Source organism: Oncorhynchus clarkii, chromosome 2, assembly GCF_045791955.1.
Source record: "Oncorhynchus clarkii lewisi isolate Uvic-CL-2024 chromosome 2, UVic_Ocla_1.0, whole genome shotgun sequence".
NCBI classification, from domain to species: domain Eukaryota; kingdom Metazoa; phylum Chordata; class Actinopteri; order Salmoniformes; family Salmonidae; genus Oncorhynchus; species Oncorhynchus clarkii.
Genome location: NC_092148.1, coordinates 88378238 through 88450326, shown reverse-complemented (window position 1 = coordinate 88450326; position 72089 = coordinate 88378238). Strand labels below are relative to the sequence as shown.

The following is a 72089-nucleotide window of genomic DNA, read 5'->3' as shown; positions in this document are numbered from 1 at the left end:
ATACTCAGATTATGCTTTTTCCGTAAAGTTTTTTTAAAATCTGACACAGCGGTTGCATTAAGGAGAAGTTTATCTATATTTCCATGGAAAACACATGTATTTTCATCAACATTTATAATGAGTATTTCTGTAAATTAATGTGGCTCTCTGCAAAATCACTGCATGTTTTGGAACTACTGAACATAACACGCCAATGTAAAATGGGATTTTGGGATATAAATACGAACTTTACCGAACAAAACATACATGTATTGTGTAACATGAAGTCCTATGAGTGTCATCTGATGAAGATCATCAAAGGTTAGTGATTAATTTTCTCTCTATTTGTGCTTTTTGTGACTCCTCTCTTTGGCTGGAAAAATGGCTGGGTATTTCTGTGACTTGGTGGTGACCTAACATAATTGTTTGTGGAGCTTTCACTGTAAAGCATTTTTGAAATCAGACACTGTGGCTGGATTAACAAGAATTGTATCTTTAAAATGGTGCCTAATACTTGTATGTTTGAGAAATTTGATTTATGAGATTTCTGTCGATTTGTATTTGGCGCCCTGCAATTTCATTGGCTGCTAGCGGAACCCCGTTCCCAGACAGGTTAACAGCTTCTACCCCCAAGCCATAAGACTGCTGAACAATTAATCAAATGGCCACTCAGAATATTTACATTGACCCCCCCCCCCCCTTATTTTACCACTGCTGCTACTCGCTGTTTATTATCTATGCATAGTGACTTTACCCCTACCTTCATGTACAAATGACCTCGACTAACCTGTACCCCGCACTCGGTTCCCGGTACCCAATGTTTATAGCCTCGTTATTGATGTTTTATTGTGTTACTTTTTATTTTATTTTTTTACCTTAGTTTATTTAGTAAATATTTTCTTAACTCTATTTCTTGAACTACATTGTTGGTTAAGGGCTTGTAAGTAAGCATTTCACAATAAGGTCAACTACACCTGTTGTATTCGGCGCATGTGACTAATAAAATTTGACTTGAAGTGGGATCTGTGTAGCTATAATTGAGGTGATAAATTTCAACAGATGAACCATGTGGATGTTAATTTATTACTCATATCGTGAAGGAGAGACAGTGAGTGATGTAATAAAGGGAACTTGGACTTGACACCTTTTAACAACCAGGTCAAGACATCACTCAGGTTCAAACATGATAAACAGCCTGGAAATAACCAGTCAGTCAACAATCAGTCAACAGTCCGTCAACAGTCCGCCAACAGTCCGCCAACAATCCGGCAACAGTCCGCCAACAATCCGTCAACAGTCAGTCAACAGTCCGCCAACAATCCGTCAACAGTCAGTCAATAGTCCGTCAACAGTCCGCCAACAATCCGTCAACAGTCTGCCAACAATTCGTCAACAGTCTGCCAACAATCCGTCAACAGTCATACAAATCAGTTAATCCATGAAATGTAATTTGCCCTGAAGGCACGATCGCTACAGCAGAAAGAGAAATAACTTGCTCTCGCTTTAACAGTTGAGTGATTTTCTGGTTTGTAATGTCTCCATAAACAATCACGAGACACACTGTGCTCCAGGCAGGAGGAAACAGTGTGTGTGTGTGTGTGTGTGTGTGTGTGTGTGTGTGTGTGTGCGTGGCCTATAAGAGAAGACTGGTTTTGTTTTAGATTTGCATGATGGCCTAGTATTAGGATCAGTGTTCAACAATGACTTCCTTAATTGTGCCACTCTGATATTTACAACCATTTAAATGCATCTTGAAACATAAGGTTGTTTTATCCTCTACTGCGAATAAGGTGTAAACTATCAAGACATTTACCAAAGTGCTCAAGTCGTTTACATAATGTGCACAAGTCCATGTTATTCAATAAGACCCTGGGGGATTTGATTATCCTTGTACAGCTGTAACATTGTAATAACATGGAATGAGCTAAAACTATCCAGCTGTTAAAACATTTATCTGACTCATAACATGTCTATCCAGCTGTTAAAACATTTATCTGACTCATAACATGTCTATCCAGCTATTAAAACTATTATCTGACTCATAACATGTCTATCCAGCTGTTAAAACAATTATCTGACTCATAACATGTCCATCCAGCTGTTAAAACAATTATCTGACTCATAACATGTCCATCCAGCTGTCATTTGGAGCAGTAACCATTGTAAGAGATCAGAACAGAAGAACAGAAAACGGAACAGAGAAGAGAGAACAGAACATTGCTTTGGACAACAGGAGAAGGGCACATTGCATTGAACCAAAACCATTCTACTATGTGTTTTTTTGTTGTTGTTTTTTTTACTGTTAAAAAATTAAATCATAGTTAAATACAATTTTATTATTTTCTCAAATATTAACCAAACATGTATTTGGCAATTCTGAATGGTATGATTGTGTTTAAAAAATATATATATGTTAAAAATATGAACAGGGCTGAAAATAATAGAAGACTAAATGAAAATGAGGCAAACACCTCCAAGTTAGCCTAAAATGTAATGAACACAAGCAATGGTACACAATGTAGCCTACATACTAGAGAGCCTCAATACGCTAAGATAGCAGACCAATTCATGCACGCAAGAAAAGCCTACGTAAGAAATGAATGACCCAGTGAGTAAAATCAGATTCGATCAGATTTGAACGAAAACGGGGACACAGCAGGTGTTCGCATATTGATGCTTTCGCTGCATTATGTTGACGATTACAGTGCAATGCCTCCAACGTTTGAGCAGCGTAGGCTATGTGGAGTAGAATACATAATGGAAAAAAAGTCGTTATTACCATTTCGTTCCGGCTGTTAAGGTATTTTTCGACTTCTGATAAACTTCTCACTGCTGAGTCAGCGGTGGCCATAATCATCGAGTCGGTCTCGCGGTTGTGTTTAGGAATTTGAGTCGGTGTAGTGTTCCGTTCACGATGTTTCATCATTTGTAGTCCGACACGATCCTTGTCGACCGACCCTTCACACAGACTGATATGACCATTCTCTCTCTCTCCTTCCCAAGCCGAAAACACTAAACAATGTGCACTCAGACTCCGCCCAGTTGAAGGTCTGCGGAGCAGGAGGAGGAGGTTAACCCTATCGTTCTACCGTGGGTGAGGTTAAGGACACAACCGACGCTTAAACTGATCAACCAAAACCTACAACTGACCTTTACCTTAACCCTAACCTTAACCAAACCCTTGCCCCAAAAATTCAGAAATTAAATATCGGTTTGGGCGTCATTAATGTCCTTCCTTATAACATTTTCCTGCTATCATTCCACCGTCCACCATACTGGAGACAGTGACTTGAGCAGTTTGTCAAACGTCTCAGCCTATCACAATCCTATCACTACTCCAACCATTCCAAACGTGTTAAACAACAGAAACTGATGTCACCATAATAAAATCTGAAAGGACAAATGTAGGCTGCCACAGTAGTCTCTCTTCTCTCTCTCTCTCTCTCTCTCTCTCTCTCTCACTCACACACACACACACACACACACACACACACACACACACACACACACACACACACACACACACACACACACACACACACACACACACACACACACACACACCTTATCTAACCCATTCCCCCTGGAGCCAGTATCAAACCAAACAAAGCTAGCCCTCAAAGCAATTAAGGACTAGAAACAAAAAGGACAAAGGACAGTGCCTTGAGTGTTTACTCTTTGCGCAAATAGATCCACCCTACCAGGACCAGAGGCCATGGGATTGGGAACAGGCCAACCATTCTAGTCTTGGCCGAGTTCCACAAGCCTTTTTCATTAACGTATTCATGTAGATTGCTTAGTGTTTACGACTAGTTTCATCCGCCCAACTTGGTGGTTCTCCAACTGTGAAACTGTGAAAATATAAATGAGCTTTTAAAGGTGTTGGAAGTCTTCCTACCTGAATAGAATACCTTATCTGTAATCCACACAGGCGTGTTGTTGCTGTAATCCTTCCTCTCTTGATTTGTTGGTGATGCTTGGGTTGTGCCTGAAATGACACCATATTCCCTATATAGTGCACTACTTTTGACCAGAGCCCTGGTAGTGCACTATATAGGGAATAGGGACCAGAGCCCTGGTAGTGCACTATATAGGGAATAGGGACCAGAGCCCTGGTAGTGTACTATATAGGGAATAGGGACCAGAGCCCTGGTAGTGCACTATATAGGGAATAGGGACCAGAGCCCTGGTAGTGTACTATATAGGGAATAGGGACCAGAGCCCTGGTAGTGCACTATATAGGGAATAGGGACCAGAGCCCTGGTAGTGCACTATATAGGGAATAGGGACCAGAGCCCTGGTAGTGTACTATATAGGGAATAGGGACCAGAGCCCTGGTAGTGCACTATATAGGGAATAAGGACCAGAGCCCTGGTAGCTGATATAGGATCAGTTTTGATTATATGGACCTGATCCTAGATCAGCACTTCTACTCTGAGATTCCTTTTTGAATACGGCGTAATGCAGTATGAGATAGTCCCACTACCAAAAGGCAAATGATTGCTAATACGATAGGGACCTTTTTTAAAATGTATTTAACCTTTAACTAGGCAAGTCAGTTAAGAACATATTCTTATTTAGAATGACGGCCTACCCCGGCCAAACCTGGGCCAATTGTGAGCCTGGATTCAAACCAGGGACTGTAGTGACACCTCTTGCACTGAGATGCAGGGCCTTGGACCGCTGCGCCACTCAGGAGCCTTGCAGACTTGGTACAATCAGATATGAGGATATTGGATCCCTGGCTACCTGACAAACACAAGCCAGCAACGTATTCACTAGGTCATCAAGTTTTAATGTGCTTACCAATGAGTTTCATTAGTAGGACGCGTTCACCAGGTGGCTACAGCAAAGCAGGGATTAGGGCTACAGTCAGTGTGCGTAGACAGGGTCATAGTGACACACACACACACACAGGGGTGTATAAGGGGTTGTGTGTGTGTGTCTGTGTGCCCCTGCTACCCCCTCATAAAATATTGATTGACAAATACGACTAACTGTAAGTCTATGCCCTCCCTTTCACTGACGCTTCTTCCACCTTTAGACATCAGCCTATATAAAGCTGCTTATAAACAGATCTCTTAGCTTTATAGCCTATCAGAATACAAGTGGGGGTATGGGTTGGACAGGCTGATGAGACACTTGATGTAACCATTTAGCTGAGAGCATGTGTTTACCTCAAATTCACCTCATCTACAGATCAATATCAGTGAAATTCCATGGTAACAGAGTGATGCAGACTCAGATTTTTCACTTTAAAATGTACGTCAGACAAAAATCAATGATTGCAAAGTTGAACAAACCAACTCTATGCATAAGGATTCATTTTAAGAATATCCACAAAAAATGTGCATAAAAACACATTTACAGTGCATTCGGAAAGTATTCTGACCCCTTGACTTTTTCTACATTTTGTTACGTTACAGCCTTATTCTAAAATGGATTTTAAAAAATGTAAAAATACTCATCAATCTACACACAACATCCATAATGACGGCAGGATAGCCTTGTGGCTAGAGCATTGGATTAATTACCAAAAGGTTGCAAGTTCGAATCCCCCAAGCTGACAAGGTACAAATCTGTCGTTCTGCTCCTGAACAAGGCAGTTAACCCACTGTTCCTAGGCCGTCATTGAAAATAAGAATTTGTTTTTAACTGACTTGCCTAGTTAAATAAGGGTTTAATAAAATGTTCGTTTTTTTTTTATAAACAGAAATATCACATGTACATAAGTATAAGTGACCCTTTACTCAGTACTTTGTCGAAGCACCTTTGGCAGCGATTACAGCCTTGAGTATTCTTGGGTATGACGCTACAAGCACACCTGTATTTGGGGAGTTCCCCCATTCTTCTCTGCAGATCCTCTCAAGCTCTGGCAGCTTGGATGGGGAGCGTCGCTGCACAGCTATTTTCAGGTCTCTCCAGAGATGTTCGATTGGGTTCAAGTCCGGGCTCTGACTGGGGCACTCAAGGACATTCAGAGACTTGTCCTGAAGCCACTCCTGTGCTGTCTTGGCTGTGTGCTTGGGTTATTGTCCTGTTGGAAGGTGAACCTTCACCCCAGTCTGAGGTCCTGAGCACTCTCCAGCAGGTTTTCATCAAGGATTTCTCTGTACTTTGCTCCATTCATCTTTCCCTCAATCCTGACTAGTCTCCCAGTCCCTGCAGCTGAAAAACATCCCCACAGCATTATACTAGAGGCAACCATGCATCACCATAGGGATGGTGCCAGGTTTCCTCCAGACGTGACGCTTGGCCTTCAGGCCAAAGTGTTTGATCTTGGTTTCATCAGACCAGAAAATCTTGTTTTTCATGGTCTGACAGTCCTTAAGGTGCCTTTTGCCAAACTACAAGCGGGCTGAGGTTCTTTAACTGGTAACCTCCCTGACCAAGGCCCTTCTCCCCCAATTGTCAGAGTGACCATGGGGTTGTTGGTCAACTCCCTGACCAAGGCCCTTCTCCCCCAATTGCTCAGTTTGGCCGTGTGGCCAGCTCTAGGAAGAGTCTTGGTGGTTCTAAATTTCTTCCATTTAAGAATGATGGAGGCCACTGTGTTCTTGGGGACCTTCAATGCTACATAAATGTTTTGGTAACCTTCCTCAGATCTGTGCCTCGACATGATCCTGTCTCGGAGCTCTACGGACAATTCCTTCGACCTCATGGCTTGGTTTTTGCTCTGACATTCACTATCAACTGTGGGACCTTATATAGACAGGTGTGTGCCTTTCCAAATCATGTCCAATCTATTGACTTTCCCACAGGTGGACTCCAATAAAGTTGTAGAAACATCTCAAGGATGATAAATGGAAACAGGATGCACCTGAGCTCAATTTAGAGTCTCAAAGGTTCTGAATACTTCTGTAAATAAGGTGTGTTTTTTATTTGTAATACATTTACAAAGATTTCTGAAAACCTGTTTTTGCTTTGTCATTATGGGGTGAAAGTGTGTAGATTGATGAGGTAAAAAAATGATTGAATACATTTTATAATAAGGCTGTAACGTAATGAAATGTGGAAAAACAGAAGTGGTCTGAATACTTTTCCCGAATGCCCTGTACTTGAAGAATAGTGCAGATGTAAAGTTTGGTAACAGAATGATGGCAAAAACAGAGCAAACCGTCATTCTGCACTGTTCTTCAAGGAAATGTGATTTTGCACCATTTTTTTGTGTGGAAAAGGTTCAAATTCATCCTTGTGCATTGAGTTGTACGGTTTGTGTAACTTTGCAATCATTATTTTTTGTTTGACATACATTTTAAAGTGAAAAATCTGTTACCTTGGAATCTATTACCATGGAATTGCCCTGATATTGATCTGTAGATGGGGTGAATTGGAGGTAAACACATAATCTCCGCTTAATGGTTACATCATTAAGGGTGCGTTCGTAAATTCACTCTGGCTATCTACTCCAATTTCAGAGCACTCGTCTGAGTGTGCCAGAGCACAGAATAACTGACACATTTACAAACGCTCAACCCCCGTTGAATATGGCCGATGTCAGTAAATGTCGGCAAAAAAAAGGCAATTAAATTGTTGGCAGCAGCAGTTAATCACCAACGCTCTGGATAACATGAAAACAGCCTAACCAGCTCTGCTAGGGTGAGTAAAATGGTCAGAGTGAGGTGTTCTCTCATTATGTGTCTGGAAGTAGCTAGAAAGCTAGCCAACATTAGCCAGTTAGCTTGGGTGCTTGACTGCCGTATGTGAGGTCAGAACGCTCGGATCAACACTACTCCTCGACCAGAGCGTCCAGTGGGCGCTCTGAACGCTCTGCATTTACGAACACCCAGTGGGCACTCTGAGCGCACTCTGTCACTCCAGATTGAATTTACAAACACACCCCAAATGTCATCATCATTCTTTTACCATGGAATTGCAACACAGGCATTCCATAAATTAGTTATCAAACTTTTTGAATACGAATAAAAGCTTGGAGGGACGGGACGGGGGGGACGGGGGGGTTCACCATCAATAAATCTTAAAGTCAGGTTTCCCAGACTCAGATTAAGCATGGTCCTGGACAATAAAGCACTTCAAATGTAGAATCGTTTGATTTTGAATCCAAGACTTTGATCAGTATCTGGGACCCATATGTAAAGTCATTGAACTCTGGAATTCTCTCTCCCTCCTAATTGACCCTGAATGTAGCCTAACCTACCTGTACAGACCAGTTGAACCACCATCGTACACTACATGACCAAAAGTATGTGGACACCTGCTCGTCGAACATCTCATTCCAAAATCATGGGCATTAATATGGAGTTGGTCCCCCTTTTGCTGTTATAACAGCCTCCACTCTTCTGGAAAGGCTTTCCACTAGATGTTGGAACATTGCTGAGAGGACTTGCTTCCATTCAGCCATAAGAGCATTAGTGAGGTCAAGCACTGATGTTGGCCGATTAGTCTTGGCTCGCAGTCGTTCCAATTCATCCCAAAGGTGTTCATTGCACATGGTGATCTTATACTTGTGTACGGCTGCTTGGTCATAGAAACCCATTTCACAAAGCTCCCGACAAACAGTTATTGTGCTGACGTTGCTTCCAGAGGCAGTTTGGAACTCAGTAGGGAGTGTTGTAACAGAGGACAGACGATTTTTACACGCTACACGCTACAGCACTCGGCAGTCCCCGTTCTGGGATCTTGTGTGGCCTACCACTCCACAGCTGAGCCGTTGTTGCTCCTAGACGTTTCCACTTCACAACAACAGCACTTACAGTTGACCGGGTCCACTCTAGTAGGGAAGAAATTTGACAAACTGACTTGTTGGAAAGGTGGCAGCCTATGATGGCGCCACATTGAAAGTCACTAAGCTCTTCAATCAAGGCCACAACTACTGCAAAAATGTTTGTCTATGGAGATTGCATGGCTTTGTGCTCAATTTTATACACCTGTCAGCAACAGGTGTGGCTGAAATAGCCGAATCCACTAATCTGAAGGAGTGGCCACATTCAGTACGTACACAGAATTATCTTGCGTCGCTCAAGTGACGCCATAACACGATTCCCCTTCGATGTGAAAAGCTAATGCAGATATCATAAAAAGGAAACACCTAATTGAAAAGGTGATTTTTTTTTTTTTTTAATTTATTGTAAAATAAATGTGATTGACCATTGAAAGTTTCAATTTTATTTTCAACTGACTTCACAAATGTTTTAGTAACTACATGTACATGTCCAAAAGCTGGAATTATTGTAATAAGCTATTGCCCATGATAGCTTTTTCTTCATTTCTTTCTATATACATATTTATATATATATATATATACACACACACACACACACACGATTCTATGAGTTCCACATGTTGCATATTCCATATGTTCCAAGTTCAAGAAGAGAGGACTCATGATGCAAGCCTGTTCCTTCGGACTGGCAAACAAACTATAACATCTAAAAAAACAGTTATAACCTTAATACACTGACCAAATATCATCATCATCATCATCATCATCATCATCATGACAACCGCAATTCAAATAAAAAAAAATACATTAAAAAAAGCGCAAGTTGAAAGCAAACGAGGGAGCTGTTGAAAGAAACAAAAAAGCAAACGGCTCCTCTGTCCGTTCACTCAGCAAAAGACAAAACACAAAATGAAAGGAGGAAGAATAAAATAATGCTGTACACATGAATAAAAAAAAAGCCCTACGATGCTTGACTGGATTCAAAGTTCATTTCGTGAATGGACAACGCTAAGCAAGCCAGCTATAACCTCGATCTGTGTGTACTAAATAGTCTTCTGAGCTATTCAGGGGGGGGGGACAAAGAGGAGGATTGTTTCAGCATTGAGGAAGTAAATCATCAGATTCCATTGAGAAAACCTTTAGATTCTGTTGAGGGAAGGTGGTCAAAATGCAACCAAACTGGTTCCTGTTCAGTTGGCACCAAACGAAAAAGAAAATGGTCAAAAACAGGGGAAAAAAACTAAATAAAACAAAAAACAGGCAGGTAACTGAACTTGTCCAATAAAATAAATGTCCCTTTTCATTGTCCATCGCAACACGTTTTGCTAATGGCGTGCCCTACAGAACGACACTGCAGTTTTACCCCCCCCCCCCCCCCCCCTAAGAATGTTAACATTTCCATGGCCGTTTGCCTACGATGGCCTGCAGGTGATGTTGCCAAGGTGAACACGGGGATGCTGTTACCATGGTGACGTCGGTGGTTGCCATGTTAAACCAGGGTCGGCGTGGGGTCAGGTCAGACGCCAGTGGCCACCTGGCTGTTGTAGTCGGTGGTCTCCATCTTGAGGATGTAAGGGATGATGCTGTCTATCTGAACGTTGCCGATGAGGCCAGTGAAGAAGAGCTCCTCGGTCACCACTGAACTCATAAGCCGCAGGGCAGGGAGACGAAGCAACAGCTTGGATAACCTGAGGGGAAAGAGGGAGGGAGGGACATTATTAAATGGACAATACATATATTCCATGCCAATAAAGCATTCAAATTTGACAATTTAATAGAGGAGAGAGAGAGATACAGAGAGAGAGAGCACAATGCTTTGCCAGTGATGTACAGTGAGACATAGTGATGCGTAATGAGATGTTATATTGAGATGTAGTGATGCGTAATGAGATGTTATATTGAGATGTATTGATGCGTAATGAGATGTTATATTGAGATGCGTAATGAGATGTTATATTGTGATGTAGTGATGCGTAATGAGATGTTATATTGTGATGTAGTGATGCGTAATGAGATGTTATATTGAGATGTAGTGATGCGTAATGAGATGTTATATTGTGATGTAATGATGCGTAATGAGATGTTATATTGAGATGCGTAATGAGATGTTATATTGAGATTCGTAATGAGATGTTATATTGAGATGTAATGATGCGTAATGAGATGTTATATTGTGATGTAGTGATGCGTAATGAGATGTTATATTGAGATGCGTAATGAGATGTTATATTGTGATGTAGTGATGCGTAATGAGATGTTATATTGAGATGCGTAATGAGATGTTATATTGAGATGTAGTGATGCGTAATGAGATGTTATATTGTGATGTAGTGATGCGTAATGAGATGTTATATTGAGATGTATTGATGCGTAATGAGATGTTATATTGTGATGTATTGATGCGTAATGAGATGTTATATTGAGATGTAGTGATGCGTAATGAGATGTTATATTGAGATGCGTAATGAGATGTTATATTGTGATGTAGTGATGCGTAATGAGATGTTATATTGAGATGTATTGATGCGTAATGAGATGTTATATTGAGATGCGTAATGAGATGTTATATTGTGATGTAGTGATGCGTAATGAGATGTTATATTGAGATGCGTAATGAGATGTTATATTGAGATGTAGTGATGCGTAATGAGATGTTATATTGAGATGTAGTGATGCGTAATGAGATGTTATATTGTGATGTAGTGATGCGTAATGAGATGTTATATTGAGATGTATTGATGCGTAATGAGATGTTATATTGAGATGTATTGATGCGTAATGAGATGTTATATTGAGATGTAGTGATGCGTAATGAGATGTTATATTGAGATGCGTAATGAGATGTTATATTGTGATGTAGTGATGCGTAATGAGATGTTATATTGAGATGTATTGATGCGTAATGAGATGTTATATTGAGATGTATTGATGCGTAATGAGATGTTATATTGTGATGTATTGATGCGTAATGAGATGTTATATTGAGATGTATTGATGCGTAATGAGATGTTATATTGAGATGCGTAATGAGATGTTATATTGTGATGTAGTGATGCGTAATGAGATGTTATATTGTGATGTAGTGATGCGTAATGAGATGTTATATTGAGATGTAGTGATGCGTAATGAGATGTTATATTGAGATGCGTAATGAGATGTTACTGACCGATACGAGTCTTCAGGGTAGGTCCGAGTTACATAATCCTGTAACTCCATGTAGGCTTTCTCCTGGAAACGCTCAATCTGTAGGGTGTTGTCTATACCTGGGTGGTCTATGACACACACACACACGTTAAATAGAAGGAAATGTGGTCTACAGCAAAGAGAAACGCAGAATCAGTCACCACAGTTACCAAACAACTGTCCCTGACAGTGTGCATGTTTCCATTTCACTGCTATTATAGTTTTATAGTTGTCCTTCGTTACAGTCTGGGGCGCAACTTCTGTTTTTAGAATTCGGGGGACGGGGACATAATTATTTCATTTTTTTATTCAGTTGGATAAACTCCAAACAACCTACCCCCCCCCCCCCCCCCCGTATTAATAAACCCCCCCCCCCCCCCCCCCGGATTATAGTCGCCATCCTCTTCAGGACGACTATAGTCGTATATTATATTTTGCAGTAGCCGTTTTCATATCAAACATTTCTTGGCAAAGACACACAGAACAATTAGATTCAACAAAAGGAAAGGGCGCAACTCTCCAGTATTGATAATAACTCTCCCTTTATGTACATAGTTAACCCACAGGGAGACCTGAGTTGGTTGGAAGTCATGCGTCCTCCGATACACAAATAGTTAACCCACAGGGAGACCTGAGTTACTTGACTTTGTTTAAATAGTAACCCACCTGAGTTACTTGACTTTGTTTAAATAGTTAACAAAAAAAAAATGTTTACCCCTTTTTCTCCCCAATTTCGTGGTATCCAATTGTTGTAGTAGCTGTAGTAGCTGTATCTTGTCTCATCGCTACAACTCCCGTACGGGCTCGGGAGAGACGAAGGTTGGAAGTCATGCGTCCTCCGATACACAACACAACCAAGCCGCACTGCTTCTTAACACAGCGCGCATCCAACCCGGAAGCCAGCCGCACCAATGTGTCGGAGGCTACACCGTGCACCTGGCAACCTTGCGCGCACTGCGCCCGGCCCGCCACAGGAGTCGCTGGTGCGCGATGAGACAAGGACATCCCTACCGACCAAGCCCTCCCTAACCCGGACGACGCTAGGCCAATTGTGCGCCGCCCCACGGACCCAGTCGCGGCCGGTTACGACAGAGCCTGGGCGCGAACCCAGGGACTCTGATGGCACAGCTGGCGCTGCAGTACAGGGCCCTTAACCACTGCGCCACCCGGGAGGCCAGACCTGAGTTGCTTGACTTTGTTTAAATAGTTAACCCACAGGGAGACCTGAGTTAATTGACTTCGTTTAAATAGTTAACCCACAGAGAGACCTGAGTTACTTCACTTTGTTGAAATAATTTGCTGAGAATCTGGGCACTGTTGTCTGAAAGGGCAGCACCTAGCTACACTAAGAAGTGGTGTGTAACAGAGAACAAGTCGCCATGTCAACGCAACGTTTTAAACCAGTTACAGCACTTTTCCCCCTGAAAATTAATTCCCCATCACATCACATATCCTTCCTTTTCTCTTTCATCAGCACTTTTCCCCTCATCATTTACATAATGAAACTACTCCAATCCCACAACCAGTACTGAAGACAACTAGGTCTTTGAGGTAGTTACAGAACTGTAAAAAAAAACATTAAAAAAAAATAATGGCTCGCCTGTTGTTTTCTTCTCTTCCCACTCTCCCTCCTTGCTGACTGGCAGCACCCAGCTACACTAAGAAGGTGTGAATGTACAGAGGCACCTTCTCTTTTGTTTTCCCATCAGATACCAGGGTAAGACGAAGCAGCCCAACAGTCGTGGTCATCTTGACTCATCTTTCACGGAGTGTGATAGAAATCTAGCCAGTCGGCGTGTCGTCTCAGCGGGTCACCTTAAAAAGCAGCCAGCACCTCCCAGCTGGCCACATACACAACCAGAGTCACTGTCTGCAGCCATGGCACAGCAGAACCGCACCGGCAGCGAGACTGGGCAGCTTAATATGCCACAGGGATACACACACACACACACTGGTTTTTTTTTTATCCACAGAACAATTTGTCATGTCGCTGCATAAGAGTCACTGTCTGCATGTTTAAACCAATGGCTGTGTTCCAGACCAATCTTCAAAGCAGTCACACTGTATCCTATGGATGCGGTTAGTGCCGTGTTAAACACTTGGCCGGGCCGGGTGGGCGTCGTGTGATGATTTTGTGCGCGGTTGGTTTTTTTCTTCTTTCTTTGCAAACGCTCTGGGACGTGGCCAACGATATCACTTTTTTTCTCTCGCAGCTGTGAGTTGCATCATGCGTCGTTCTTTCATGACAACATCCCATAATTAACCTCTAAAGCTCCGCTCTTCATCCCTTCTCCCCTCTTCCCCCTACTCACCAGGGCTGAAGAGGATGATGGCTTTCAGGTAGGCGTATTCGTAAACGTCAGGGGATAGCTTGGCCATGCTGTTACAGAACTCTTGCATCCTCCAGATGTGTTCCATCACCAGCTTCACTCTCTCTGGGGACAGCTTCTCTGCAGGGGGGGGGACAAGTCAATGAAACATGATAATACACGCTGCTTTGTAGACACTTCAAAAATAAAAGTAGAAAAAGGTAATCAATCTTTTATTCAAAAATAATAAAATTATCAGCCGACAGAAATACATATAGAAAATGAAGTTTTACAACCAAAAGCATCTTTTGCTGGCAATTATTGTAAATATTGATGATGAATAAATAATTGTATTGATTTTCACCATCACCTCCTGTACCATCTTGTAGGCTGGTCTGAAGGTGGTTGATGATGGCAGCCAGGATAGTGGAGACGTTCATGACATTGGAGCATTGAGCCAGGCCCAGAGCAAACAGCTCGTTCCAACAGGCCTTCATCAGGTTAATGTCATTATCCTGACCACTGGGGAGATAGAAATTAACAGGATTTATTACATCAGTAAAACTGTATAAAAAACTGGGGTGGTTTGAGCCCTGAATTCTGATTGGCTGAAAGCCATGGTATGTCAAAACATTTAGTTTTACTGCTGTTATTACATTTGTAACCGGTTTATAATAGCAATTAGGCACCTCTGAGGTGTGTGATAATCGGTCAATATATCACACCTCCTTGGGCCTTATTTCTTAAGTATATATAATATGATGTATATTTTTACTTGATGATTTAGCATTGATAATTTAACAGATACAATACCAGTGGACACACTATTTTTTTTAAATCATGGAGGATAACACATTATACAATTTATCTGCATTTTGGTTCACTGGCTTTGGTCAGTAGGCAGGAAAAGACTTAGTGATAAACAGATATATAAGGTTACAACTACATTAGATAGATGAATGTAGACTAATAGAATCACAGCGGTACGCATGTAGCTAGGTACTCACCCCAAGGCTTGGAAGGCAGGTATGGAGCGTGCCCAGTGCATGGACAGGAAGAGGAGCCGTGAGGCTGACTCACAGATGTAGTTCACATTAAGGTACTCCGGCATGGGCAACGGCATCATCAGCTAGAGAGAGAGAGAGAGCGATAGAGATAAATAGATAGGAGTCTTGAACAGTTTCTAAACATCTCAGCCTATCACTCCAACCATTCTAAACATGTTAAACAAGAGGTAGCAATAGAGAGAGAAAGAATGGGCCTAGACATTAGAGACAAGTCTGAAAGTTGATTGATTAATTAAGTACACTTTATTAATCCTGGTTTAGTCCCTCATGATTCTTGAATGACTCTTTTTAAAAAGACACACTGAGACTACATCTACCTTTCTTCAAGATAACTTTAATCGCTTGGCCTCCGACCGCAAGGCACTACAGAGGGTAGTGTGTATGGTCCAGTACATCACTGGTGCTAAGCTGCCTGCCATCCAGGACCTCTACACCAGGCGGTGTCAGAGGAAGGCCCTAAAAATGGTCAAAGACCCCAGCCACCCCAGTCAGATCGTTCTCTCTACTACCCATTGCAAGCGGTATCGGAGTGCCAAGTCTAGGACAAAAAGGCTTCTCAACAGTTTTTACCCCCAAGCCATAAGACTCCTGAACAGGTAATCAAATGGCTATCCGGACTATCTGCATTGTGTGCCCCCCCCAGCCCTCTTTTTACGCTGCTGCTACTCTCTGTTTATCATATATGCTTAGTCACTTTAACTATACATTCATGTACATACTACCTCAATTGGGCCGACCAACCAGTGCCCCCGCAAATTGGCTAACCGGGCTATCGGCATTGTGTCCCACCACCCGCCAACCCCTCTTTTTACGCTACTGCTACTCTCTGTTCATCATATATGCATAGTCACTTTAACCATATCTACATGTACATACTACCTCAACCAGCCTGACTAACCGGTGTCTGTATATAACCTCTCTACTGTATATAGCCTCACGACTGTATATAGCCTCTCTACTGTATATAGCCTCTCTACTGTGTATAGTCTCTCTACTGTGTATAGCCTCTCTACTGTCTATAGCCTCTCTACTGTCTATAGCACATATGTCAGAGTCAAGGCCCGCGGGCCACATCCGGCCCGCAAGAAGGTTTTTTACGGCCCCTGGGATGATCTTGATTTATTATTAGAACCGGCCCGCAGCAAGCCGGCAGCCCGCAGATCTTTTACACGCACCAATACTACATTTCCCACAATGCAAAGGTGACGCACCGAGCAGTAGGCTGCTTCATTTCAATATTTATTGGCACAGCAGTCGTCAGCATCACAGTAAAATTAACTTTCAGATACCCATCAAAAATGGCAAAACGGAAGGTGGATACTGAGAACCGGGGGTTTCAAACAAGGTGGGAGTCGGAGTATATGTTCACGAAGGTAGCTGGAAAACCTGTGTGTCTTCTGTGTGGAGAAAGTGTGGCGGTACTGAAAGAGTATAATCTGAGACGACATTATGAAACGAAACACGCGGACAAAAACAAGAATATGGACATGGAACAAAGGCTACAAAAGGCAGAGGAATTAAAACGAGGCCTCAAATCTCGACAGGCTCTGTTCAAAAAAGCCAAATCACAAGGCCAGACTGCTGTCAAGGCCAGTTTTATTTTGGCAGAAGAGATCGCTAAATCAGCCCGGCCATTTACGGAGGGGGATTTCATCAAAAACTGCATGATTAAAGTTTGTGACGAAGTTTGCCCAGAAAAAAGGCAACTCTTTTTAAATGTGAGTCTGAGCAGAAACACCATTGCCGAGAGAGTAGACCAGTTGTCCATCAATCTAAAAGAGCAGCTTGTGAAAAAGGGAAAAGATTTTATTGCATATTCCTTGGCTGTGGATGAGAGCACCGACATTTCTGACATTGCCCAGTTGTCAATTTTCATCCGCGGAGTGGACTCCAGCCTAAGCGTGACAGAGGAGTTTTTGGCTTTACGTCCTATGCATGGCACAACTACGGGGCATGATTTGTATGAAGAGGTGTCAAGATGTGTAAATGAGATGGAGCTGCCTTGGGAAAAACTCGTGGGTTTGACAACCGACGGAGCACCTGCGATGTGTGGACACAGGAGCGGACTGGTGGCGAAGATACGGGAAAAGATGCAAGAGGAAAACGCGACAGGTGAGCTGACAGCTTATCATTGTATCATACACCAGGAAGCGTTGTGCGGTAAAGCCTTGAAAATGGAGCATGTAATGAGCATCATCACGCGCACAGTTAACTTTATCAGAGCCAAAGGTTTGAATCACCGCCAGTTCAAGGCATTTCTGACGGAGTTAGAAACGGAGCATGGTGATTTGCCTTATCACACAGAGGTGCGATGGCTAAGCCAGGGAAAGGTGCTTCAAAGATGTTTCGAGCTTCGTGAGGAGATTTGTCTATTCTTGGACAGCAAAGGGAAAGACACAACACAACTCCGAGACGAAATGTTTCTGTGTGAAATGGCTTTTCTGTGTGACATTACGAGTCATCTGAATGCAATAAACTTGCAGCTGCAGGGTCGGGATCGTGTCATCTCTGATATGTACAGTACAGTGAAGGCATTTAAAACCAAACTGACTCTGTGGGAGACGCAGATGCGGAAAGAAAATTTGAGCCACTTTCCCAGCTGCCAGACCATGAAAGAGAAGCTCTCTACCAGTGCGTTCCCGAGCACACAGTTGGCTGATAAAATAGGTATGCTTACCACTGACTTTCGACGCCGATTTGCTGACTTTGAAGCACAAAAAAGCAGGTTGGAACTGCTCGGTAACCCATTTGCTGTTGACGTGGAAAGCTCACCACCAAACCTCCAAATGGAGTTGATTGACCTCCAATGCAATGATGCACTGAGGGAAAAATATGCGGCAGTGGGTGCTGCGGAGTTTGCCCGTTTCCTCCCCGGCACAATGCCCCAGCTGCGCATCCAGGCTGCTCAAACGTTGTCTATGTTTGGCAGCACATACCTGTGTGAACAACTGTTTTCTTTGATGAACCTGAACAAAACATCACACAGAAGTCGACTTACTGCTGAACACCTCCACTCAATTCTGAGGATTTCTTCAGCTCAGAGCCTTACCCCGAACATTGATGAACTTGTGGAAAAGATGGGACACCACCAAGTATCACCCTCAACCTCAAACAAGTGAACATTACTGTGCAATCACATATTTAGAGTTTTTACTCAGTTCAAGTTTAAAAGTTAAAATTTAATATTTGTTTTCACTGCATGTTACTTCTCCTTAAACAAAGTGTTGTTTTTGATTAATAGATTTTTGCACTTTATTTTTTTGTATTTCAATCCAATTATATTTTAAAAATATTTCAGTTGAGTGGATGATAGAAAATTGCTATTATTGTTTTTTCTTTGAAGTAAATTTAGCCCACTTTTGCTAAAATAGAAAATATAGTCTACTGATGGTGCCTTGAATACCGGTTTCTTTCATTTAATGTTCATGTTATGGGGATATTTATATAAAGGAAATTTGTCTTTTGTGTCTGTTGAAAATTAAAGATTACTGACAGAGCCATAAGAAAATATTGCTTTATTTATCTGATCATATTGTAATATATTTGTTAGGTTTTCAGTAGGTTCAATTAGGTTCACTAGACTATATGCGTCATTTAAAATTTTTTCAATGAACATTCGAACAGTCCGGCCCTCGTCTTGTAGCTGATTTTTTTATTTGGCCCTCCGTCCATTTGACTTTGACACCCCTGGTCTATAGCCTCTCTACTGTATATAGCCTCTCTACAGTATATAGCCTCTCTACAGTATATAGCCTCTCTACAGTATATAGCCTCTCTACAGTATATAGCCTCGCTACTGTTATTTTTCACTGTCTTTTTACTGTTGTTTTATTTCTTTACTTACCTATTGTTCACCTAATACCTTTTTGGCACTATTGGTTAGAGCCTGTAAGTAAACATTTCACTGTAAGGTCTACTACACCTGTTGTATTCAGCATTTCACTGTAAGGTCTACTACACCTGTTGTATTCAGCATTTCACTGTGAGGTCTACTACACCTGTTGTATTCAGCATTTCACTGTAAGGTCTACTACACCTGTTGTATTCAGCATTTCACTCTAAGGTCTACCTACACCTGTTGTATTCAGCATTTCACTGTAAGGTCTACCTACACCTGTTGTATTCAGCATTTCACTCTAAGGTCTACCTACACCTGTTGTATTCGGCGCACGTGACAAATAAACGTTGATTTGATTTGAATGAACTTTCAAATCAGGTGTTATGGTAAGCTCCTGTCCCGCTGAGTAGTGTAGTGTCCCAAATTTCACCCTATTCCCTATACAGTGCACTACTTTTAACCCAGACCCATTGGACTCTGGTCAAAAGTAGTGCACTATATAGTGAATAGGGTGCCATTTGGGATGGACCCTGGGTGTTACGCCCCAGACCCTCACCTTGAAGGGGACGTGGCTGTCTGAGAGTAGAGGCCCCTCCAGCTCCACCACGGGGCCAGACTGGTCTCCTGACATCAGCTGCATGGTGGCTTCCAGAGAGTCTCCTGCTGAGCCGTCCCCAGGGTTCAGGGCCTTGGCCAGAGTGTCAAACGCTCTGGGGTGGTGGGGGAGGCAAAATGGACAGGTCAGTTCACGATTTAGGACCCTTAATTATTCCTAAGGGGGCTCCACTGTCTAGTCTTTTCCTGGAACTTGATTGGTCCAAAACGCCCCATCATCTCCTCAGCTACATCTCAACCGTTCACTCCCCTCAGACCTTCTTCAATACATTTTGAGAAGGAGGAGAGAGGGATTAAGGAAAGGGATTAAGGAAAGATGAATAGATAAAATAACAGATCTGATCAGTATGTGGTTCCTCTGTAAACCCGAGATTCAACAAGTGAAGAAGAAACACATTACCTAAGAACACAAGCTTGACAGTCAGGTTATTCTGATGGCAAATCTGAACCCAGCGAGTCTTGCACAACCTAACTAAGCATGCCCCCCCCCCCTCCCCCTCCCATCCCTCCGGCAAGTCAAACTAGGAACGTTAAAGGGCAATTCCACCACTTTTCAACCTTACATTCATTATTTCCAGCACAGTACCAGTGTCTATGTGAAAACGGAAAATGTATATTAAGTTAAAAAGATCTACCCCATGTGCTAAAACATTTTACAAACAGCGATTTTCAAACAAATACCCTCCCCCTGGCTAGAAACTCTGTATGAAACCTCTCCTCACCGGGTGATGTCACAGGCAGTCTGTTCGTCTCCTTGGAGATCCGTCATGGAGCTGTCTCCATTGCTAAGGGTGTCTTCCGCGCCCATCAGGTCATTGCTGTCGGTGACATCGTTCATCTCCCGGGCCTTGTTCAAGTGGGCCAGTGACGTCACCACATTGGCCAGCGTGCTCAGGTCGTCCTGACACGGGTCATTCTAAGGAAGGGCACCAGGGACAATCAGCTCCATTATTAATAATCAAAAAATGTCTATTAATCTCCTTGAAGTCGGAAGTTTACATACACCTTAGACAAATACTTTTAAACTCAGTTTCACAATTCCTGACATTTAATCCTTGTAAAAATTCCCTGTCTTAGGTCAGTTAGGATCACCACTTTATTTTAAGAATGTGAAATGTCAGAATAATAGTAGAGAGAATGGTTTACTTCAGCTTTTATTTCTTTCATCACATTCCCAGTGGGTCAGAAGTTTACATACACTCAATTAGTATTTGGTAGCATTGCCTTTAAAATTGTTTAACTTGGGTTAAACATTTTGGGTAACCTTCCACAAGCTTCCCACAATAAGTTGGGTGAATTTTGGACCATTCCTCCTGACAGAGCTGGTGTAACTGAGTCAGGTTTGTAGGCCTCGTTGCTCGCACACACTTTTCAGTTCTGCCAACAAATTTTCTATAGGTTTGAGGTCAGGGCTCTGTGATGGCCACTCCAATACCTTGACTTTGTTGTCCTTAAGCCGTTTTGCCGCAACTTCGGAAGTATGATGGGGTCATTGTCCATTTGTAAGACCCATTTGCGACCAAGCTTTAACTTCCTGACTGATGTCTTGAGATGTTGCTTCAATATATACACATAATTGTCCTTTCCTCATGATGCCATCTATTTTGTGAAGTGCACCAGTCCCTCCTGCAGCAAAGCACCCCCACAACATGATGCTGCCACCCCCGTGCTTCACGGTTGGGATGGTGTTCTTCGGCTTGCAAGCCTCTCCCTTTTTCCTCCAAACATAACAATGGTCATTATGGCCAAACAGTTCTATTTTTGTTTCATCAGACGAGAGGATATTTCTCCAAAAATTGGCGGTTTTGGAGCAGTGGCTTCTTCCTTGCTGAGAGGCCTTTCAGGTTATGGTGATATAGGACTCGTTTTACTGTGGATATAGATACTTTGTACCTGTTTCCTCCAGCATCTTCACAAGGTCCTTTGCTGTTGTTCTGGGATTGATTTGCACTTTTCGCACCAAAGTACGTTCATCTCTAGGAGACAGAACGCGTCTCCTTCCGGAGCAGTATGATGGCTGTGTGGTCCCATGGTGTTTATACTTGCATACTATTGTTTGTACAGCTGAACGTGGTACCTTCAGGCGTTTGGAAATTGCTCCCACGGATGAACCAGACTTGTGGAGGTCTACAAATTTTTTTCTGAGGTCTTGGCTGATATCTTTTGATTTTCCCATGATGTCAAGCAAAGAGGTAGGCCTTGAAATACATCCACAGGTACACCTCCAATTGACTCAAATGATGTCAATCAGAAGCTTCTAAAGCCATGACATCATTGTCTGGAATTTTCCAAGCTGTTTAAAGGCACAGTCAACTTGGTGTATGTAAACTTCTGACCCACTGGAATTGTGATACAGTGAATTATAAAAGTGAAATAATCTGTCTGTAAAAAATTGTTGGAAAAATTACTTGTGTCATGCACAATGTAGATGTCCTAAGCAACTTGCCAAAACTATAGTTTGTTTGTTAAAAATAAATTGGTGGAGTGGTTGAAAAACAAGTTTTAATGACTCCAACCTAAATGTATGTAAACTTCCGACTTCAACTGTATATATGCTACTTTATCCATTTCAGCTTCATGATTTTAAGATTGAATTGCTAGATGTTGTAAATGTCATCCAGACAAGCCAGGTCATTCTACAGAGGGGCACACAGGATATTGTCTGTCACACATTTTGTATTAGAGACTGTGTAGGAGGTTCTTGAGGCAGCCAGGTCAGAATGACATATTAGCAACAGAATGCTATATTCTCAATCATGTTCTGTGGAATCTGTTTAGAAAATGCTCTGTTGAATCGTGTTTGAAAATGTTGCAAATAACGCAGATGCCAATGAACAATACACACAAAGCTATCTATTAAAGAATGTTAATTATGTGTTTTTTATTGACAATGGTAACTTTGTTATTTGCAAATGTTTTGTATCAGATTTTAAAGAACATGTTCTTGATAATATACCAACCCTTAGCACAGTGTTCCCCAACCTGGATCCTCCAGTACATCCAGCCCTGGTCCTCCAGTACCCCCAACAGTGTTCCCCAAGCCCAAGCCCTGGTCCTCCAGTACCCCCAACAGTGTTCCCCAAGCCCTGGTCCTCCAGTACCCCCAACAGTGTTCCCCAAGCCCTGGTCCTCCAGTACCCCCAATCCCTGGTCCTCCAGTACCCCCAACAGTGTTCCCCAAGCCCTGGTCCTCCTGTACCCCCAACATTGTTTCCCAGTACCCCCAACAGTGTTTCCCAGCCCTGGTCCTCCAGTAGCCCCAGCCCTGGTCCTCCAGTAGCCCCAGCCCTGGTCCTCCAGTAGCCCCAGCCCTGGTCCTCCAGTAGCCCCAGCCCTGGGCTTCCAGTAGCCCCAGCCCTGGGCCTCCAGTAGCCCCAGCCCTGGGCCTCCAGTAGCCCCAGCCCTGGTCCTCCAGTACCCCCAGCCCTGGTCCTCCAGTACCCCCAACACAGTGTTGTAGCCTTGGACAAGCACACCTAATTTAACTCATTGAGGGTTTGAGGATTATCATGTGTGCTTGTAAGAATGTGCACTGTTGGGGGTACTGGAAGACCAGGGTTGGGAAAAACTGCCTTAGCAATTACCAAATGAAAGCGAGCCATCTGTTGTGTGCTGCAGTTACTCACCGATTCAGGGGATGTGGGGACCAGGATGGTGTTCTCTAGCTTGGGAAAAGGCTGCTGGATGTTCAGGAGCATGCTTGACTCCAGCAAACTGGCTGACCTGCAAACACAAACAACACACTTCAATTCTACCTTCCAATCACAGAGATCTCAAATGGCTGTACAGTTGGTTGGTGAAAATAGGTGGTCCTCATTCTGTTTACGCTCTCCACATCTCCTGGTCTTCATCTGCAATGATCTGAATGAAAACCATCAAGTGAACCCCAGTCTACCTGGTGAGCTACTACCACCATATTGTTTTCACCTGTCAAGTATTGTCCAATCATATGAAGGGGAGGAGAGACCTATTATGCCAATTGCCACTGCTGAAGCAGGGGTCAGCCACGGGTCGAGCCTTTCTTGGGCGGATTTTCGGGGGGCCGGAAAGTAATGACTAATAATATATACACTGCAAATTGACCGCAAGAAGCCCAAACAGATATAATATTTAAACCATAATAATTTCAAATGTTTTTTTTGGCTCTGAAAACTTGGGGGGGGGGGGGACCATAGCATCAGAGCCTAAAATTAACACCCGCCACCTGCCAAAACGCGGGTAGATTTTGGCATTGGCGGTAAAGAATGTCTAATTCGCCAGCCACGTTGGCGTGGCAACACTCTGGGCTCTACAGTGCAAGGCTTTAATAAAAAATAGTCAAGTATGGGCAGTGACAGTTGTGATTTATAGCTAAATAAATGCTGCAGATAGCTGTTTTCAAAGTATTTCTGACATTTTGGTAATGCACAAAGAAATCTGAATCCTAACATTAGAGCTATCCCACCTCGCGGAGCAACACTGCCTTTGTGGGGGGCAGTGAGCACTGAAAGATTCAATTTTTTTTAGACACAATGGGCACAGGCATAAAAGTTGGTCTAATTTACTCGAACAACTTCTAAAGTGAGACTTGGTCCTCGTGTTCCTTGGCTAATTACATTGTTTTGTTCACAAGCTTGGTTGATTTTCTGTTTTGAGTATGCTCCCACTGCTAGCAAAAAGAGACATCGTTGGCCTCTACTAGCGACATTCTCACAGGCACACATGATGACTCAAGTGGCCTTGTTACCAAGGTAACGTTAAAGGAGCAGGTAGACATTTGTGTCTAATATTTTTGTTAAATATACTTCGGTCACAGAATATTAAATACAATCTAACAATATTACTTCTTACTAGAAATACATTCCTTGTTTTAGAAACATCACTAAACATGCTCATCCATTTTTTGTGTGTAATTATGGCAAAACAAATATTTTGAATGGTAAAAAAAAAATCTGGTTGGTAGATTGTTTAATCTACCTGCCTCAGTGGCTGTTGTAAAGAAATATATAAATATTTTAGGCCCTGCCTGACACAGAGAATGAAAGAGGCCTCTTCTTTGCATGTGTCCCATTATGGCTCCTGTGAGAACATTTAGGCCATCTCCATTTTGAAGTACTCAATTTTCTTCTTCTACTACTACTTCTAAGAGTTGGTAAATAAACAAAGTGTGCATTACTGCCACCTGGAGTGTCTTGTCTGAACATGTATAAAGCCAAGGTTGGCAATTTACTGCCACCTACAGTTATGGAATGTTGGCTCACGAGCTAAAATTGGCTGATACCTCCTGATGACCTGGGCCCAGTTTTTCAAAAGTGATCCAGCTCGCCGATAAGATTAAATGTCTAACAGACTGTTAAACAGCCATTACTAACATTGAGTGGCTGCTGCCAACACACTGACTCAACTCCAGCCACTTTAACAATGGGAATTGATGGAAATTGATGTAAAATATATCACTAGCAACTTTAAACATTGCTACTTAATATAATGTTTACATACCCTACATTATTCATTTCATATGTATATACACTGTACTCTATCATCTACTGCATCTTTATGTAATACATGTATCACTAGCCACTTTAAACTATGCCACTTTGTTTACATACCCTACATTACTCATCTCATATGTATATACTGTACTCGATACCATCTACTGCATCTTGCCTATGCCATTCTGTACCATCCCTCATTCATATATCTTTATGTACATATTCTTTATCCCTTTACACTTGTGTGTATAAGGTAGTAGTTTTGGAATTGTTAGGTTAGATTACTCGTTGGATATTACTGCATTGTCGGAACTAGAAGCACAAGCATTTCGCTACACTCGCATTAACATCTGCTAACCGTGTGTATGTGACAAATAAATTTGATTTGATTTTGATTTGAAATGCATAGAAATAGAATGAACAGAACGGACGAATCATTGACTTGAATGGGGGCTCCCGTTCTATTCATTCTATGCAATTAATCCTGTCCGATAAGCAAAATCCAGATAAATAACTTTGGAAAAACTGTGCCCTAGATGGAATTCTCACCTAACCCGGCAATGCATCCCACATAGGGCATACTCCTCCGTTAGCTCTATGTGCGTTTTGAGGCCGTGTTTGGTACGACCCTCATGCGCCTATATTCAGCCACTTCAACCCAACTTCCTAATTGAAATACATTTGAGTTTTTTAAAATTTTATTTCACCTTTATTTAACCAGGTAGACCAGATGAGAACAAGTTCTGATTTACAACTGTGACCTGGCCAAGGTAAAGCAAAGCAGTGCGACAGAAACAACACAGATGGGATCAACAAACATATTTTTCTATTGCGTTATTGACTGTATATGTACAGTGTGTGCAAATGTAGTAAGATTAGGGAGGGAAGGCAATAAATAGGCCATAGTGACGAAATAATTTAAACTTAGCCTTAACACTGGAGTGATAGATGTGTAGATTATGATGTGCAAGTAGAGAATACTGGAGTGCAAAAGAGAAAAATATATATATATAACAATATGGGGATGAGGTAGGTGGGTGGGATATTTACAGATGGGCTGTGTACAGGTGCAATGGTCGGTATAAACTGCTCTGACAGCTGATGTTTAAAGTTGGTGAGGGAAATATAAGTCTCCAGCTTCAGTGATTTTTGCAATTTGTTCCAGTCATTGGCAGCAGAGAACTGGAAGGAAAGGCAGCCAAAGCAGGTGTTGGCTTTTGGAATGACCAGAGAAATATACCTGCTGGAGCTCTTGCTACGGTTGGGTATTGCTATGGTGACCAGTGCGCTGAGATAAGGCGGGGCTTTACCTAGCAAAGACTTATAGATGACCTGGAGCCAGTGGGTTTGGCGACAAATATGTAACGAGGGCCAGCCAACGAGAGCATACAGGTCGCAGATGTGGGTAGTATATGGGGCGTTGGTGACAAAACGGATTGCACTGTGATAGACTGCATACAATTTGCTGAGTAAAGTGTTGGAGGCTATTTTGTAAATGACATCGCCAAAGTCAAGGATCGGTAGGATGGTCAGTTTTACGAAGGCATGTTTGGCAGCACGAGTGAAGGAGGCGTTGTTGCGAAATAGGAATCTGATTCTAGATTTCATTTTGGATTGGAGATGCTTAACATGAGTCTGGAAGGAGAGTTTACAGTCTAACCAGACACCTAGGTATTTGTAGTTGTCCACATATTCTATGAACCGTCCAGAGTAGTGATGCTAGTCGTTGGCCCAGTCATCGCTCAGTGTGAATGGGGCCCTTTAAGCCAGCTGTAGTACCTGGCTGTCTCCTTGTAGTACCTGGCGGTCTCCTTGTCAGTGACGAAGGTGGGCGTGGCAGCCAGGGGACTACACAGGTTCTTCCTGATGTAGATCTTCTCTGTAGACGCAGCACAGTTGATAGACTTCTCTCTGGAGACTTCCACCGGCTTCCTCTCACACTGGACAGCTACACAGACAGAGAAAGGGGGGGGTTGATCCACCATGCTAGCTAATGTGCATGCTGATTCACAGATTGACTACATTACAGTCAGACTGGGCAGAATTACTGATTTACAAAAACCCCATCCCAAATAATGGCATCAATATTAGCGATTCTGCACCTCAACCTTTCTCAAAACCGATCCCTCTCAAACATGTTGTCTAATAAAACAACTCAGGGTGTTGTGGAACACTGCAGATGTTGACACAAACAGAGAGGACACGACTCCTTGATTTCCACGTTTGATCAACATGATATTTCAGTATGTGAACGTCAGTAAGTGATTGAGGCAGGTAACTCACAGTCCTGTTTCATGCCCAGGAACATGCAGCGCTGCAGTCTGCAGTACTGGCAACGGTTCCTGTGGTGCTTGTTGATGACACACTCTCCAGACCCCCGGCATGTATACACCAGGTTCTTCCTGATGCTGCGCTTGAAGAAACCCTTACAGCCCTCACAGCTCACTGCCCCGTAGTGACGGCCTGGGTAAAGAGGAGAGGGAACAGAGTCAGTCACACAAGGAGAAGAGAGGGTGTGTGTGTGCATGCGTGTACAAGTTAAACTGTATTTCCTTCCTACCTGAGGCCCTGTCTCCACACACCACACAGTACTCCACCACAGGCTTGGCAAGTGCCTGGTCTGATCCTTCTGTCACAAACTGGAAATACAACACACATAAAAAAAAAGAAGCAAAAACAGGCATTCATATCAGATGTTAACGGTACTTTTAGGGCCTGTTTCCCTGACACAGATTAAGCATAGTCCTGGACTAAATGGACTGCCAGTCTCATCCAGAACGCTGGCTAATTTGGATTAGAGAGGCGTGACCCCATCCATCAGCTGTATTTCGAATCTGAGAGTATATTAGAGCTAAATATATTGATAAAAGTCACCTTGTCTGAGAGATTTACATGGTTATCAAAACATCACGCCAGGGTAAGCCCACACTAAACACAGCCCTTATTTTAAGTGTTTCCTAAACTCCCTATGGGAAAAATGAATGGTGGAAAAACAAATGGAACCATTTTCCCTGTTTGACCACTAGGTTTTATGGGTATTATGACATCTCCACTGTGGAGCTCTACGACACCATGTCATCTTGTAACTAACTATACATCAAACATAGTGATCATAAACGTTGACACTGTGTATGACATGAGTTTTATGATATGGAAATGTAAAGTGCACATTTGGGCTTACGGGTGTTTGGCTTGCTTGTATGACAGCAAAGCGGTATTTATTATAATCCTTGTCTCATCTTTCAAAATACACAGAGTCCTCTAAATTTACAGCATTTCCCCCTCACTCAGACAACAAGAAAGGTGCAAAAGAAGTCCAATTAGCAGGACGGATGGGGGCAACTTCTTGTTGCACGGTGCTCAAGTTCAGAATGGCGGTCAATCAAAACCCATACAGAGCTGTGAAGCACAGAGCCAGAGTTCTGACGTCATTTACTGTACAGTCACTACGGTCCAATTTAGTCGCTTATCAGTGCCCAAATCTGACATTTTCGACCCGTTTACGGGTACGAGTGTAAAGGGCTATGACTTAAACAACCAGGTGCGTTCCAAACTAGTCAGTGACGTTAATTGATAAATCAAGTACAAGGGACTTTGACGTTTGCTGACTAGATCATCATTGGTGGTGCAGGTCAAGGCCTCTACCTGGATCTGCTGGCTGGACAGGTCAGGTGAGGCAAACAGCAGCTGGTTGACCCCTGAACCGTCTTGGGCCGCCAGGATCACCTTTCCCGGGGACGAGGCCTCTTGCTTGGCTAAGATTACCTTGCCTGGCGTAGAGTAGTCTGCATTAGCCAGGATAAACTGCTGCTTGCCACCAGAACCCTGCTCCAACGCCGTCACGATCTGGATCTTCTGGCCCGTCGACTGGTCCGTCACGATCTGGAGGGGAAGGGGAGGAGAAAGTCAAGTCAAATGAGAATTACAGAAACCAACAAGGTTGGTTTGCGTCTGAAGCTAATATGTTCCGTTCATTTTTTTTTACTTGTTTCATTCTGAACAGAACCACTATTTTTGGGGTCCGTTCCACTGTTCTGACCAGCAAAATAAAGTTCTGAACCAGTTTGAAACCAAAAAAATAAATTACTTCACCAATCAGTACAGATAGAGCAGGCAAGCTAGTTGTTTACATGCGTGATGGACAGACAAGTGTAACCTATGGCGCAAGATGCGACTGACATTTTGTGGGTGGGGAAAGAGCGAGAGAGGGTTGAGGAGGCTTGAAACACTGGGCATCGTGTTAACTTGTGGGTGAAGAGCGGCACCAGAATTAAAAACAAGTTTTACCTTTTTGTAGTTAATAAAACCAACGTGAAACGCGACAACTTGGGCTACAGTATCCTTAAATTTGTCAATGCTAAGTTAATACATTTTTCTGTAGCTAAATTCCCTCCCCATCTTATGAATCACGTTAGCAATGTCACCCACGACTGCGTGGCCACGCACGCCTTCAACTCAATCATCAAGTTTGCGGATGATTACCAACAACGACAAGACGGCCTACAGGGAGGAGGCGAGGGCCCTCGGAGTGTGGTGTCAGGAAAATAACCTCACACTCAACGTCAACAAAACTAAGGAGATGATTGTGGACTTCAGGAAACAGCAGAGGGAACACCCCCCTATCCACATCGATGGAACAGTAGTGGAGAGGGTAGCAAGTTTTAAGTTCCTCTGCGTACACATCACAGACAAACTGAAATGGTCCACCCACACAGACAGCATCGTGAAGAAGGCGCAGCAGCGCCTCTTCAACCTCAGGAGGCTGAAGAAATTCGGCTTGTCACCAAAAGCACTCACAAACTTCTACAGATGCACAATCGAGAGCATCCTGTCGGGCTGTATCACCGCCTGGTACGGCAACTGCTCCGCCCACAACCGTAAGGCTCTCCAGAGGGTAGTGAGGTCTGCACAACGCATCACCGGGGGCAAACTACCTGCCCTCCAGGACACTTACACCACCCGATGTCACAGGAAGGCCATAAAGATCATCAAGGACAACAACCACCCGAGCCACTGCCTGTTCACCCCGCTATCATCCAGAAGGCGAGGTCAGTACAGATGCATCAAAGCTGGGACCGAGAGACTGAAAAACAGCTTCTATCTCAAGGCCACCAGACTGTTAAACAGCCACAACTAACATTGAGTGGCTGCTGCCAACACACTGACTCAACTCCAGCCACTTTAATAATGGGAATTGATGTAAAATATATCACTAGCCACTTTAAACAATGCTACCTAATATAATGTTTACATACGTACATTATTAATCTCATATGTATACGAATATACTGTACTCTATATCATCTACTGCATCTTTATGCAAGCCAATTTAAACTATGCCACTTTGTTTACATACTCATCTCATATGTATATACTGTACTCGATACCATCTACTGTATCTTGCCTATGCCGTTCTGTACCATCACTCATTCACATATCTTTATGTACATATTCTTTATCCCTTTACACTTGTGTGTATAAGGTAGTAGTTTTGGAATTGTTAGCTAGATTACTCGTTGGTTATTACTGCATTGTCGGAACTAGAAGCACAAGCATTTCGCTTCACTCGCATTAACATCTGCTAACCATGTGTGTGTGACAAATAAAATTTGATTTGATACAGTAGCCTATGCTTCGGACGGGGGAGGGTCAGGTAGCCTAAACCCACACACACCGGCAAAGATTTTCAGCTTGCAGACAGATACTGGAATACATTTTTGAGTGACAAAGTGAGGGCTTTGCATAGGTGCTTTGTTGCGTTTTTACATTGGATTAGAAAAATGCCTCTAACGTAAAATAACGTTATTAACCAGTTCCCATTATTTTTTAAATTACGGTTCTTTTCCAGAACAGTACGGATCACTTTTTTCCCAGGTACCATTTCTGTTCCTTGAAAATGTGCATTATTTTTCTGTTTTCCAATCTGTTCCCTAAACCGGTTCCAACCCCTGGTTAGGATACTGCCTGAAGCTAATATGCTCCATTAAGGGTTGTTGAATGCTGATGATAAACAGTATTCTGTTTATAGTGTCCCATACCTTTCCAATGGATTCCAACCCTGAAGCTATTAGTTCTGCCACATGCTAACCTTGAAGTCATACGAAGCTACTAGCCATGCATATGTTGACTCATAAAAGCCTTGACCTTAGGGAGAAGAGATGACCTGAGACATGGATGTCAAGCCATAGGAGTCTACAGCCATGTCTCAGGGTCCTGGTCCATTATATTACCTGGATACGATGTCCCATCATGCCACCGTCAGCTGAGACCAGCTGAATCCTCTGAGTGTGTCCGTCCATGACGCCGATTCTGTTTCCTTCTGCTGCTCACATCAAAGCCCCATGAGGCACATCAAACTGCAGTAGAGGGAAGGAATGTTTCACACAGTTAGTAGTTACTTAAGGGTATGTATTCATAATCAAAAATAAATGTGATCAGAGCAAGGTTTCAGTAGAGTCAAGGGTGATCAAATCTGCATTGAAAGCTTTTGGTTGTGCATTGCATAAGGAAGACAACATCAGGAAACAGTATGTATATGCATACAATGAGTGGGACTCATACGGGGATCCTTACATGTGTTTGCAACATTTGTACATCTCACTGTACTTGTGCACGTGACATTAAAATGTGACGGTGAAACATGTTGAGGTGCCCATGTCCTAACTTCAGCTAGCTATCTAGCTAACTTAGCTAGAAAGAGTCAAATCCGGGAAGCTACCTAGGAAGTGCATGGCGTCTTACGTGAGCAAAGAGGGTTTGAGTTAAAGTAAATGTTGAGTAGCTAGTTAACTTTTGTGAGATGCAGGGTTATTTGAGCAACTTGGTATACTATTGACACGTTAGCTGGCTAACGTTAGTTAACTGTGTCGCACACCGTGAAGTGTAATGTCGCACGGCCTAGCGTGCTAAGCTAACGTTAGCTAGCTTCTGCATTGTTGGCCTTCTACGCCAAGTTTAATAAATATCACACAAAATGTAGCTTGTTAACCATAAAAAGCCATGGGTGTAAGCACAACAAATAAGCTCCGGTCTAGTAGATATTTAAAATCGATGCGGAAGATAAAAGGTATTTCTTTTCCTGTCGGTGAAAGGTCAACATTGAAGGGTTAAAGAACGCTATAGGGTTCAAGGCCCATAAGGACAACGCAGCGAACGGCGGGACTATCGCGTTTGGCAAACCAAGGCTCAGATCGCACACATTTGCAACGATTTAGCGTCATTGTTAGTCCGTTACAATTCAACATTTAGCTAGCTGGTTGTGTTCATACTTAGAAACATTAGTTCGGTAAAATCGGGACGCCTTATTCGCGCTAGTCTGAATATCGCTAACGTTACTTAGCATCTGCGCACAGGATTCACACTGAACACTCGCTACCCCAGTTTTAGCCAATACCTGGCACACGAATAGCGATTTGTTTGATTTAAGGTCAGATTTTAATTACGTTTAGTGTCATAACACCGACTTTTTCCGTGTAGTTTTGATATAATATCCTTACTTGCCGGTTTTGGTGCACTGGCTTGGTCCGGAACCGTTAGCTAATGGCTGCTGGCTTGGAAATGTATTCTTCCTCCTTGTGTTACATGACGGCGCTGACCAACGTGTCGTTTTTGATATGAGCTTTTACGCGCACAATCCAGTTGTCTTACCTGTTATTGTGTGTCGATGTATAATAAATGTAATGTTTTTTTTCTGTCTGCTGCTGCTTCAGGGAGGGTCAGAGTTCGTGACCTTTTTTTTTTCTCAAAACACGTTGTGGTGCTCACGCGCAGTAGCTTGGACACACCGGCATGGCTAGACGAAAGGTCCGTGCTATCCAATGATGTGTTTATACCATGGATGACTGACAGGGGGCGCTGTATCGAAGGCATCTTGGTACTCCTCAATTGTAAAATATTTTGGGAGCTATAGAAAATGCATTTATTGACGTCTACATTCGTTTTGACGCATTAATGTTCTATCCTTCCTCTATCCTTTCTATCCTTCTATCTCTGATTCAGAGGGGTTGGGTTAAATGCGGAAGACACATTTCAGTTGAGTGCATTCAGTTGTACAACTGACTAGGTATCCCCCTTTCCGTTTCCCTTAATGCATAGTTCTAAATTGTGTTATGTAAGCTACACAAACGTAAGCAAGTAACATTTTCCCTAAATATATATATTTTTTAGTACTGATGTTACTTTCCCCACTACAACTAAGGTATGAACGCCAAATTGTTATCAAATTTACTTTCTTTAAAGATAAAATAATGGTTAAAAGCCTGTGTAAAAGGGAAAATTGGCATGAATGACCAGTTCCAGAAGGAAATTGCAGAACGGCGTGAAGTTCTGTATCTAATTTAAGGAAAATAGATTGAAAGGGAAACGCGTAGCTCTCGTCGATAAACTGTATATTGATAACCAGTTGTTCAGAGACAGACTACTGCATGGCTATTTAAAAAATTACAATGTTCTCAGAGGCGGCAAGTAAGGAAACACAATTCTAGTCTGGTTATGGATTGTAATAATAAACTCAGCCAAAAAAGAAACGTCCTCTAACTGTCAACTGCATTTATTTTCAGCAAAGTTAACATGTGTAAATAAGATTCAACAAATAAGATATAAACTGAACAAGTCTCACAGACATGTGACTAACAGAAATGGAATAATGTGTCCCTGAGGGGGGGGGGGGGGGGGGTCATGGACTGCACCAGATTTGCCAGTTCTTGCTGTGAGATGTTACCCCACTCTTCCACCATGGCACCGGCAAGTTCCCAGACATTTCTGAGGGGAATGGCCCTAGCCCTCCGATCCAACAGGTCCCAGACGTGCTCTATGGGATTGAGATACGGGAAGGGTAACACATGAGGGAGGAAGATGTCTTCCCTGTAACGCACAGTGTTGAGATTGCCTGTAATGACACGCTCAGTCCGATGATGCTGTGACACACCGCCCCATACCATGACGGACCCTCCACCTCAATCCCGCTCCAGAGTACAGGCCTTGGTGTAACGCTCATTCCTTTGATGATGAACGCGAATCTGACCATCACCCCTGGAGAGACAAAACCGCGACTTGTCCATGAAGAGCACTTTTTGCCAGTCCTGTCTGGTCCAGTAACAGTGGGTTTGTGCCTATAGGCAACGTTGTTGCCGGTGATGTCTGGTGAGGACCTGCCTTACAACAGGCCTACAAGCCCACAGTCCAGCCTCTCTCAGCCTATTGTGGACAGTCTGAGAACTGATGGAGGGATTGTGCGTTCCTGGTGTAACTCGGGCAGTTGTTGTTGCCATCCTGTACCTGTCCCTCAGGTGTGATGTTCAGATGTACCGATCCTGTGCAGGTGTTACACGTGGTCTGCCACTGCGGAAATGATCAGCTGTCCGCCCTGTCTCCCTGTAGCGCTGTCTTAGACGTCTCACAGTATGTACATTGCAATTTATTGCCTTGGCCACATCTGCAGTCCTCATGCCTCCTTGCAGCATGCCTAAGGCACGTTCACGCAGATGAGCAGGGACCCTGGGTATCTTTCTTTTGGTGTTTTTCAGAGTCAGTAGAAAGGCCTCTTTAGTGTCCTACGTTTTCATAACTGTGACCTTACCTGCCTACCATCAGCAAGCTGTTAGTTTAAACAACCGTTCCACAGGTGCATGTTCAATAATTGTTTATGGTTCATTGAACAAGCATGGGGAAAAAGTGTTTAAACCCTTTACAACGAAGATCTGTGAAGTTATTTGGATTTTTACTAATTATCTTTGAAAGACAGGGTCCTGAAAAAGGGACGTTTATTTTTCTGCTGAGTTTATTTGTTTATTTTTTATAAATTTGCAAACATTTCTAAAAACATATTTTCGCTTTATTTATTAAACCTTTAATTGACTAGGCAAATCAGATAAGAACAAATTCTAATATACAATGACGATCTAACCCGGATGACGCTGGGCCAATTGTGCGCCGCCCTATGGGACTCCTAATCACGGCATTATGGGGTAATGTGTGTAGATTGATGACCTTTTAAAATGTAATACATTACAGCCTTATTCTAAAATGTGAAAAAAGGGAAGGGGTCTGAATACTTAACGATTGCACTGTATATACAGTACCAGTCAAAAGTTTGGACACCTACTCATTCCAGGTTTTTTTTATTTGTTTTACTATTTTCTACATTGTAGAATAATAGTGAAGACATCAAAACTATCAAATAACACATGGAATCATGTAGTAACCAAAAAAGTGTTAAACAAATCCAAATATATTTTAGATTCTTCAAAGTAGCCACCCTTTGCCTTGATGATAGCTTTGCACACGCTTGGCATTCTTCTCAACCAGTTTCATGAGGTAGTCACCTGGAATGCATTTCAATGAACAGGTGTTCCTTTATTAAAAGTTAATTTGTGGAATTTCTTTCCTTATTAATGCTTTTGAGCCAATCCGTTGTGATGTAAAAGTTAGGGGTGGTATACAGAAGAAAGCCCTATTTGGTAAAATAAGAAGTCCATATTATGGCAAGAACAGCTCAAATAAGCAAAGAGAAACAACGGTCTGTCATTACCTTAAGACATGAAGGTCAGTGAATACAAAACATTTAAATAACTTGTCTTTAATGTCTTCAAGTTCAGTCGCAAAAACCATCAAGCGCAATGATGAAACTGTCTCTCATGAGGAATACCACAGGAAAGGAAGACCCAGAGTTACCTCTGCTGCATTGGGAACTTATCCAATTAGAGTTACCAGCCTCAGAAATTGCAGCCCAAATAAATGCTTCAGAGTTCAAGTAACAGACACATCTCAACATCAACTTTTCAGGGGAGACTGTGTGAATCAGGCCTTCATGGTCGATTTGCTGCAAAGAAACCACTACTAAAGGACACCAATAAGAAGAGACTTGCTTGGGCCAAGAAAGACGAGCAATGGACGTTAGACCGGTGGAGTCCAAATTTGAGATTTTTGGTTCCAACCGCCGTGTCTTTGTGAGACACAGAGTAGATGAACGGATGATCTCGGCGTGTGTCGTTCCCACCGTGAAGCACAGAGGTGTGATGGTGACACTCAGTGATTTATTTAGAATTCAAGGCAGACTTAACCAGCATGGCTACCACAGCATTCTGCAGTGATACGCCATCCCATCTGGCTTGCACTTAGTGGGACGATCATTTGTTTTTCAACAGGACAATGACCCAACACACTTCCAGGCTTTGTAAGGGCGATTTGACCAAGGAGAGTGATGGAGTGCTGTATCAGATGACCTGGCCTCCACCATCACACAATTGAAAGGGTTTGGGATGAGTTGGACCGCAGAGTGAAGGAAAAGCAGCCAACAAGTGCTCAGCATACGTGGGAACTTCTTCAAGACTATTGGAAAAGCATTCTTTATGAAGCTGGTTGAGAGAAATGCGAAGACTGTGCTGTCATCAAGGCAAAGAGCATCTACTTTGAAAAATCTAAAATATATTTTAAATTCTTTAACACTTTTTTGGTTACTACATGATTCCATATGTGTAATTTTGACGTATTCACTATTATTCTACAATGTAGAAAATAATAAATATAAAGAAACCCTTGAATGTGTAGGTGTGTCCAAATTTGACTGGTACTGTACATATACACTACCGTTCAAAAGTTTGAGGTCACTTAGAAATTTCCTTTTTTAAAATTTAAAAGCACATTTGTCCATTAGAATAACATAAAATTGATCAGAAACAGTGTAGACATTGTTAATGTTGTAAATGACTATTGTAGTTGGAAATGGCAGATTTTTTATAGAATATCTACATAGGTGTACAGAGGCCCATTATCAGCAATCATCACTCCTGTGTTCCATTGGCATGTTGTTAGATAGAAAACCCTTTTGCAATTGTTAGCACAGCTGAAAACTGTTGTTCTGGTTTTAAAAAGCAATACAATTGTCCTTCTTTAAACTAGTTGAGTATCTGGAGCATCAGCATTTGTGGGTTCGATTACAGGCTCAAAACCTTTCTTCTGAAACTCGTCATTCTATTCTTGTTCTGAGAAATGAAGGCTATTCCATGCAAGAAATTGCCAATAAACTGAAGATCCCATACAATGCTGTGTACTACTCCATTCACATAAAAGCATAAACTAGCTCTAACCAGAATAGAAAGAGGCCACGGTGCACAACTGAGCAAGAGGATAAGTACATTAGATTGTCTAGTTTGAGAAACAGACGCCTCACAAGTCCTCAACTGGCAGCTTCATTAAATAGTACCTGCAAAACACACGTCTCAACGTCAACAATCCCTGATGTCACTGGAGCGAGACTGCGTTTTGTAAACTTGATCTTTTGCACACGTACTTCACAGAGTAGGGCAACCCTAACGGAAAGATGCAAATAAAGATAGTGACGAATCACAAATATACAGCCATCGTTATACTGTTGTCCTGCACATGTAATGTGCTTCCTTGTGTCTATCGTCAGAATAAACACCAATCAACTGGCCTCGCTGGCTGGACAGTCTTTTCTTTAAAAACACAAGGCAAGAGATTTACGAAGTAAGATCACAGATGTTACACTTGTGCCGAGACCAGTCTTATTGTCTTCGCTGGACAGATGTTACACTATCACAAATCATTGGGCTAGACGGAATCCTTGGGATGTCCCTACCCCATGGCCATGGCTAGAAGGGATCCAGCTGTTGTCAAATTCACATCAGATTTGATTTTTCATTCAGTGGAGGCTCCTCAGAGGAGGACCATCCTAAGTGAATTTCATAAAAATTGAAATAGTGAAACATAAAAAAATCATAACTATACTAAATATATTAATGTCAGCAAATAATTGATTACCACACACTGTTGTGCAATGGTCTACAATAGCCTCAACAGCACTCTCTGGGGTAGCACCATGGTGTAGCCGGAGGACAGCTCGTTTCCGTCCTCTGGGTATATTGACTTCAATACAAAACCTAGGAGGCTTGTGGTTCTCACTAGAGGTCTTCATGGATCCACCTTTACCCAAAAACCCGAGACCCGATCCGGGACCCGAGCGAGTCCAGATCCAGAATTCTAAATGCGTGTCACAGGTCTTGGTCGGATCTGATAGAATTGTCTTGGGTATGTGAAAATTTAACTGGCCCGTACAGACCAGAATGCAACTGCTGAAGTAGAGAGAGACATTTGATCATTTATACTGCTGCTTTTCACAAGCATGAAGCCTGTGGATCCAGCAAGTTGTTGGCCAATAGCTTGTTGTTGGCCAATAGCTTGTTGTTGGCCAATAGCTTGTTGTTGGCCAATAGCTTGTGGTTGGCCAATAGCTTGTCATTGGCCAATCATAAGTCATCAAAGCGGTATTAGGTTGCAGTCATAGAGCCTCTGTGTGTCAAAAGTTAGGATATCTAATCGATGGAAGATGGAATTAAATTGACTTAATTAAAAGTTGGAGAAGGATAGGCTACAACGACCAAGAGCCAACAGGTAGGCAGGCTGCTACTTAATATTCTGAATGGAGTAGTTATTTGTAACTGTAGTATGACAAAGCACATGCATTGCAGCCTCAGTTAGCCTAGCTAGCTAGCATTAGCTAGCTTAACTAGCTTCTCCCGGCTTGATGCAGTCCAACAGGTACTACATAATCATATTTGATGATGAATAAAATAACCTAGCTACGGCAGTTATTAGTCTACTATAGCACGAGTCGGCTTTTTGTCGGTTGCTGTCTCTCCCCCCCTCCTACCTGTGTCACTCGCCCCCAGTACGGCCTCTCTCTCCTCTCGCACTTTATCAGCTCCAGTTAATAAAGTAGCTTTAAAATAAATTAAAATTTTCTGCTGCTTCCCCCACTCTGATCGGGTCTGGATCTGACCAGATCTATACGGAATGGGTCTAGCTGTCCTCGGGTCCGTTCAGAAGGGATCTAGTTGTCCTCGGGTCCGTTCAGAACGGGTCTCTATGTAAAAAAAAAAAAGGTATATCCACGAAGGGTCCAGTTGGGAAAGCCCAGGTCCATTTGAACGGGTCCAAAACGTGGTAAACACCTATAGTTCTTCTTCTCACCCCCTTCAATAGACTTACACAGTAATTATGATGACTTCCAAAGGACGTCCTCCAACCTATCAGAACTCTTTCAGTATGAACTGACATGTTGTTCACCCAATCACAGGATCAGAGAATCAATCTAGTACTGAAAGTATAAGCTACAGCTAGCTAGCACCGCAGTGCATAAATGTAGTGAGTAGTTGACTCAAATTAATTTCTTCAAAAATAAAGGAGACGCAAGCGAGAGTGAGAGAGCTAGCTAGCTATAGTTTGTTGTATTTTTCACTTTCACTTACTAAGCTAGTGAATGCAGCTAGCTAGTTTAGCCTACTCAAACAGAGAGAGATTATATGATAGCTAGCTGGCTAAGGCTATCCAACACAGGAACTCTTCCAAGTCAAGGTAAGCTTTTAGTTGTATTAATTTATTGCCACCGGGGCCCTCCGGTGTAAGTGCCAAACTGCTCGCTGTACACTGTACTGCATGATTGTAGCGGGTTTACTAACGCATTCGTTTTTAGTAGCTATGTTGACAATGATGTTAGCTAATTATGGTGACAACGATGTAGCCTGTGTGTAGCGGTTAGCAGTTATGGTATGAAGTTTTAGCTTGGAAAAGTTTTTTTGCCTGGTCACAGACAGCTGTTGTGTTGTGCACTGAAGTCCACAAGCGAAGGAAAAAGGTGAGGAGAACTGTTGAAAGTAACGGGTAATCAGAGAGATTATTCAGAACTTGATACTAATCACTTAGGCCAGCAAACTACAGTATCCTTCCCACAATTTGAGATCTCTGAGATTTTCTTTAAACCAATAGCCTAGTTTGCACCGTCAGAAAAAACAAGACAGGAATTCTGTCCCAGGCCCACAATTCTGTCGCGTTAGCCTACTGTTGATGGTATAAGAGATAAGATAGCGAAATACGACAAGTGTTTATTAAAATAGGCACATAGTGCAGAAAAGGGTAATCAGACCAGTAAATATAAAATACATGTAAACCTGATTTATTTAATATTCTATTTCAAATCAGTATCCATGATAGCAAAATTTTAGAGTTTCATAACTAGGATTGAGTGCTCTAGTGCCTAATAAAGGAATATTGAGAGGTAAACTGTTGGGATTTGATTTATTCATTCCCACAGAACAAGTGCAAAGGCCCATGTGTTCATGAGTGAATCCCCCACCCCACACACACAAATGCATTAATGTTTTTCAGGTGCCGTAAACAAACAGACATGTCTGTACTACTCAATGCAGTGTCTGAGATAAAGCTGTAATGGTGTGAATTATGCTCACGTTGTGTCCCCCCCCCCCCCTGATGACATAACTGCAATGGCGTGATGAAAAGAGGTCTTATGAATCAACAACATTCCATAGAACAAGTCCTGTGATAAAACCACACATTTATTTGACTGTTCTGCATAATGCATTAAAATAAGATATTCAATCAAAGTAAATACTAAAAAAATGCAGATGTCACCAGAAATGACACAATGACACGTCGGTAACAAAACTCTACAGCTCTTATGTGCAAGCCTCCAGGGCTGACGGCATTTCAATTGGTAAAATAAGGCCAAATATGGTCTTCAACCATGTATAAGGACTTTACAACCTGGGTTGTTCCACGAAATAAGTGCCTTTTGCGTCTCTGACATTTTAAGTAGAAATCGCGGCCAAATATTGCATTTTAAAAGCCTGTTATATTAATTTGGGCTCCCGAGTGGCGCAGCGGTCTAAGGCACTGCATCACAGTGCTAGAGGCGTCACGACAGACCCTGGTTCGATTCCAAGCTGTAGCACAACCAGAAGTGATTTGGAGTCCCATAGGGCGGCACACAATTGGCCCAGCATTGTCCCGGCTAGGGTTTGGCCGGGGTAGGCCGTCATTGTCTATAAGAATTTGTTCTTAAGTGCACTGCTTAGTTAAATAAAAATTCAAATTGAAGTGCCCTTTAATATATAGCACATGGATCATTTAATAAAACACTTGCTAAATTGCAAAAATGCTGAATTTTGACATCCCTCCTTGGACCAACTATGAAGATTTTAACACACTTTAATCCCAACATTTATCCAAGATTTCACCATCATTGTCAAGCTCTAGTTATTTTGCTACTTTGACAAAGTAATTTCTGAAAATGTATTTATTTTAATGTGATTAGTGATTAATTTAAATCTGTCCCTCATTTTGTCAACCCTGTTATTGTGAGCTGAACTCTCATTTTAATATGGTGAAACTATTCCTTAACTGTTTTGCAAAATAAATATCTAATATTCAAACTATAGTGTATAAGCAGGTAAGCTGGTTCTACTAATCTTGGCCATTTTCTGGGGTTTTTAAGTGGAAAAGTGAGTGGGTCGAACATAACATGTCAACCCTGTTACACATAGATGGACAGGCTAGAAATGTTTAACAAAAAAAAGAAAACAAAAATCAGAAGTTTACTTTCAATTGCTCATCCCTGTGGCACACAACAAACTTCCAATCCTCCTGTCACAAGGGGTTTTATGACTGTTTAAAGATGAAATCGCCAACCCTGTTACTTTATTTTGCACTTATACTATAGTATATTTTTTATTCAACCTCGAGATGGAAAATGTTTTTTTTTTTTTTTTAAATGAAGTTGAACATGTGCTCTTCATGATAAAATGTTAAAATGAGGTGAAATCAAATGTTTTATTTCACCCCGTTAGACTGCTCAAAAAGGCACCTAATTGATGGAACGACCCACCTGTGTTCTATGAGCCATAATCCCACCCAAAAATCTGCTTCATATCAACAATAAAAATGTGTATTTCATTTTTGCTTAGAAATCCTTCATTTGGGGATATAGGTATTATGCTTGCATCAGCAATGAATGCCTCCACTGTGCTCTTATTGGTTTTCAGTAGAGACATAATTAATTGTATTACAATACAATTACAAAATTCACATCGTCATACAGTGACACGGCCACACCTTCGTAACGTCACTGCTTTAGGTACAGTTCATTGACTGCAGGTACAGAGAATGATGGTTAGAGCACCATAGCTTCCTTGAACGCATCTATCCACCTGTCAAAGACAAAATAACACCGTTAGTAGGCGGACTGTTTCGGCTGGGAAGTATGTGTATGTCTTCAAGCGGGAACAAATATGTATCCTATAGAGAAGCTGCAATATTAGGTTCAGGTAAACTCTCTCCCCGGTAACTATTCCCCAGGTCGTTGCTGTAAATGAGAATGTGTTCTCAGTCAACTTTCCTGGTACAATAAGGGGTAAATAAATAACTCTTAGAGGTAAAGTGAAGTACTACCGCTTATAGCTCATCTCCCCAGCCCTTAAATCCATAACTCTGGAATCAATAACCTTGTTGCATCCCCTCCCTTCACTCTTCAAAAGGACCACAATGGAAATAAGCTTTTTCCTTGATGGTTTTCTTCAATTGTATTTGGAGGCGTCACCGGCTGGAGCTCCCTTATGTATGTATTAAAACATATAAAAAAGATCTAATATATTCAATGAATCAGCATCATATGATTGGCATTCAAATCCTTCTGTACTCTACCTTTGGGCAGTTTGGCTGTCATCTGCCTTGAAAATGTAATGCAGAGTGTTTTTGTGATAGAGCTTGAACTGTTGCTTCTGAACTGGCAGTCCTGCCCCTTCTTCCTCCTCTTTCAACATGAAGCCCAGCAATGGCTGGCTCTCTAACGCTGCCACGTCCTATGACAGACAGGAGAGAGAGACAGGAGAGAGACAGGAGAGACAGGAGAGACGGGAGAGTGAGAGAGAGACAGGAGAGACAGGAGAGACAGGAGAGAGAGACAGGAGAGACAGGAGAGACAGGAGAGAGAGAGAGAGAGAGAGACAGGAGACAGGAGACAGGAGAGAGAGAGAGACAGGAGAAAGAGACGGAAGTTGGATTTTGGTGAATTAAACTCAAACACAGTTGTCTTTTTCATATTTAAAAAAAAACCTATAGCAGAACAGAACTGAAATACTGTCTCAAAATATAGAATAGCAGAGGCATGAGTGTTATGTGAGTAACAGGTGTAGAAAACATGGAGAAAGTCTTTGTCACAACATCTTGATCAGATGTATTTACAATACATTCTACGGCAGCACCTACCTCACTGGCAGCGTACGTATACAGGACTTTGTTCTTGATGACGAACCAAAGCCTCTTCCCCTGCTTCTTATTGCCCTTTGACCTCTGCAGGTAACCACTCATAGACGAGTTGTCTGTGTTCGCTGACACCTGAAAACAGCAAAGATCATTGGATAACGTCACTGACTAAATCATCAGTAACACATTGGTCGTGTTCAAATGGGCACCGAATTAAATGAAAACAGTCTGAACCGGGGAGATATCTGAACGTGAAATGCTCATTTTCCATGATGAAACGGTTTCCTACGATGTCACTGTGCCCCTAACGAACGACTCTGATTGAACTTTAGAGTGGTAGACGAGTCACCTCCTTGAGGGCAGCAGGGATCTTCTTTGTTTTCCTGGCGAAAGCAAAGGAGGATTTTCCACCAGGGGAGAGAGTGGCAGACAGGTCCTTTTCACCTGGAAAAAAGGGAATCGGATAAAAGATGCGTCCATAATCACCGAGACCAAAATGTATAGTGTTCTTCTGCATGGATTTATTTCATCTAATAAAGTAAACTAATCAATCAATGAACCACTGTTTGGAAGCAAGATCTATTCTAATCTGTACTGATGTCCATCTAATGATTTACTGATCATGTACTCCCCCTGATTAACTTTGAAATAAATCATTGCCATGTTAAAATTGTGTGTGTGTGTGGGGGGGGGCGAGTCACTTTTCTGATTAAAACGACACATAGGATTTTTTTTCCCATCAAGAATGTTATTACATATTAAAAGCCAATCCATCATTTATTGACATCACGTCATTGTTGGAGATACCTTAGCAGGTACTTGTGTTAATCTGTAAAAAATGGCTTCTGAATCTGCTGTTCTATTTGGTTTATCACCTGCATGTCTTGTGTTGAGATACATTGCTAATGCAGCAAATTAGACGTTTATTGTCATAGTATACTGTGGTGGGAGCCCTGACAATTAACAGATGATCACGGTGACTCAAAGTGAACAAAGAAGCAAATCACTGTCAGACTGGCCAGTGGTAGCCTCATCTCGTATGGCGTGAACACAACAAGATAGAGGCTAGGGCAGTGGGCCCTCTACTGTGTACCAGTGTGTTACATGGAGACAGGCCTTACGCCTCTGCTGGCTATGATCGCACACTATGGCCAGCTGGTTCTTTAACACACAGACACACACACACACACACAGACACACACACACACACACACACATCTTACTTCTCTGCTGTAGTACAATAAAGCACTGATCACACACTCTGGCCAGCTGGTTCTTCAGATACTCCAGACAGTGTTTGTTGGAGGAGCAGGACTGGCACACCACCTATAGATGGTATACAAACATGAATTACTATACCACGACGGGATTGTTGAATACTCCTTTCTGATTGGCTTGAACGGCATTCTAGAGTGTGCCATATTTGCAATGACATTATATCTACTGCATACCCACAAACATAAACCAAACGGTACAGCTTTTCTTAATGATTGTGTGTGAAATACTTAAACCCACTGAGGCATACTGTATGTTCTGTGGTCCCAGTGGAAGATGCCCCTCATCCATAGCGATACATTATAATGATGTTTTATTTCAAATGTTCTTAATAGTCTATTTAATTTGTACCCATCACCTTTCCACAGGCTCGGCAGTGGTGTCGTCTCCAGGTGAGGGTGAACTCACAGGTACAGACCATACACATGGTGGCCCTTGGGTCTGGGATCCAGATAGGGGCTTTAGAACCCAAAGGGGCCCCCCTGACACTGTCCTCAGACCCAGTCTGCACATAGAATAGAACAGAATAGACTTTATTGCCCAATTTGTGAGAAATAGAACTCTGTCTTCTCCCCATCTCAACCCTATGTAATATCTTATTCAAAGCCTGCAGGTATAATGCACTATGACACAGTTATAATGCATCGTAACGCTTGTCATGTACGATCCCCTTATAACGTGCTATAATTGTGTCATCACTACCTCCTCCAGAGTCTTGCTGGAGATGAAGGAAATCTTCTTCCTGGTGTAGTCATTGATCGCTGTGGAGATGGCCTCCAGCCAATCATCTCTCTCAACCGCAGAACTACAGTAGAAGAAGACCGTGTCAGACAGTGACTACTGCTGAACTCCGACATTAAATCATTGTTTAAAGCAAGGTTAAATAGATGGGTAACACTAATACTAGGCCAGCAGGTTTAATGTATTATTATGTAGTTACAATTATTTAAAATAATTGTTGTAATTAGGGCTGTGGTGGTCACGAAATTTCATCAGCCAGTGATTGTCAAGCAAATAACTCTCGGTGTCACGGTAATTTACCTTTAATTAACATAAACACATTTAGCAACTCCTGGCTTCCGCACATATACTTTTTAATAAAGGATTATAGGTTAATAAATCAATGTAATATAGCCTACACCTTCACAATAAATCCATTATTTTAGGCAAGTCTAAAGAAGCATGATATGAAGAAAACGTAGTCTATTTCACCAAAAAATAATAGCATACTCTGAGTTGTCCTAAAGTTAGGTCCCGATGTGGCTATGCCAAATTGCTGTGGGCTACACTAGTTCATTTAGCAGACAAGATTTGCTTATAATTTATAATATTTTATAGTATGAAGAATACAACTGAATAAAGCTGAATAAAATAGAAAGCATATTTTCTCCAAACGATTTGAGGGAGTGAACACATGCGGCTATTCTGTGTTGAGCGGTTACTTTAGTTGCTCTACAAACGTTGGGCTATATGTTTTGATTTGTAATACGTTGTAAAGGCTGCGTGATGAGACTGATGATTTGGAAAAAAGTCGCTTGGAAGTCATGAGCTCTACTTAGTTTTTTTGCGCAGGCTGTACACACGCCAATAGTCTATCATTCACAATTTGACAAGTACTTGACAAGCCCTTCTCTGCGCAATCTGAAACGTCTCTCACTCACACCGCTCTCCGTCACGTGATCGGGTCTGTTTTATGCAATGTGGCTGACTCAACAGATTAGAACGTTTAGAATAACATGTTGATAAACTATTAGGCTATTATTTCACATTATAGGGGCAGCAATGCGCACATGGTTGTGCTATAAATTTAGCGGGAAAAACACCATTATCAAAAGTGACCGCAAATACAATTATGCAGGTAATGCTTTTATTATAAAAGGGTGCATTTTTATGGTGAAAATGATCTTCCCTAAACTTGAAACTCACCCACTGCTTATAAATACAAGTTAGGCTCTACACCCCTTGTAAAGTGGATTAATGTGCTTAATTTTAAGAAGTTATTTGGTCACTTTAGTGATTACAAACCTTATTATAATATGGGCTGGGCTACCTGAGGTGTGTGACTGTATTTCGAAGGCATTGTTTCTTATGATGGGCATCATTTACAAGTGATAATATATCATTCACACGTGATAGGCTAATATTGTCACCCATCAGACTATTCTTAATTTAATATGGTCTTAAAATATACCAAATAATATAGTATGTGTGACATTTGTTTTGAATTAGAATGGACCATTATCATGCACCTGTATTGAAACAGGGGCACCAGGGAAAAATACCTGTCATCTATGCACTTAAATAGCGAATGAAGGATGCTTTTCCAGTGGTTTATTTTCATGCCAGCCAGGTAGGCTATACTCCTATTGTAAATATAAGCATGATGGTAAATATTAGGAAAGCTGAGAAATAAATGTAGTAGACCTACCCTATAGAAAGCTGATGGGGTCCTCCTCTTTTTAATAGAGGCCATCACTCTGTTTTCTCGCGCAATTGCATAGCCTATAGAAATGTTGCGCAACACGAGCTCATGGGCTCTCATGAAGTGTTTGATTAGATTTTCGAAAACATTTGCATTGATGTCATTGTGATTAGGAGGACAATAGAGTGCTGAGTATCAGGCAGTTAGCAAGTTTGGTAGACGACTAATGACCAGCAGCATCAGAGCTTAGAGACTAAAGGGTCATGTGCCCTAGTCATAACAATGTATGAACCCTGTTATAATGTCTTATAATAATCTCATACCGATCCTGACTAAATGCCGCCAGCCATGTTCAATAATCCCTTTTATAAGAGATTAAATAGCTTCATACATGCATATAATCAGTATTATAACCTGGGTGGCTCAAGCCCTGAATGCTGATTGGCTGACAGGGAGTGTATGACAAAACATTTATTTTTACTGCTCTAATTACGTTGATAACCAGTTTATAATAGCAATAAGGCACCTCGGAGGTTTGTGATATATGGCCAATATACCACGGCTAAGGGCTGTATCCAGGCACTCCGCGTTGCATCGTGCATAAGAACAGCCCTTAGCCGTGGTATAAACCACACTCCCTCAGACCCTATTGCTTAAATATGAAGCATTACAACTTGCTCTATATTGTGACCGGTTCTCACCTGCCAGAGAGTATGAAGGAGCGTTCCACACTCTCAATGGTCAGCTCATTCTGAAAGGCCTCTTGGCTGGGCTTGCTGACCTGCAATTACATTCATTTTTAACATAACTATTACAAGCTCTATTATCAGAGAAATAACATGGTTTTGTTGTGGAACATTTAAAGCTATATAAACTCATCTGAAATGTATCTCTACTGCTTTATGTGGCTCTGGCCAGAATTAGTGCACTATATAGGGAATAGGGTACCATTTCAGACACAGTTGACGAGCTCTCACCTTCATCCCAGCCAGAGACAGCATGTTGTTGAGTTTGAACTGGCCATATTGAACAGGTGTGGTGTACAGCAACGTGTCGTTGAACTGGTTAAAAAAAAAACACATGCATTCATTGGAATCGCTCATCAACACTCGAGAGTTTAAAGTTTTATTAGTCATCTGGTCAGGATAAACATGGTATACGGCGTCCACCATGCAGGTTCCTTACATGCCCTAGGCTTCCGTGCTCACATGCAGGTTCCTTACATGCCCTAGGCTTCCGTGCTCACATGCAGGTTCCTTACATGCCCTAGGCTTCCGTGCTCACATGCAGGTTCCTTACATGCCCTAGGCTTCCGTGCTCACATGCAGGTTCCTTACATGCCCTAGGCTTCCGTGCTCACATGAAGGTTCCTTACATGCCCTAGGCTTCCGTGCTCACATGCAGGTTCCTTACATGCCCTAGGCTTCCGTGCTCACATGCAGGTTCCTTACATGCCCTAGGCTTCCGTGCTCACATGCAGGTTCCTTCTCAACAATGCAACAACAATAAGAACCAATAAAATATAAGAATGTAAATTAAATGTCTCAGTAGAATATATATTTTTTCCCATAAGTATAATACAGGAAAGCACAGTTTATAGTCCAATATTTACACGTCCTTTGGAGAAGGGGGGATTGGGTGGGGTGGGGGGGGGTGGGGGGGGGGGGGGGGGGTAGTGTTTAAATTGTGCAGTATTTAGCAATAATAATAATAACAATAATAAGAGTCTGGAAGCAGCAGTTGTGATGTGTAGCTTGAATTTCACTGAGTATACATAGACACCTTCCATGAGATACACTGCTGTTGGAAAGTATTCAGACCCCTTCCACAATTTTTTTTACAGCCTTTATGTTCCTCATCAATACATTTTTGCTAATTTATAAAAAATAAAAAAAAACTGAAATATCACATTTATATAAGTATTCAGACCCTTTACTCAGTACTTTGTTGAAGCACCTTTGGCAGTGATTACAGACTCGAAGTCTTCTTTGGTATGACGCTACAAGCTTGACACACCTGTATTTGGGGAGTTTCTCCCATTCTTCTCTGCAGATCCTCTCAAGCTCTGTCAGGTTGGATGGGGAGCGTTGCTGCACAGCTATTTTCAGGTCTCTCCAGAGATGTTCTATCGGGTTCAAGTCCGGGCTCTGGCTGAGCCACTCAAGGACATTCAGAGACTTGTCCCGAAGCCACTCCTGCGTTGTCTTGGCTGTGTGCTTAGGGTCGTTGTCCTGTTGGAAGGTGAACCTTCGCCCCAGTCTGAGGTCCTGAGCGCTCTGGAGCAGGTTTTCATCAAGGATCTCTCTGTACTTTGCTCCGTTCATCTTTGCCTCAATCCTGACTAGTCTCCCAGTCCCTGTCGCTGAAAAACATCCCCAAAGCATGATGCTTCCACCACCGTGCTTCACCATAGGGATGGTGCCAGGTTTCCTCCAGACGTGACGCTTGGCATTCAGGCCAAAGAGTTCAATCTTGGTTTCATCAGACCAGAGAATCTTGTTCATCATGCTCTGAGAGTCTTTGGGTGCCTTTTGGCAATCTCCAAGCGGGCTGTCATGTGCCTTTTACTGAGTAGTGGCTTCTGTCTGTCCACTCTACCATAAAGGCCTGATTGGTGGAGTGCTGCAGAGATGGTTGTACTTCTGATAGTTTATCCCATCTCCACAGAGGAACTCTAGAGCTCTGTCAGAGTGACCAGCGGTCACCTCATTGACCAAGGCCCATTCCCCCCGATTGCTCAGTTTGGCCGGAAGGCCAGCTCTAGGAAGAGTCTTAGTGGTTCCAAACTTCTTCAATTTAAGAATGACGGACGCCACTGTGTTCTTAGGGACCTTCAATGCTGCAGACATTTTTTGGTACCCTTCCCCAGATCTGTGCCTCGACACAATCCTGTCTCGGAGCTCCACGGACAATTCCTTCGACCTCATGGCTTGGTTTTTGCTCTGACATGCACTGTCAACTATGGGATGTTATATAGACAGGTGTGTGCCTTTCCAAATCATGTCCACTCAATTGAAATTACCACAGGTGGACTCCAATCAAGTTGTAAAAACATCAAGGATGATCCATGGAAACAGGACGCACCTGAGCTCAATTTCGAGTCTCATAGCAAAGAGTCTGAATACTTTGCAAATATAAATTTGCACACATTTCTAAAAACCTGTTTTCGCTTTGTCATTATGGGGTATTGTGATATCATTATGGGATATTGTGATATCATTATGGGATATTGTGATGTCATTATGGGGTATTGTGATGTCATTATGGGGTATTGTGATGTCATTATGGGGTATTGTGTGTAGATTGCTGAAAAAAATCTATTTAATCCATTTTAGAATAAGGCTGTAACGTAACAAAATGTGGAAAAAGTCAAGGGGTCTGAATACTTTCCAACGGTACTGTAGACTGACCAGGTGAAAGCTATGATCCCTTATTGATGTCACTTGTAAAAGCAACTTCAAATCAGTGTAGATTGGGAGGAAACGAGTTAAAGAAGGATTTGTAAGTCTTGAGACATGGATTGTGTATGTGTGCCATTCAAAGGTCGAACGGGCAAGACAAAAGTGAGGTGCCTTTGAATGGGGTACAGTATGGTAGGAGATGCCAGGCCCACCGGTAGGAGATGCCAGGCCCACCGGTAGGAGATGCCAGGCCCACCGGTAGGAGATGCCAGGCCCACCGGTAGGAGATGCCAGGCCCACCGGTAGGAGATGCCAGGCGCACCGGTAGGAGATGCCAGGCCCACCGGTAGGAGATGCCAGGTGCACCTGTGTTAAGAACTGCAAAACCGCTGGCTTTTTCACACAACAGTTTCCTGTGTGTATCAAGAATGGTCCACCACCCAAAGAACATCCAGCCAACTTGACACAACTGTGGGAAGCATTGGAGTCAACATGGGCCAGCATCCCTGTGGAACGCTTTCAACACCTTGTAGAGTCTATGCCCCCGGTGAATTGAGGCTGTTCTGATGGCAAAAGGGGAGTTCCTAATGTTTGGTATACTCAGTGTGTGTGTGGTGTAGTGTGTGTATCTGTGTGTGTGTGTTAGTGAGTGCATGCGTGCTAAGGTGTGGAGAGTCAGAGCAGGTGGTCAGTGCAGTTCAAGTGTTCAGTAGTCTGATGGCTTGTAGATAGAAACTGTCTCTGAGCCTGTTGGTATCAGACTTATGGCCGAGGGAAGATGGGGTGGAGGTGCGAAGATAATCTTTTCTTCCCACACTGCTGACGACTATTTTAGTCCGCTCATACAGGAGTCATTTTGTGTGGGGGGGCGGGGGGGGGCACCCGTACTTCCCATGGCTATAATTAGATCTCGTGATCCGATACATGTGGTGGGAGAAAGGAAGGAGACACAGCTGGGTAGTGTTCAGTAGGGACGAATCAGAAGGCACTATCAGAACGAGTCAAATTAAGAAAGGCTAATTTTGTTTCCTACTCACCAGGAAGAACATCCTGGGCTGCATGACCTTCCTGGAGAGCTTCATCAGAACACCCTCTTTCAGGAACACCTGGAACACACCACACATCAGACACCAGTGATTTAACTCTTTCAGTAACACATCAGACATCAGACACCAGTGATTTAACTCTTTCACTAACACATCAGACATCAGACAACAGTGATTTAACTCTTTCACTAACACACCACACATCAGACACCAGTGATTTAACTCTTTCAGTAACACACCACACACCAGTGATTTAACTCTTTCAGTAACACACCACACATCAGACACCAGTGATTTAACTCTTTCAGTAACACACCACATATCAGACACCAGTGATTTAACTCTTTCAGTAACACACCACACATCAGACACCAGTGATTTAACTCTTTCACTAACACACCACACATCAGACACCAGTGATTTAACTTTCAGTAACACACCACACACCAGACACCAGTGATTTAACTCTTTCAGTAACATATCAGACACCAGTGATTTAACTCTTTCACTAACACACCACACATCAGTGATTTAACTCTTTCAGTAACACATCAGACACCAGTAATTTAACTCTTTAGAAGCCAATCCATAATCAATGAAAAACCCAAATTCCTCTCAGTGAGCCAGGGAGGTCCCTGCTGATACCCACCCTCCCAGGCAGGACGATCTCATGGTGTCCGTTCAGACGGCACTGAACCTGAATCAGCTTCTGGAAGTTATCCTGAGAGAAAAGATATCCAATAAATAAAAGTGAATATTCCACCACAGGTACGGTCATAAAGGCAGTGAATTAAAACAATGTTCTTCCATCTCACCCCCTGTTTCATGATGTCATTGGCATGGTTGGCCACCTCCTTTACGATGCCCAGAGCAGCTGTGGGTGGATATGGAGATACAGGGATTAGGCTACTATTATATTACTAATATAAACACATTTAACCCCCCAGACTTCCTGGTTCACTTTCGTCTTATTACAGCTACTACGTTTGTCCTGCTCTCTACAGTAAATGTGGAGACCCTGTGCTTTTGAGGGGAATAAGTCTCAGAATGATTTTATGCAGAGGACATCCTTGACCATGATACCAAGTGTTTTGCTTCACCTTGTGTGTCTTTGTAATCTGCCGAGTCTGGAGACAGGTTCTTCAGGTAGTCTGAAATGACACACCATTTTAGAGAACATTAAAAACATACTCTATCCAATGATGCTACACTAGGAACGGCCAATCGGCAGTTCAATAGGTCAATACAGGTGCCTTTGTTACCACGCAGGACAAGTGCCTTGAATTGTACAGGAAATTCCTGTAATGCAATTGGGACTGTGAAAATCCTGATATACAACAACCAAAAAGGTGCTTGTGAAATGGAATTATACAAGAGTGACGTGGTGAAAGGGATTTTTTCACATTAGTCTCGTGCGATGCTAAGCCCTCTGGCATGTTAAAGCTCGTTATGTCATCAAATCAGATTTGGACCGCGCTTCAAAATCCGAGTACGAGTGGCTTGAGGAGTAGCTGGAAAATTCTCGACATGTTTTGAACGTCTCTGACCAGTAGAGGGCGACGTGACACCATTTAGCTTACTTCACAAATTCGCACAGTTCCCTCAAATAATTTGTATTTATTAAGGATCCCAGCAGCTACTCTTGCTGGGGTCCAGCACCACTAAGGCAATTATATACAATTTAAAATATTACATGACATTCGATTTCATAACACCTTTCACAACATATTAAGTGTGTTCCCTCAGGCCGCTACTCCACCACTACCACACATCTACAACACAAAATCAATATGTACGTGTGTGTGTCTTATTATGTGTATGCGTGTCTGTACCTGTGTGTGTGTGTGTCTCTTCACAGTCCCGTTGTTCCATAACGTGTATTTTTATCTGTTTTTAAAATCTGATTGTACTGATGGCATCAGTTACCTGATGTGAAATAGAGTTCCATGTAGTCATGGCTCTATGTAGTACTGTGGAATAGAGTTCCATGTAGTCACGGCTCTATGTAGTACTGTGGAATAGAGTTCCATGTAGTCATGGCTCTATGTAGTACTGTGGAATAGAGTTCCATGTAGTCACGGCTCTATGTAGTACTGTGGAATAGAGTTCCATGTAGTCACGGCTCTATGTAGTACTGTGGAATAGAGTTCCATGTAGTCACGGCTCTATGTAGTACTGTGGAATAGAGTTCCATGTAGTCACGGCTCTATGTAGTACTGTGGAATAGAGTTCCATGTAGTCACGGCTCTATGTAGTACTGTGGAATAGAGTTCCATGTAGTCACGGCTCTATGTAGTACTGTGGAATAGAGTTCCATGTAGTCACTGCTCTATGTAGTACTGTGGAATAGAGTTCCATGTAGTCATGGCTCTATGTAGTACTGTGGAATAGAGTTACATGTAGTCATGGCTCTATGTAGTACTGTGGAATAGAGTTCCATGTAGTCATGGCTCTATGTAGTACTGTGGAATAGAGTTCCATGTAGTCATGGCTCTATGTAGTACTGTTCGCCTCCCATAGTCTGTTCTGGACTTGGAGACTGTGAAGAGACCTCTGGTGGCATGTCTCGTAGGGTATGCATAAGTGTCCAAGCTGTATGCTAGTCATTTAAAAACAGACATTTCGGTGCATTCAGCATGTCAACACTTCTTACAAAAACAAGTAGTGATGAAGTCAATCTCTCTTCCACTTTGAGCCATGAGAGATTTACGTTCATATTATTAATGTTAGCTCTCTGTGTACATTGAAGGGCCAGCCTTGCTGCCCTGTTCTGAGCCAATTCTAAATGTTCCTAAGTCCCTCTATGTGGCGACTGGACAGTAGTCCAGGTGCAACAAAACTAGGGCCTGTAGGACCTGCCTTGTTGATATTGTTGTTAAGGCAGAGCAGCGCTTTATTATGGACAGACTTCTCCCCATCTTATCTACTACTGCATCAATATGTTTTGGCCATGACAGTTAACAATCCAGGGTTACTACAAGCAGATTAGTAATCTCAACTTGCTCAATTTCCACATTATTCATTACAAGATTTAGTTGAGGTTTAGGGTTTAGTGAATGATTTGTCCCAAATACAATGCTTTTTAGTTTTAGAAATATTTATATAGAATATTTAGGACTAACTTATTTCTAGCCACCCATTCTGAAACTAACTGCAGCTCTTTGTTAAATGTTGCAGTCATTTCAGTTGCTGTAGTAGCTGACGTGTATAGTGTTGAATCATCCGCGTACATGGACACACTGGCTTTACTCAAAGCATGTTGTTAGTAAAGACTGAAAAAGTAAGGGGCCTAGACAGCTGCCCTGTGGAATGCCTGAATTTACCTGGATTATGTTGGAGAGGCTTCCATTAAAGAACACCCTCTGTATTCTGTTAGACAGGTAACTCTTTATCCACAATATAGCAGGGGGTGTAAAGCCATAACACATATGTTTTTCCCACCAGCAGACTACGATCGATAATGTCTAAAGCCGTACTGAAGTCTAACAAAACAGCTCCCACAATCTTTTTATCATCAATTTTCTCTGAGCCAATCATCAGTCATTTGTGTAAGCGCTGTGCTTGTTGGATGTCCTTCCCTATAGTAATTTTCCATCCAAGTTGTCAGACCCAGGTGGCTTGTCATTGTTGATAAACAACAATTTTTTCACCTCTTCCACACTCAAAATTACAATGATTGTCTTTCATAATTTGGTCAGATATACTTAGTGGCTGCATTTGTTGCTGGCATGTCATGCCTGAATTTGCTCGTCTTACCGATGAAAATGTGGGAGGAGTTGTTTACGGTAATTATGTGCAATGATTTAGCAATCTTGTTACATCTCTCTGTGCACATTTGAATAGTAATAGTCTAATCCTGACATTGTCCAGGACTGTGTCCAGGAACACGGCCCAAAATAACCACACACTCTGTTGCAGTTTACCTGTGAGCAGCATCTGATACTGAGGGATCCTCTGAACAGGCTTCAGCAGGTAATGCCTCAGAGCCAGACTGGCACAGCGAGGACCAGCCTGAGACACAGAGTCAGAAAAACATTATTTACAACACACACTAGCAGACACAAACATGCACAGACAGAAAGCCAAGCACACACACACACACACACACACAAACATCAACACCCACAAAGAAAGCATATCACAAACAACGCCTTCAAGCAACAACGCACCAAAACGGGTTGACCCAGTGAGACGGTTTACCTCGAATTCCCGCACCACTGCAGCGAAGGCTGGATTCTTCCTGCTATGCTCGTCTAGTAGGGCCACATTCTTGTCAAACTCTCTGATGTATGTGGAATACATCTTCAGATAAGGCCCTTTCTTCACAAAGATGTCAGCTAGACGACCACGTTCATCCCTGATCAATGAAACAAGGGCTCAGACATTGAGAGAGAGATGGAGTCTCTGATTTATTTCAGTCAGAGCGATCACAGGATTGGTGAGAGATGCAACATTTAGCCAGTCAAGCTTAGATTTACCACGTGATTTTGATGTGTGGTTTACCTCAGGACTGATAGTGATTTATGTAGGTGTAATTCCTTCGTCATGATTAATTAAAGGGATGTTGATGGAGATCAGTTAGTGGTGGCTCTGGTCATAGGAATTGATTCATTCTATTAATTTGATTCATTCTGAATTACACCCTTTTCACACTACAGAGTCAATCAAAGACGAGCTGTACTGAGGTGACCTGGTTATGCACCCCCTACAGATATCGGAACCTTTCTGGAAAGGACCATACGAAAACATACCGTCCGTTCCAGCACAGATCGGTTCAGGTTGGCACGGTACTGTGAAAATTAGATTGTTCTAAATTAGTACAGTACCACTGGGCGACCCTGTCCTCCAGCTCTCTGAGCAGGTCCTGGTTCAGTTCGTAGAGCTGGGGCAGATAGTACAGGATCTGGTTCAGAATAGCCTCCTCTATAATAGGCTTCCCACTCGGACGCGAAGCCTTCGCCACCGCGTCACGGAAGTCCTGTAGGGGGAGAGGGATAGACGGGTCAGAGGGAGAGACAGACAGGCAACACACCACACAGACACAGACAGCATGAGTCTGTATATCGTGGCTATTCTTTTTAGAGAACACAGAAAAGTGTTCGGCTACAATCCCATCAAACATTCTAAACTGCGAACATTTCAGTTCACTTTAGATCGGAAGGACGAGTCATCCTCGACCTCTGACCTCTATACTAAACAGTCTTCCATTATAGCCCTGTTTCCAGGAACCCCCCCCCCCCCCCACACACACACACCCCCAGTCCTTAAAGAGTAGAGGGTAGCAGGAGGGGAGGGGAGGATGAGGCACAGTGCTTACTACAGATTACAACACATTCCGCACCAGATTGGCTGTAAGGGGCCCAGGCCCTGTGGCAGGGAGCTCCTGTAGATTGGCTGTAAGGGGCCCAGGCCCTGTGGCAGGGAGCTCCTGTAGATTGGCTGTAAAGGGGCCCAGGCCCTGTGGCAGGGAGCTCCTGTAGATTGGCTGTAAGGGGCCCAGGCCCTGTGGCAGGGAGCTCCTGTAACTTACATCTGCAGTTCACAGTCACAATACACTGCTCAGCTTAGATGGGGGGGTTCAAGTACTGGGGTGGGTAGGAGGACTGCACAGGACACCCCCATAACAAATCATGGCTCCACCATATGAATATCAATATGCCCCATCATCACCACCACCCCCCCCCCCCCCCCCCCCCAACCAATACATGTTCTATTACACTGGACACAAGTGTTGCTGATTTGGTTAAAAAGGTCTGATTGCTGAATCAAACACATGCCTACAGCATAACTTCCTGTCTCTCCCCCACAGTGTGGTTTCAGAGATAGTGACTCAGTCAGTCATGGTTCATCTGTGGCACAGCCTACAGCACAAGTCTCTCACTTCATATCCTGTGCAGACCTACCACCCCTTAGTCCTTGGAATGTACTGTATGTGTAAACAACGAGAAAAAAATAAACTAGTCTTGTGTACGGTAACTAATTTGAAAAATCCCTAGCTGAACCTAGACGTCAGCTATTTTACTATTACAGTTTGTTCAGATTTTGGTCTAACCAGGAAATTAGTGGTTAGACCAAAACATACAGTCACTGAGTTCAACAAACACCATTAAGTGACTCCAGCTCAGACCAGCTGAGCATGTTCTGACCAGCTGAGCATGTTCTGACCAGCTGAGCATGTTCTGACCAGCTGAGCATGTTCTGACCCGCTGAGCATGTTCTGACCCGCTGAGCATGTTCTGACCCGCTGAGCATGTTCTGACCAGCTGAGCATGTTCTGACCCGCTGAGCATGTTCTGACCAGCTGAGCATGTTCTGACCCGCTGAGCATGTTCTGACCCGCTGAGCATGTTCTGACCCGCTGAGCATGTTCTGACCAGCTGAGCATGTTCTGACCCGCTGAGCATGTTCTGACCCGCTGAGCATGTTCTGACCCGCTGAGCATGTTCTGACCCGCTGAGCATGTTCTGACCCGCTGAGCATGTTCTGACCCGCTGAGCATGTTCTCTCTCTTTCTCTCGGACCACCGTCAGATCACACCACCGCTGAGAGGCCTCGGGAAACCAACAGAGATGCAAGCTGTGCGGCTGAGAGGAGTGAGGTGTAGTGTACAAAACCCAGAAAGGCCCCGTGTGTTCCTCATAAAGGGGTGTGCCTCAGTAGTTAGCATAATCAAACACACATGGAGCAGTCTGGAGAACATACGGGACTTCTCACGAGATGAAAACTATACCGTACAGAAACACACAAACCCACACGACTGGAGATTAAGATGGCTTCATACAAACAACAACAAAAACTGTGTTGATAGGCTATCAAATATGTAGAGAGAGGGGATAAGTGCCCGAATACTCACGATATGGAGAAGCTTCAGGACTTTGACAAATACATTCTCGGAGCTCATGATCTCTCTGGCGATGTGGACTATCTTGTTCCGCTTGGCACCACTGCCAGCCTGGCACGGAAACAGGTACAAACATGTCTAATAAATCACTACATTTCACCAAAGTTATTGGTTCAATACTCGCAGGGATCAGATCCTAGAAATGCATGCGTCACTGTTACCGTAAGTCCCTTTACATGCGTAGAAACGTCTGCTAACTGGCACATTCAGTGTATCACCTCCCTCTCCTCAGTGTCTCACCTCCCTCTCCTCAGGCTTCTCAGTGTCTCACCTCCCTCTCCTCAGTGTCTCACCTCCCTCTCCTCAGTGTCTCACCTCCCTCTCCTCAGTGTCTCACCTCCCTCTCCTCAGGTGTCTCACCTCCCTCTCCTCAGGTGTCTCACCTCCCTCTCCTCAGGTGTCTCACCTCCCTCTCCTCAGGTGTCTCACCTCCCTCTCCTCAGGTGTCTCACCTCCCTCTCCTCAGGTGTCTCACCTCCCTCTCCTCAGGTGTCTCACCTCCCTCTCCTCAGGTGTCTCACCTCCCTCTCCTCAGGTGTCTCACCTCCCTCTCCTCAGTGTCTCACCTCCCTCTCCTCAGTGTCTCACCTCCCTCTCCTCAGTGTCTCACCTCCCTCTCCTCAGTGTCTCACCTCCCTTTCCTCAGTGTCTTACCTCCCTCTCCTCAGGCTTCTCAGGTTCTCCTTTGCTAGAGGAGGAACTCTCATCATCCTCTTCATCTGAACTCTGAACCATGACGTCTTCATCCGACTGACCTTCATCTAGCGGGCCAACATCCTCATCTATAGAACTCCTGTTGGAACAAGAGATGATCAGTAGGAACAGAGACACACACATACACACATACACACAGAGAAACATCCTGAAACTCACAGTCTCACACCTATGGGAAAGAAGAGGTGTGAAGACAGAGTGTGACCTTAAAGTGTATAAATGTGAGAGAGGGAGAGAAGGGAACTGGGGAGGTGAGGTTAGTAACAACGTGAGATTAGTAAAACGCCTGAGTATGGATATAAGTTATCATGGAGGGGGGGGGGGGGGTCTTTTTAACTGAAGAATCATCATCATGTCCAGTAGTTTTCCACCATGTCCTGCAGTGACCACGCAGTGACCACACAGTGACCACACAGTGACCACGCAGTGACCACGCAGTGACCGCACAGTGACCGCACAGTGACCGCACAGTGACCACACAGTGACCACACAGTGCACACATTAAAAGAGAGACTGACCAGGGACAAGACATTTCACTATTCAATCTTTCACACACACAACATAAAAGATCAAGACAAAAAGCAATGCCTTGGGTCAGCTGAGGGGGTTTGGCTAGATGCCACCTCTGCTGCCAACCCAAACATAACAAAGGACTCTGTTCCAAACCAGTCACTCCTCCCTACTCCTAGCTGCTTGAACTTGAGGAAATTAAAGGTTTGGATAGGTGTAAGCCACAGGTCAACCCAAACATTAGAAAGCCCCGGTTCCAAACCAGTCACTCCTCCCTACTCCTAGCTGCTTGAACTTGAGGAAATGAAAGGTTTGGATAGGTGTAAGCCACAGGTCAACCCAAACATTAGAAAGCCCTGGTTCCAAACCGGTAACTCCACCCTAATCCTAACCACTAGCAAAAGGCTAGGCAGAACTATTGATAGGGGCTAGTAGGATTTATTAAGAACTGGGCCACAGCAAATGGCTACCTGATGTAGTCTCCTTCTCTGTGCATACTGAGGCAATATACCCTGTTTACAGTAGAGATGCTTCTATGGCTGTTTTGTGGAAGTAAGCAGCACTGACTTAAACACTGAGCCATTGGTTCAAGGCACAGAACACAGTAAACATTTTTCAAACGCCAACTGATTTTTAGTCAGACCATTTTCAGTGCCGGTCGTACCGATGACACTGACACCATGTCTTTAAAGTCTGCACCGAATAGACCTAGACGGTAAAATGGTCACAACAAACATCTAAAAGAGTGAGGCAGTGATGCAAGACTATGGTCTCTAAGTAACAGTCACCAAAAATGTAAATGTACTGAAATGTTGCTTATGTTTCTGAGGGAAGGGTCATCAAACAAACATCCCTCATTACACTGAACTCACCGCAGCTGGATATTTTGGTGAATCTCTGAAAGATGTGTCACTCCCCAACGTGCTTCAGTGCCAATCTAGTGCCAGCTCACCAGACTGGAGTTTCCATTAACACTACATACTAAGCATACTTCCCCTTAGTCTGTCATGACTCAGAATCACTCCTACAAAAGCGCCGCTTTTCAGGTGTAAGTTATTTTTCACCTGAAGACTTTGATTTATTGAGAATACTATACGAGCCCCCCCCCCCACCCCCCTTTGTATGGAACTACTTTTCATGAGACATACAAGAATGTACATAGCCTGTTGTTTCACTGTTGTTTTATTTCTTTCCCTACCTATTGTTCACCTAATACCTTTTTGGCACTATTGGTTAGAGCCTGTAAGTAAACATTTCACTGTAAGATCTACTACACCTGTTGTATTCAGCATTTCACTGTAAGGTCTACCTACACCTGTTGTATTCAGCATTTCACTGTAAGATCTACTACACCTGTTGTATTCAGCATTTCACTGTAAGGTCTACCTACACCTGTTGTATTCAGCATTTCACTGTAAGGTCTACCTACACCTGTTGTATTCAGCATTTCACTGTAAGGTCTACTACACCTGTTGTATTCAGCATTTCACTGTAAGGTCTACTACACCTGTTGTATTCAGCATTTCACTATAAGGTCTACTAACTAACACCTGTTGTATTCAGCATTTCACTCTAAGGTCTACTACACCTGTTGTATTCAGCATTTCACTGTAAGGTCTACCTACACCTGTTGTATTCAGCATTTCACTCTAAGGTCTACTACACCTGTTGTATTCAGCATTTCACTCTAAGGTCTACCTACACCTGTTGTATTCAGCATTTCACTGTAAGGTCTACTACACCTGTTGTATTCAGCATTTCACTCTAAGGTCTACTAACTAACACCTGTTGTATTCAGCATTTCACTCTAATGTCTACCTACACCTGTTGTATTCAGCATTTCACTGTCAGGTCTACTACACCTGTTGTATTCAGCATTTCACTGTAAGGTCTACTACACCTGTTGTATTCAGCATTTCACTCTAAGGTCTACCTACACCTGTTGTATTCAGCATTTCACTCTAAGGTCTACCTACACCTGTTGTATTCGGCATTTCACTGTAAGGTCTACCTACACCTGTTGTATTCAGCATTTCACTCTAAGGTCTACCTACACCTGTTGTATTCGGCATTTCACTGTAAGGTCTACCTACACCTGTTGTATTCAGCATTTCACTGTAAGGTCTACTACACCTGTTGTATTCAGCATTTCACTGTAAGGTTTACTACACCTGTTGTATTCAGCATTTCACTGTAAGGTTTACTACACCTGTTGTATTCAGCATTTCACTCTAAGGTCTACTACACCTGTTGTATTCAGCATTTCACTGTAAGGTCTACTACACCTGTTGTATTCAGCATTTCACTGTAAGGTCTACCTACACCTGTTGTATTCGGCATTTCACTGTAAGGTCTACCTACACCTGTTGTATTCAGCATTTCACTATAAGGTCTACTAACTAACACCTGTTGTATTCAGCATTTCACTGTAAGGTCTACTACACCTGTTGTATTCAGCATTTCACTGTAAGGTCTACTACACCTGTTGTATTCAGCATTTCACTATAAGGTCTACTAACTAACACCTGTTGTATTCAGCATTTCACTCTAAGGTCTACTACACCTGTTGTATTCAGCATTTCACTGTAAGGTCTACCTACACCTGTTGTATTCAGCATTTCACTCTAAGGTCTACTACACCTGTTGTATTCAGCATTTCACTCTAAGGTCTACCTACACCTGTTGTATTCAGCATTTCACTGTAAGGTCTACTACACCTGTTGTATTCAGCATTTCACTCTAAGGTCTACTAACTAACACCTGTTGTATTCAGCATTTCACTCTAATGTCTACCTACACCTGTTGTATTCAGCATTTCACTGTCAGGTCTACTACACCTGTTGTATTCAGCATTTCACTGTAAGGTCTACTACACCTGTTGTATTCAGCATTTCACTCTAAGGTCTACCTACACCTGTTGTATTCAGCATTTCACTCTAAGGTCTACCTACACCTGTTGTATTCGGCATTTCACTGTAAGGTCTACCTACACCTGTTGTATTCAGCATTTCACTCTAAGGTCTACCTACACCTGTTGTATTCGGCATTTCACTGTAAGGTCTACCTACACCTGTTGTATTCAGCATTTCACTGTAAGGTCTACTACACCTGTTGTATTCAGCATTTCACTGTAAGGTTTACTACACCTGTTGTATTCAGCATTTCACTGTAAGGTTTACTACACCTGTTGTATTCAGCATTTCACTCTAAGGTCTACTACACCTGTTGTATTCAGCATTTCACTGTAAGGTCTACTACACCTGTTGTATTCAGCATTTCACTGTAAGGTCTACCTACACCTGTTGTATTCGGCATTTCACTGTAAGGTCTACCTACACCTGTTGTATTCAGCATTTCACTATAAGGTCTACTAACTAACACCTGTTGTATTCAGCATTTCACTCTAAGGTCTACTACACCTGTTGTATTCAGCATTTCACTGTAAGGTCTACCTACACCTGTTGTATTCAGCATTTCACTCTAAGGTCTACTACACCTGTTGTATTCAGCATTTCACTCTAAGGTCTACTAACTAACACCTGTTGTATTCAGCATTTCACTCTAAGGTCTACCTACACCTGTTGTATTCAGCATTTCACTGTAAGGTCTACTACACCTGTTGTATTCAGCATTTCACTCTAAGGTCTACTAACTAACACCTGTTGTATTCAGCATTTCACTCTAAGGTCTACCTACACCTGTTGTATTCAGCATTTCACTGTAAGGTCTACTACACCTGTTGTATTCAGCATTTCACTGTAAGGTCTACCTACACCTGTTGTATTCAGCATTTCACTCTAAGGTCTACTACACCTGTTGTATTCAGCATTTCACTCTAAGGTCTACCTACACCTGTTGTATTCAGCATTTCACTGTAAGGTCTACTACACCTGTTGTATTCAGCATTTCACTCTAAGGTCTACTAACTAACACCTGTTGTATTCAGCATTTCACTCTAATGTCTACCTACACCTGTTGTATTCAGCATTTCACTGTCAGGTCTACTACACCTGTTGTATTCAGCATTTCACTGTAAGGTCTACTACACCTGTTGTATTCAGCATTTCACTCTAAGGTCTACCTACACCTGTTGTATTCAGCATTTCACTCTAAGGTCTACCTACACCTGTTGTATTCGGCATTTCACTGTAAGGTCTACCTACACCTGTTGTATTCAGCATTTCACTCTAAGGTCTACCTACACCTGTTGTATTCGGCATTTCACTGTAAGGTCTACCTACACCTGTTGTATTCAGCATTTCACTGTAAGGTCTACTACACCTGTTGTATTCAGCATTTCACTGTAAGGTTTACTACACCTGTTGTATTCAGCATTTCACTGTAAGGTCTACTACACCTGTTGTATTCAGCATTTCACTGTAAGGTCTACTACACCTGTTGTATTCAGCATTTCACTGTAAGGTCTACCTACACCTGTTGTATTCGGCATTTCACTGTAAGGTCTACCTACACCTGTTGTATTCAGCATTTCACTCTAAGGTCTACCTACACCTGTTGTATTCGGCATTTCACTCTAAGGTCTACCTACACCTGTTGTATTCAGCATTTCACTGTAAGGTCTACTACACCTGTTATATTCTGCATTTCACTGTAAGGTCTACTACACCTGTTATATTCTGCATTTCACTGTAAGGTCTACTACACCTGTTGTATTCAGCATTTCACTGTAAGGTCTACTACACCTGTTGTATTCAGCATTTCACTGTAAGGTCTACCTACACCTGTTGTATTCAGCATTTCACTCTAAGGTCTACCTACACCTGTTGTATTCAGCATTTCACTCTAAGGTCTACCTACACCTGTTGTATTCAGCATTTCACTGTAAGGTCTACTACACCTGTTATATTCTGCATTGCACTGTAAGGTCTACTACACCTGTTGTATTCAGCATTTCACTGTCAGGTCTACCTACACCTGTTGTATTCAGCATTTCACTGCAAGGTCTACCTACACCTGTTGTATTCAGCATTTCACTCTAAGGTCTACTACACCTGTTGTATTCAGCATTTCACTGTAAGGTCTACTACACCTGTTGTATTCAGCATTTCACTCTAAGGTCTACTAACTAACACCTGTTGTATTCAGCATTTCACTGTAAGGTCTACCTACACCTGTTGTATTCAGCATTTCACTCTAAGGTCTACTACACCTGTTGTATTCAGCATTTCACTCTAAGGTCTACCTACACCTGTTGTATTCAGCATTTCACTGTAAGGTCTACCTACACCTGTTGTATTCAGCATTTCACTGTCAGGTCTACTACACCTGTTGTATTCAGCATTTCACTGTAAGGTCTACCTACACCTGTTGTATTCGGCATTTCACTGTAAGGTCTACCTACACCTGTTGTATTCAGCATTTCACTGTAAGGTCTACCTACACCTGTTGTATTCGGCATTTCACTCTAAGGTCTACCTACACCTGTTGTATTCGGCATTTCACTCTAAGGTCTACCTACACCTGTTGTATTCAGCATTTCACTGTAAGGTCTACTACACCTGTTATATTCTGCATTTCACTGTAAGGTCTACTACACCTGTTGTATTCTGCATTTCACTGTAAGGTCTACCTACACCTGTTGTATTCAGCATTTCACTGTAAGGTCTACTACACCTGTTGTATTCAGCATTTCACTGTAAGGTTTACTACACCTGTTGTATTCAGCATTTCACTGTAAGGTTTACTACACCTGTTGTATTCAGCATTTCACTGTAAGGTCTACCTACACCTGTTGTATTCGGCATTTCACTGTAAGGTCTACCTACACCTGTTGTATTCGGCATTTCACTCTAAGGTCTACCTACACCTGTTGTATTCAGCATTTCACTGTAAGGTCTACTACACCTGTTATATTCTGCATTTCACTGTAAGGTCTACTACACCTGTTGTATTCAGCATTTCACTGTAAGGTCTACTACACCTGTTGTATTCAGCATTTCACTGTCAGGTCTACTACACCTGTTGTATTCAGCATTTCACTGTCAGGTCTACTACACCTGTTGTATTCAGCATTTCACTGTAAGGTCTACTACACCTGTTGTATTCAGCATTTCACTGTAAGGTCTACTACACCTGTTATATTCTGCATTTCACTGTAAGGTCTACTACACCTGTTGTATTCAGCATTTCACTGTAAGGTCTACTACACCTGTTGTATTCAGCATTTCACTGTAAGGTCTACTACACCTCTTGTATTCAGCATTTCACTGTAAGGTCTACTACACCTGTTGTATTCAGCATTTCACTAAGGTCTACTACACCTGTTGTATTCAGCATTTCACTAAGGTCTACTACACCTGTTGTATTCGGCATTTCACTGTAAGGTCTACCTACACCTGTTGTATTCAGCATTTCACTGTAAGGTCTACTACACCTGTTGTATTCAGCATTTCACTGTAAGGTCTACTACACCTGTTGTATTCAGCATTTCACTGTAAGGTCTACCTACACCTGTTGTATTCTGCATTTCACTGTAAGGTCTACTACACCTGTTGTATTCAGCATTTCACTGAGGTCTACTACACCTGTTGTATTCAGCATTTCACTGAGGTCTACTACACCTGTTGTATTCAGCATTTCACTGTAAGATCTACTACACCTGTTGTATTCAGCATTTCACTGTAAGGTCTACTACACCTGTTGTATTCAGCATTTCACTGTCAGGTCTACTACACCTGTTGTATTCAGCATTTCACTGTCAGGTCTACTACACCTGTTGTATTCAGCATTTCACTGTAAGGTCTACTACACCTGTTGTATTCAGCATTTCACTGTAAGGTCTACTACACCTGTTATATTCTGCATTTCACTGTAAGGTCTACTACACCTGTTGTATTCAGCATTTCACTGTAAGGTCTACTACACCTGTTGTATTCAGCATTTCACTGTAAGGTCTACTACACCTCTTGTATTCAGCATTTCACTGTAAGGTCTACTACACCTGTTGTATTCAGCATTTCACTAAGGTCTACTACACCTGTTGTATTCAGCATTTCACTAAGGTCTACTACACCTGTTGTATTCGGCATTTCACTGTAAGGTCTACCTACACCTGTTGTATTCAGCATTTCACTGTAAGGTCTACTACACCTGTTGTATTCAGCATTTCACTGTAAGGTCTACTACACCTGTTGTATTCAGCATTTCACTGTAAGGTCTACCTACACCTGTTGTATTCCGCATTTCACTGTAAGGTCTACTACACCTGTTGTATTCAGCATTTCACTGAGGTCTACTACACCTGTTGTATTCAGCATTTCACTGAGGTCTACTACACCTGTTGTATTCAGCATTTCACTGTAAGATCTACTACACCTGTTGTATTCAGCGCACGTGACAAATAAACGTTGATTTGATCAACCACCAACCTATGAAAGGTGTGCTGCTGAGACAGAACCAGTCAGTACCAGTCTGTCTCCCCAGGCAACAAGAAGAATGAATACCTCTCAGTGCTAATGAGACAGAACCAGTCAGTACCAGTCTGTCTCCCCAGGCAACAAGAAGAATGAATACCTCTCCGTGCTGCTGAGACAGAACCAGTCAGTACCAGTCTGTCTCCCCAGGCAACAAGAATAATGAATACCTCTCAGTGCTGCGGAGATAGAACCAGTCAGTACCAGTCTGTCTCCCCAGGCAACAAGAAGAATGAATACCTCTCAGTGCTAATGAGACAGAACCAGTCAGTACCAGTCTGTCTCCCCAGGCAACCAGAAGAATGAATACCTCTCAGTGCTGCTGAGACAGAACCAGTCAGTACCAGTCTGTCTCCCCAGGCAACAAGAATAATGAATACCTCTCAGTGCTGCGGAGATAGAACCAGTCAGTACCAGTCTGTCTCCCCAGGCAACAAGAAGAATGAATACCTCTCAGTGCTGCTGTGCTGGTTCAGTTGCTGTTCACTGCGTCTCTTCAGGGGATGGTACGACTCCTGTTCCTCATAGAAGAATTCCTCAGTGCTGCTGTGTTCACTGTGTCTCTTCAGGGGATGGTACGGCTCCTGTTCCTCATAGATATCGGCATCATCATACAGGTGGTTGTGGCACTCCGACTGGTCCGGTGGTGTACCCACCCCCAGCTCACTCCCCCATAATCCCAGTCCAACAGGCTGGTTAAAATACTCAGGTATGGCCTCGTAATAGGGAACATTTTCATACTCCACAGCCTGCTCCGCTCCGGGGTAGTGGATCTCATCCCCGTCCACGCTCTGCTCCGCCCCAACCCCAATCACCCCCAGTTGGGGACAGGAGAACTTGCGGGCATTCCCCACCCGAATGCCCAGGCGTTCCTGGAAACAGACGCCACGGTCTTGGAATACATCATCCGCATATTGTTCTGCCTCAGCTGCAGTGCTGTCTAGAGACTGGCCTCCCTTGGCTAGCAGCTTGGGCAGCCTCTTGACAGAGAGTTTCAGATTGAGAAGCCTCCGGAAAGAGTTCTGTTTCTGTCCCTCAGAGGGGGTCAGGTCGGCAGAGGAGAAGGACTTGGCCTTCTGTTTCCCCCGGCTGGAGCGAGATGGCTTGGACGGTGACAGCGTTTCATCTGTTGGCAAGCTGCCCTTTGTCTGTGTGTTGTCTGTGCTCCTCTTAAGGGATACAGGAGACACCAGCGTCTGAAAGATTCTGTTCCTTTTTGGTTTATCCTCTCCTGGGGTTGCAGGGAGCTTTCTCATAGCTTTCGTGGCCTTGGTGAGGGCACCTCCATCATCGTCACTATCGGAAGTCTTTCGTTCCTCCACTTCTCTCTCTTCTGACAGTTCATTCTTCAGTACCCACGCTGCTGGGGAGCTGCGTCTCTGCAGTTTCTTGGGGAAGCCGGCCATCTTGTTTTGAGCACTCGCGCTTTCTTTGTAACTCCCAGTGGTTATTAAGGTGAGGGGAAAGTGGCAGTTGGAGCTGAGCTCCAGCTGGTTGGAACGACTGTTTGAGAAAGGATGACAACTAATCTTATCATGGATCTCATCCTCTTCATTCCTCCCTTCCTCCTCCTCTTCCTTGTCCACTGAACACTCCAGTTCATAGACAGCGTCATCCACCCATCTCAGCTCTTCCTCCTCTACATCCTGAGGGAGGTGCAGACAGGAAGAGGAGGGGAGGAGGTGCAGAGGGGAGGAGGTGGGGAGGAGGTGCTGAGAGGAGGTGGCAGAGGAGGTCGGTGCTGCTCTCTCAGGTTCAGAAAGAAAGGCTTCCTTTCTGGGAGGGGGAGCAGGAACAGGTGGCGGGCCGGGTGTCCTGGAGGATGGGAGACCCTCCCAGCTATCATTTGTACTGGCAGGACTTTCTGGGATGTTGTGTGCCTGAGTAGCAGGTGCGTTGACAGACAGAGATGGGCTGCTTTTCCTCTCCAGTGACACCTTTCTGACAGTCATTTCCCTCCCTTGCCTCCCCTCCTCTGGGACTTCCTGTCCAACCAGAACAGACTTCCTGGGTTTCCGTGGTACGGGGACAGGGAGGGGCTTCCTAGGGGCAGCTGGGTTCTGATTGGATGTGCCAGTGTCTCTGCCAATCCCTGTGGAGCTGGTGGGATCTTCCCGTTCTCCGTGACCAATGGCATTAGAGGAGGTGGTGACGACGTTACCGTTGGCTTCATTGCTATGCGTTCTCTGAGGAAGAGGGCGCTTTATGTCAGGGCGTGATGATGGCGTCACAATGTCTGAGTTGAGGTTCTGTTTCGGGTTTAAGAGGTGGTTATTGGTGGACAGCAACACAACCTGTACGCAATTGTCTGGTAGAGCGTTGTTGACTGCTTTCCTCTTGTTGTTGTTGACCCCTTTGTTCTCTCCAGATCGAGATCTGAGAACAGGCTTTATTCTAGATTCCTGCGTTTTGCAATTGTTATGCAATGTTTTCAAGTCTTTAGGAATTGTGTTAATCACTGTGTCCGTTGTGATGCTGTTCCCAACACACAGACAGTTCTTCTGGCTACACAGACAGACAGGAATAATATTATCCCAATCAGGTATTGTATTCCTGGACTTCAGAAGACCTATACTTGTAGACATCTCTGATGGTCTCTGAGAATAAGTCTGATGGTGATTGACAGTCTTTGAGGAAAGAGGTTTGTACTCCACAGAAGTGGTGAGGAATGGTTTGGGTAGGCATGGTGGTTTGGACTCCACAGAAGTGGTGAGGCATGGTTTGGGTAGGCATGGAGGTTTAGGGGCCAGAGCTGGTTTAACCGTCTTTGGTGTACAGAGGGAAGCCTGAAAAAGGCCATCTCTTTTGGGGGTCGAGGAGGGTGAGGGCCCTGGCCTCTGTGGCTGGGCATTCTTTGGTTTGGGGGCAACTGGTGGTTTCTGCATGCCTGGAGTGAGCGAGAGAGGGAGGGAGAGAGGGAAGGAGGGAGAGAGAGAGAGAGAGAGAGAGAGGGAGGGAGGGAGCGAGGGAGGGAAAGAGAGGGAGGGAGGGAGGGAGAGAGAGAGAGAGTGAGGGAGGGCGCGAGTGAGGGAGGGAGGGAGCGAGTGAGAGAGAGAGGGATCGAGGGAGAGAGGGAGAGAGCGAGTGAGTGAGGGAGAGAGAGAGAGAGAGTGAGTGAGGGAGAGAGAGAGAGGGAGAGCGAGTGAGTGGGTGAGTGAGAGGGAGAGAGAGAGGGAGAGAGAGAGAGAGAACGAGTGAGGGAGAGAGAGAACGAGTGAGGGAGAGAGAGAACGAGTGAGGGAGAGAGAGAACGAGTGAGAGAGCGAGAGAGAGGGAGAGAGAGAGAGGGAGAGAGAGAGAGGGAGAGAGAGAGCAAGGGAGAGAGAGAGCAAGGGAGAGAGAGAGAGCAAGGGAGAGAGAGAGAGCGAGGGAGAGAGAGAGCGAGGGAGAGCGAGGGAGAGAGAGAGGGAGAGAGAGAGAGAAAGGGAGAGAGAGAGAGAGAGGGAGAGAGAGAGAGCGAGGGAGAGAGAGGGAGCGAGGGAGAGCGAGAGAGAGAGAGAGCGAGAGAGAGCGAGAGCGAGAGAGAGCGAGTGAGGGAGAGAGCGAGTGAGGGAGAGAGCGAGTGAGGGAGAGAGAGAGCGAGTGAGGGAGAGAGAGAGCGAGCGAGTGAGGGAGAGAGAGAGCGAGCGAGCGAGGGAGAGAGAGAACGAGTGAGGGAGAGAGAGAACGAGTGAGGGAGAGAGAGAGCGAGTGAGGGAGAGAGAGAGCGAGTGAGGGAGAGAGAGAACGAGTGAGTGAGAGAGAGAGAATGAACAGGTGTTAGAAAGTGGCACCATCATCAAGACATCAAGCTCATAAATGAAAGTAAAAAAGGTAAAATTCTCAACATTATTCAAGTATAAGAAAATAGTGATACTGTAAAATAATAACCCATTAAACATGTAAATGATCTGAAAAGGCAGACAGATGCTGGGTGGAAGAGAAGAAAAAGGTCAGTCCTGTTGTAAAGGTTGACGGGTTTTTGTGTGTGTGTCCTGTTGATCAAGTAGGCCCTTCACCAAGTACCACAACACCACTCAGTGGGTTTGAAATACCAGGCATATCACATGACTGTTGTTTTCCACACACACACACCTCAACAGTACAGTAATCATATTAATGGTCCAGCCAACAAAGCAGCGGTAGGAGTGGGAGTATGGAGCTGGTGCCAGGTCGTGTGACCGCTGAGTGATCACGTAGACAGAGTAACTGTATCCCAATTCTCTACCCTAAAGGTGCACTTGCTCACTTTTCTTCATATGGATTCAAAAGAAACGGACTGATGTAAGAAATATGGTGGAAATTCCCTCTAGTCTAGATCCATTCTTAGGTCAAGTGGACTAATCCAATGCTCCAGGCACGACGACAATAAACACTAGACTTGTGTATTGGAGCCACCAAACAGCTCCAATTATGACTTTATACCAAATAAAATAGATTTGGATCCCAAATGTAGCATTGTTTAAATAACAATATTAAACGAATATTTATAGGTTTGTGTAAAGTCTATTCTCTACACAGGTAAATGAAGCTTGCTTTACAAATTCGACAACCCAAACGACATCGATTGACACTTCTCATCAACTTTGTGCCAGTCAACAAACCTGCGCTCATGACGATGATTCCTGCCGCACAATCACACTCCTCCGGCTTCTCAAAATCGTTCAACTCAACCCAGGGAAACCGCTGTCTTTCTTCATTCTTCCTTGAGACACATTATCAACACTCAAGTGTGGCGTCAAAACGTTGTAATTAATCTTGCGATCTACCCTTTAAAGATGAAGTTATATTTCCACATTTGATCTTGAACTGGCAACAGTCGCGATGCACTGATCCACCCCGATGTTATGAACTGAGATGAGTTTATTGCTGGACATTCACACAATGTCCACTAGGGGTCTCTCAAAGCGCCAATCAGCACTTGATACAGTAACTAAATGTTGTCCCGCCCTTGTTTCTGTTATAAAGCTGAGTGATTGGGCTGAAGAAGTGAAACTACTCACAAATTCATAGACAACTATGGATGCGAGGACTGACCGTCCATTAGATCACAATTCTAGTCTTAACCGTGTTTTGAGGATATATATTGTTTGTTTACATTTACTTCGTTTACAAACATTGGCGTAAAACCAGCTTATATTTTTGGTTCTGATGGGGTAGGACAGTTTAGCTTAGATCATCAGGCATT

General features: G+C 43.2%; 3 protein-coding genes and 1 non-coding gene across 14 annotated transcripts in view; all 4 read right to left on the bottom strand.

Annotated features, from left to right (window-relative positions):
* LOC139375988 (transmembrane and coiled-coil domain protein 3-like) overlaps window positions 1-2931 on the bottom strand; it is a 45389-nt gene extending 42458 nt beyond the window's left edge. For both annotated transcript variants that reach the window (XR_011627870.1, XM_071118005.1), the window contains exon 1: window positions 2759-2931. Coding sequence is in view for 1 of the 2 variants with exons in the window: in XM_071118005.1 (XP_070974106.1) it covers window positions 2759-2905 (147 nt within the window). In the remaining variant the exon portion in view is untranslated. The remainder of the gene's footprint in view (window positions 1-2758) is intronic.
* A 6158-nt stretch (window positions 2932-9089) lies between these two features.
* LOC139375940 (nuclear receptor subfamily 2 group C member 1-A-like) lies at window positions 9090-32927 on the bottom strand. Of its 10 annotated transcripts, none has more exons than XM_071117972.1 (14): window positions 32642-32927; window positions 31376-31501; window positions 28791-29027; window positions 27706-27784; window positions 27429-27608; window positions 26946-27093; window positions 23301-23397; window positions 20397-20590; window positions 19616-19769; window positions 15162-15283; window positions 14525-14676; window positions 14158-14295; window positions 11829-11934; window positions 9090-10350 (listed from the first exon to the last, which is right to left on the bottom strand). In XM_071117972.1, the coding sequence occupies exons 2-14, from the start codon at window positions 31442-31444 to the stop codon at window positions 10179-10181; spliced, it is 1848 nt and encodes a 615-aa protein (XP_070974073.1). In that variant the 5' UTR covers window positions 31445-31501; window positions 32642-32927; the 3' UTR covers window positions 9090-10178. The 10 variants fall into 10 exon arrangements, with proteins under 10 accessions (XP_070974073.1, XP_070974043.1, XP_070974057.1 ...); XM_071117942.1 differs by having other exon boundaries at window positions 26925-27093; window positions 32793-32927; XM_071117956.1 differs by having other exon boundaries at window positions 26925-27093; window positions 32646-32769.
* On the bottom strand, window positions 13642-13774 carry LOC139383644 (small nucleolar RNA SNORA70). The gene has a single exon (XR_011628760.1). It is a non-coding gene; the product is annotated as a small nucleolar RNA SNORA70 (small nucleolar RNA).
* A 7297-nt stretch (window positions 32928-40224) lies between the features above and the next one.
* On the bottom strand, window positions 40225-71750 carry LOC139375932 (FYVE, RhoGEF and PH domain-containing protein 6-like). The gene is made up of 20 exons (XM_071117907.1): window positions 71506-71750; window positions 67373-69809; window positions 58920-59058; window positions 58218-58316; window positions 56191-56342; window positions 55565-55721; window positions 55288-55375; window positions 52465-52515; window positions 52180-52238; window positions 52014-52085; window positions 51356-51424; window positions 47895-47978; window positions 47619-47698; window positions 45198-45300; window positions 44854-45000; window positions 44444-44546; window positions 43570-43664; window positions 43224-43352; window positions 42660-42817; window positions 40225-42166 (listed from the first exon to the last, which is right to left on the bottom strand). The coding sequence occupies exons 1-20, from the start codon at window positions 71513-71515 to the stop codon at window positions 42130-42132; spliced, it is 4269 nt and encodes a 1422-aa protein (XP_070974008.1). The 5' UTR covers window positions 71516-71750; the 3' UTR covers window positions 40225-42129.
* Between the last annotated feature and the right edge of the window lie 339 nt (window positions 71751-72089).

Bases quoted from the DNA above. Each gene is read 5' to 3' on its own strand.
- LOC139375940 (XM_071117925.1), bottom strand. From the start codon at position 31,444: ATGGACGGACACACTCAGAGGATTCAGCTGGTCTCAGCTGACGGTGGC. The intron at 29,028-31,375 runs GTAATATAATGG...CTTCCCCTCCAG, and splicing joins TGATGGGACATCGTATCCAG to ATCGTGACGGACCAGTCGAC. The intron at 27,785-28,790 runs GTAGAGGCCTTG...TTGTATTTCCAG, and splicing joins TGTCCAGCCAGCAGATCCAG to TTTGTGACAGAAGGATCAGA.
- LOC139375932 (XM_071117907.1), bottom strand. The intron at 44,547-44,853 runs GTGATGGGTACA...TACCATCTATAG, and splicing joins ACTGCCGAGCCTGTGGAAAG to GTGGTGTGCCAGTCCTGCTC. The intron at 42,167-42,659 runs GTAGAGTACAGA...TGTCTTTGACAG, and splicing joins GACAGCCAAACTGCCCAAAG to GTGGATAGATGCGTTCAAGG.